Raw genomic sequence first — 72,089 nt, 5'->3', positions numbered from 1 at the left:
TTTAACATCTATATGAATTACAGGTATAGAAGCTGCAGAGGAAGATATGACAGGGCACCGGAAGATTCAGCAGCAATTCTCGACCAATTATCCCGTGATAAGCAGGACGCGCCTCCATCAATATTGTGGAGATGATCTAATGTTTCATACTAACAAAATAGCGCAAGAAAATGTATTTCATAATGGTTGAAGAAAACGGTAAGCTGGGATATGTCTCAGCCTCCTTTCCTGAGATGTTATCAAAACTGCAGCATTTTATTCTGAAACAGAAATTTTAAGACTCACTGGCACAGAAGAGTTGTGACTAAAAGAAAGAGACATGAACATGGGATGCACTTGGTGGGGATAGAATAAAATGTTGGAGAAAAAAATTTAAAGCCTCAAATATATCAGGTTCCCTTTTCTCTTTCTACTTTATCTACGTGATTTAATTTCTGAAAATTATTTTACTGAAGCGGAACATACGTTAAAAAACAGACTCGATAAGCATTCGTATAATCCAATAGCCGAATTAGAATATTTTTACGAGGTGACCTCAAATAACTCTCATGCTTACACCTTAAGTGGCAGTAGAAATATGGACCATGGAAGTCACTTCACTTCATAGTTACAAATTTCAGAAAAGCTCTCTGTTGTCCCTATAATGCAGGGCACCATTCTCTTGAGTATTCTAATTCCAGTAACAAGCGTTTCGTTTATGTTCTCAGAACTTGCACGCTGAGCATGGGTTTTGAATAAAGCCGTAAGTATTCTATTGCAAGGATAAACCTGCAGTTAGAGAAATCCTTGACAAATCAGAATCATTGTAGGCCAATTAACAAAAAAATCATATGACTATCATATCTTTGGGTAGATGAAACAGAGTGTATTTGCATAGAAGGTAATCAGGTCAAATGCTCACTCTTTACGCTCATCTAGGAGCACAAGAGTCTCAACTGAAGGTTCACTCTCATCCAGGAGCACAAGAGTCTCGACAAAAGGAAGGGCTGAGAAAAGATCACTGCTGGTGAAGAGAAAATCTCTCAAATGCTTGGCAGCGAAATCATATGAAACTATCGGGGGCAGCTGGAACTTATCGAAACCAACTCGAGATAACAAGGGAGTTATCATCCTAGTGAAGATAACAAGGAAGTTATCATCAATCATCGCAAGATACAATCCATTAGTCCCAGATACAATCCAATACTGCAAGATACAATCTAGTGCAATGTTCCATTAACATACACTGCTACATTGTTCTCTCTTATCGAAAAAGGGATACCTGGACAATAAGCTCAGATGATGAGTCATTAGATGTTTCAGCCTTTTTTAAGAACTGAAATACCGGACCTATGTGCCATAACTTACTTTTCTTGATTTTAGCATAATGATCTGCATATGCATTCTGATTCCAATTACAAATGTTTCGTCTACATTCTCAGAACTCGCTCAGCAAGGGTTTTGAATAAAACCATAAGAGATTCTACCATAAGGATATTGTTCGAGGTGGATATCCAGAACAAGTAAGGATCACTAGAGGTAGTCATAGTTTCATGTCAAACACTTTCAATCAAAACACTCTAGCTGTGTGCATGACAACCTTTCCTGACTATAATGTGGCAACTATCACTAATACAGGGATGACATTGTCGCCCAGTGAGACATCTGATCAGACCATTGTACAGCTAACATGGACAAAGTTATAAATACTCATAACCAACAACTACTTGGAATTGAAATGCAACACTCTGCATCCGGAAACAATTTTAGGATCCCTAGTGTTGCTCCTATTTAAAACCTCACAAATAAGGGAATTACAATATAATTCTAATAATCCTATTAATTTATCGAAAAACAATTTAGAATTGGACAAACCATATAAAACTAAAGGTAAAATAAAGGTGAGAGCAAAACAGGAATTAAAGTCATTGTTAATTTTATTTTTTATTTACAATTATTTAAGAAAAAGTATAAAAAATTATAATATACATGTGTTAAATACATTATTTGCATTAGAATTATAATTAAATATTATAAATATATAATTTCAATAATTTTATTATTTTATTAAAAAAATACTCCAGGGTTATATTATAACGACTCATGTATTTTTTAATTATTTAAATAAGTAATTGTGGGATATTAATTAAGTAAAATATGTGTCTTGGTTTTGGCAGCAGTATGTTGATATATACTATTTGTCTGTGATTTGTTAGTATAAAGGATTGGAATGTGTAGTTAAAAATTGAGTTATATTGTTCTGTTTTATTTTTAAAGGTGATTTTATTAGAGTTTTAAAACTCATAAATATTTGAATTGTCTCTAAAATTAGTTTTATGATTTTATAATTTCAATACTTATTTTTGGGATTTTACAAAATTTAGATATCAATATTGTATCAATTATTTAACCTTGTATGATTTTCTGATTGTATTTATTTTGTAAAAATCTGTATTAAATTCTAGAATTCTTTAAAAAATTATGAAATTCATATTTATGTAAGTTTGAAATATTCCGAGAATTTTAAAATTATTTCGGGAATTTTTGGAGTTAGTTTCACTCGCGCGTTGATTCGTTTAATTGATAAAAGCGGGTATAAATTACATTTTAGAAATTATTTTAAAATTTCGAAATTTATGTTTTTATTAAATTTGGAATATTTATAACATTTTAAGAATATTTTCGTGATTTTCTGAATTTGTTTTAAGTGCAGCTCGGTTCGTTAATTGTGAAATACGGGTACGAGTTGAGTTTCAAAAGTGCTTTAAAAATTATGGAAATTTTATTTTTTTAGTTTCGGGATTTTTTATAAAATTTTAAAACTATTTTTATAATTTTCTGAGTTTATTTTTGTGCAACTTGGTTCGTTAAAATTACGAATACGGGTCAAAAAATCAGGCAAGAAGGACACGTGTTTGATTTTCAGGCTGCGTGTCTCTCATTTTTATACGTGTTTACAATTGAGTGTTGGCATATAAAAAAATAGAAACAGAACTGGTAAATGATAAACATCCTCATCTCTTTCCTCACTCAATCTATCTCGCCTGTCTCTCTTTCTCTCTACAATCTCATCTCTCTCTTAAATCCCTTCTCTCTCCTGTTTTTCTTTCCTCTATTTTGCCCCTCCCCGTCCTCTCTGTTCGCCGCTCCTGTTTCATTTTTCCGGCCGCCTCTCCGGTGTTCAGGTTGCCGCCTTGGTTCGCTGTTTTTCCGGCTTGTTTCCCATTCGCAGTTGTGTAGTCAAGATAGTCCGAAACCTGCTTTCCAGCAACTAGGTTTCTAAATAATTATTGGTTTTAAACAAACCATACATTTACTGTAGTCAGGCATTCTGTGAGCTAACCAAACCTTTGTTGGAACAATTTTTGATTTTACCTTCCATAAAAATAATTTTACCTTTTCAGGCACCTTGTATTTCCAAATTTGTTCCCATTCATTGCCTTTCTCTACTTCACTGTTGATCAGTAGTTCATAAGCTACTCTAGTATTGTATGTATCCTTAACTGGTACCCAAATAATTCTGTCCTTTTTAGCAAAGAAGCTCACTGCATTTACTATATCTTCAAGCTCCTTCAGATCCTCTAATTCCCAAATTGTCAACTTCCTTTTCCAAAATACCTCACCACTCCTATCATAACAATCCCATAAGGTCTTAAAAATGTTTACTTCTTTCTGTTGTAACTTAGAAAGACTGTACAACCTAGGGAATCTTTCCATTATGGTTATATCTTTGTACCAAAGATCTTCCCAAAAAAGAGCTGAATCCCGATCAGCAACTTCCCATCTCATAGATCTAGGTCCAAAAAAACCAGATTCAGAGTGTTTAGCAACTGCCTTTATTATGCCCTGTACCATTATTAAGCATGATTTCTGTTTTCCTAGCAACTCTAACCCCTCACTCTGACCACAACCATACATGCCTCTTAACCATACATTCCATGCCATCTTTCTCTCAGCTTGCCATTTAAACCACCACTTACAAAGCAATAATGAGTTCCTAATCTGCAATGAACTCGGGCCTAATCCTCCTTGTTTCCTTGATTTGCATACTGAGCTCCAAGCTACTAAATGCATCTTTTTACCTTTCTCTTCTCCATCCCCTGAAGAGTTTCCCCAAAAAATTCCCTTCCAATTCTTTCTAGTTGATTACATACTCCTACCGGTACTTTGTGTAATGTAAACCAATAGATAGGTAAACTATCCAAAGTAGACTTAACCAAAGATAACCTCCCAGCTTGGTTCAAACTATCTCTCTTCCAGTTGGCTAATTTACTCCTAAACTTCTCCACCAATGGTTTCCAAAAAACTTTCTTTCTTGAGCTAACACCAATTTGACTCCCTAAATAAACCAAAGGCCAAGATCCTAATTTGCAACCCAACCTTTCTGCCATAAAATTAAGTTATGAATTTTGAATGTGACAGGAGTATATGCTACTTTTTTGGAAGTTCTTCTTCAAACCTGATAGCAACTGAAAATATTGTAATACTTTTTTTATTCCCAGAATGGATTTCTCATTTCCTTGTAAAAATACTAATGTATCATCAGCATACTGCAGATGAGTAATTTTCTTACCTTCCTTTCCCAACTGTAAGCCCTCAATGATTCCTTGCTCACTTGCTGTATTTAACATACTGCTTAGTACCTCTCCCGTTAAATTAAAAAGCATGGGAGAAAGAGGGTCCCCTTGTCTAATACCATTAGACATGCTGAATTCTTTAGTAGGTGTACCATTAACCAGCACAGATATCCTTATTGACTTAAAAAAATCCTCCATCCACTTAATCCATCTGATCCCCAGGCCCAAACACTTTAGAGTTTGAACAAAAAACTCCAATTCACTGAGTCAAAAGCCTTCTCAAAATCCAATTTTAAGATCAAACCTTTATTCTTTGACTTCTTCATACTGTGGTAGACCTCATTTACTATGAAGATGCTTTCAGCAGCCCGCCTACCCTTTACAAAACCAAACTGATTTACCCCTACTAACTTATCATAAACTGTACTTAGCCTATTTGCCAACACCTTAGTTAAAATTTTAGCAACACTATTTATTAAGCTTATAGGTCTAAACTCACTTGGCTTATTTGGTACCCTGACCTTAGGAACCAGAGCTATGAATGAAGAATTAAAGCCTTTAGGAAGACATCCAGTATTAGCAAACCAATTAAACCCTTCCAACACTTTATCCTTCAGAAAAGGCCAAAACTCCTTAATATACTTCATGTTTAATCCATCTGGCCCAGGAGCTTTATCACTACTGAATGATTTCAATGCAATTATTATCTCCTCCATACAGAAATCTCTCTCCAAAAACAAAACTTCTTCCTTATTTAACCTCTTATCTATAAGTGACCCCACCTCCAAACATTCCATCTTTTTTGAATTGAATATAGCTGTAAAGTACTTGTAAAAAATCATTCTGACCTCCTGAGCTTCAGTTACAACCTTTCCATCCACAACAATTCTATCAATTTTATTTCTGCATCTCCTTTTCTGAATCACTTTATTAAAAATTTTTGTATTTTTGTCCCCCTGCAGATTCTAATTATTCCTTTCTTTCTGCCTTAGCATTGAATCCCTTTTCCTATAACTATCAGCTAATTCTACTTGGCACCTAACAACTTCCTCCCCTCCAACATGACTACCATCTAAGCATTCCATTCTGTTTTCTAGCTCTTTAATCTTAATCTCTAGCTTATCCTTAGCTCCTTTGCACCATTGTTTCATTCCCAACTTAAATTTTTTTAACATAACTTGAATATTCACTTGCATTCTAGCTTCTTTACCTAGCTTCCAAAAATTTTCCATTTTGACCCTAACCTCTTCATCATACAACCACCAATTAAACACCCTAAAAGACACTGGATCATTCAGAATTTTACAAGCATACATCAACAAAGGTCTATGATCCGATATCATCCTATTAATTACCATAACTTCCCAGTTATCTCGAGCATACCAATTATCATTAACCAGAACTTTGTCTAACTTACTACACCTTCCAAAAGGACCAAACCAATTAAAACTTTCATTTATCAACCGAATCTCACGCAAATTATTATTCTTAATAAAATCTTTAAAACCCTGCACATATAATCTTCTATATGTGCAATTGACACTCTATTTTTCATCCATAATACTATTAAAGTCCCCAAGCACACACACCAAATCATTTTCTGTGATAAGTAAGATTTTTGATATCTCATCCCAAAATTGCCTCTTACCTTTTAAGTTTAAAGGACCATGCACATTGACTATATGAAAAACTTCATCTGTTAAGATGCATTTGAGCTGAACCAACTGCCAAGTTTTTCCTAAAGCCGAGCCTAAATTTTTATAACACAAATTATCCAATGCTAAAATCAATCCCCCTGACAAACCTTCTGAATTCTGTATAAGCCATCCTACCTGACCACTGTCCCAAATGGATTTCTCCCAAAATTTCTTCCATTCCATACATTTTGTTTCCTGCAAACACAGTATATTAACTCTTCTAGATCTGATTATATCTTTAACCATTCTTCTCTTCACACCATTACACAACCCTCTACAATTCCAAGATATTATTCTTATATCTTTTACTGACATAATGGTTTACTTTTACTACAGTACAACTTCTTTATTACTTCAATCTTACAATTCTCCTTTTTGCAGCTGCTCTGCTATCCCAATAATAACTTTCTCTCTATCCCCTTACACCTTTAGCCCCATTTGTTCAGCACAATCTATTATTTCTCTAGCAGCTTCTTTCTTTTTTACCTCTTTGTTTCCTGACAAAGTCACAAAACTACCTCCAAACCCTAAATAAGGGCCTAACCTATTATTTCTCCCAAGATACTTCCTACATCCTAAATTAACACCTCCTTTCAAGTCAAAAGGATTGTTAAATTTTTTACCTTTCTTTTTAGCTCTACCCACTCCTTTGACTTTGAGCTTAACAATTTCATTACACAAAGTACCTTGTGAAGTACCAGTAAAAACAGCATACTCTAAACTATTAGACTTTTCCACTATGTTCTTTGTCTCTCAAGACTTCAGCTCACTTAAAGAATCCTTACTAGTTCATTTAGAGTTTGTTCTAACCACTTCTTCTGTAGCTTGACTATTTAACAAAACCAACATCCCCTCATGCACTTTTCCATCCACCTCCAACACCTCCACCCTTTTACCCAATTCAAGTTCCTGAAGAACACCTATATTTCCTTTCGAGTAGCCTTGACTCCCCTTACTTACTGCTACAGCTTTGGATTCCACAGTCTGACTAGTACTCACTTCCCTATCTACTTTTAAGTCCTTATCTTTTGACTCTATTCCACCATGCTCCTTCATAACTTTTGATATAATCCCTCCTTCAGATAAACTAATTGAACCCATTTTATTCTTCAGCTCCTTCCCATTTTCAATTTCAACAAATTTAATTAGATAAAGCTTTCCCTTCACTAATATATTCATGGACTCTTCAATCTTTTCCCTTCTTGTAGTAGATATACAAATGACTGGATTAAAAAACTCACTCTCATTATCTTTCTGATAGAACCAACTAATCCAATCCCCAACCATCTCGTATAGCCCTTCAAATTTTCTTCTAACCACACATTCATTGGGATCCCATAGCTTTGTAACCATACTGTCCTGGGAACAACCAGATCCTCATCTTTAAATTTTCTCAGACTCCTAAACTATTTCTCAAAAAGCTTATCTGCATATTCTTCCCACCCCTTGTCATGCATACTAGCTAATAAGAACTTTCGAGAAGTTAATCCCACTACATTGACCTGTTATATCCCTTCTCCTCATAAATTATTTTGCAACGAGCTCGCTGATTCATCAGTTCTTGAGAAAGTCACTTTGGTATCATATAAACCCTCCTCAACATCTTTATCTACTACTGCTTCAATATATTCAAACATTTCAACCCCCAACTCCTTCTCCTGATTTCCATTTTCATGCTTATTTCCAACCTCAGCATTCACTTTGACCACATCCTTCTTAATATTATTATAGTCATCCCTATTTCTTTTCTGATTTGACCCAACCACATTATTTTTGTACACCCTAAAACCTCCTTTTCCTTGATCTCTACTAACCTTTTTTCATTAAGACTCATACGAATATTAGATCCTAAACCCCCCTTTCCCTTCACATTAAGAATAATTGTAGCGGCTTCAAGCTCCGAAGTTGTCTTGACAAAACCATATTTTTTCCCTCTTTTGTCCCTTTTTCTAGGCAGAATTATATCCAAAATAACCCCTGAAACCCTCAAGCAATTCCAAATTTCCCTAGCTTTGCACTCTCCCGGGTTATTATACGGAAAAATCGTGAAACATGACTCCATTCTTGCTTTCCCTGCCTTTTTCTTCCTTTGCACCATTTGCCACTCCCCCTCATCCACAACTCTTTTGACATCCACCATCTTGTCTATCTCATTCTTTAATGCTTGCGCATAAGTCTTGACATTTCCCCTTTCCCCTTGAATTTTTCCTTCACTTCTACTCTTCTCCTTCCATTCCAACCCTCCCCTAGCTTTCAAGCTTCTCCAATGGATCTGATTTAAAGCTTCCGTTATTGCCTGTTTATCGCTTTCAAAAAAACTCTTACTTGTTTCCTTGTCTAGAATATCCTTGTATGCCCAAATGAAATGCTTAAGAATCTGCTCTCCAGCTTAACCTTCTTGCTTGTCTCAGCACTAAACCCCTTCTTAGCTACCTTCAACTCACCTTCCTTAGTCCCCTCATTTTGAAATTTTTTCCCGTTGGCAGCAACCCCATAGCTGTTAATCTTTGAGAGAGAAGACATTTTTTTGTTCAAGTTGTTAATCGTGATCGTCCAGAGTAAGCTGTTATTGAAATTAAAAAATTGGAAAATGTAAGATCAATCGAATCCGGCATAATAGTGTTTTTGCTCTATTAATCTAAGTTTAAAAAAAATAATTTGCCATGTTGTTATACTTGTAAGTATATAGTGTGCTACTAAATTTTAATTGGTAGAATTGTTTTATGATTTGATGTTTATCATTAGGTTAAAAAAATGGTGCAAAAAGAGATATTATAAATAATAATCTATAGACAAACACAAGTAAATATAAAATATTATAATTAGAGAAAATAAACTCACAAATTTGTAGAAATTACACTTAACAAGTTTTTTCTATCTTATTACAATAAACATAAAATTACTAGATCAAATATACATATTTGTAAATATTTTTTAGATAAACATACATATGTGTATATTTATTAAATCTTATAACTAAGATCTAAAAAAATAAACTTGAGATTGTTGCATATAAATATTAATAGAGTTCAAATTAAAACATAGTAATATTTAAAATTAATTATGTGGTTAGGTTTGGACTAAACATATAGTCATTGTTTTTTTAATTGAAGAACATTTGCACACTGCACGGATTTTAAATATTGTATTTTTCTTTAATATTTTACATCTATTAAATTACAATTTTCAAAGTAATTTTTTAAAAAAGTAAAACTTCTAGAGCAAAAGAAAAACATTATCTTACAATGTAAGGGGCGTGTCGTTTTTACAATAATGTTTATATCATAAATAGTCAACTATTTATTTTAATATTAACCATGACACAACTATTATTTTATTATTTAATGATTTTTTAACCTAAATTTTTTCTCCAAGCATTTTTTTATAATGATTTTTAAAAAACTCTCCAAGCAGTTTATGTATAATAGTTTAACATTTTTTAGAATCATAAGTTTCAAAAAATTTCAAAAATATAACATCGACTTTGTTAATTCAACTAACATAAAAGTTTTCTTAATCGAAATTTAAGTACGAGATACAATTACGAAATGATATATTTTCGGTATAAAATTTTCACAAATAAATTTTGCATTTTATAATAATATTTCTTTTTTTAATAAATCATACAAATTTTAAATTTCTTATAATTTTTTAAATTTACAGAAAATCATTATTTTTCATATTTTTGTATATTGCAAAATCATTATTTGAAAAATCAATAGTTTTTAATACTTTTGATTATTGCAAGAAATTTACATGTGCGAAGCACCGGGAAGATTACTAGTTAAAATAATTTGTGAACATTTTATTTTCCAATGAGCTGTGTAGAAAGGTCATCAAAATTTTGGACCTTAAAAAATATGGGTCAAGAGAAGTCACTTATATGGACCTTGAGGGGGTCACACTTTTTATTATCCCTCCTTTTGGACCATATCTGGTCACCTAGTTTAGGTATCGGCCCGTTTAGCTTAAATCTAGAAACATCTAAACCTTTCTGGTAGGTAGAGTAAAGATAATAAAAAACAAATTATTTCATTACAATGAACTTTAGGACAGATTTGGGGAAGAAAATCATAAATCACAAAAGAACTAAGATTGAGCACCTTAAGGAGAATTACCTATCGTTAATATTATCATTCACATCACCCAAGGATACATGTAGAGCTTCAGGTGTTTCAAAATTGAGGGCTGCCAGTGATTGGGATGAGTTATGGAACAAATTTTTACCACCTGATATTAATCAAATTCTCAGGAGATCAATCTCCACCTTGACTTACACCACTAAAAAACAACTTTATTTTTTTCTCTGTGACTATGCTATCCTCCTGGACTATGGCAATGTGGTAATTCTCTCAATTATTTCTCGATTTTATTATTTGTTTACTAACTTTATTTTGGTGTATTGTTTTTAATATTTAATATTTAACATTTTGATATATTTTTATGTTTTTATATCCTTGTCTATTAATTGTATTTCAATTAAGATAGTTTTTTTTTAAATATTAGATCCAGTATTTTTTCTCTTAATATAAGTTTTAATTAAAATAGTTATATGTGTTTATTTTATATGTATGTAAAATAATAATAATTATTAAATATAATTTCAATAATTATTTCATTAATGTAAAGTTTTGTAATAAGGTTTTTAAAAATAAAATAGGTATACTAAAGATTTAAAGATGTATTACTGTTAGAAAAGATTATAAATAAAAATTAAATATGTGTTTAATTAACATTAAGATACTTATACATATTTTAATTAAAATATGATTATAAAATAATTGTTCCCCGTGAAAATTAGTTTTAAAATATAAAATATTATTTTCTTTAATATTTATTTGGGATTCCATTATTGGTATTTAATTAAGTGCTTATCATATGTCAAAGTTGGAAAATAATATATAGAAACAACTGAATGAAAGCTAAGATTATTCTTTTTAAGAATGGGATGGGATGACCAAAGTTTACCATGTGTATTACTCCATATATTTAAATTTTCTCATATATTTAAATTTATTCCCTGTCATTTTTGCATTTTACATATTACAGATGTACCCTGATTAATGTAAGGACATAAAAATTTAAATATTTCTTTATTTGTAATTAATGTTCTAAATTGACATATTTTCTTCAATTTCTCCATTAAAAAAATTAGTGTTTAGATGAATTATTTGTAACTATATGATTATTTATAACTATATGATTGGGAGTAAAGATTGGATAGTTGACAACCAAAAATTTACAATAATTTATCCAAAAATTATAAATAAGTATTAGAAGTTAGAACTATTCATGATAATTTTTGAATTACTTATGTATTTATATCATGATAAAAGAGAATGGTTCATAATCTTTTATTTAAATTGTCTAATTACTTGATCTCATTATTGTTCTAACAGAGTTTTTGGTTTGATAAAGGAAGGGGAAAAAATGTTTAATGGTAGCTGCTAGGCAGCTTGCCATTGTTCCTTGGTGGTGGCTGTGGTTATATGATAGTAACTCAAGATATGTCAATAATTATTGTTGCATTATTTACATACATGCAAATGTACATTTTGCTAAATACTAATCTGGTTCTAGCTACAAATACTTGTGTATCACTCTATATAATCATAGTAACTTTGTTATAAGTATTTTCTTTCTAGTATGACAAACTAATAAGTGTGGGAATTATGGTCAATGGTTGTAGCAAGAGGATTCACTATAGTTGGGAAGTGTTAGCTTGTGTGTTGAGTTGTACAATAAAGTATTATATTTTCTGCATAACTCAATTGAAAAGAAGCATTTAGGTATCAGGGTGACAAGACAAATTAAGGGGTTGTTTAGAGTCACAACCCACAATACCAAATTTTTTAAAAATTATGTATATATTATAAATTTTGCTTAATATTTTGATAAAAGATGTTATTAAAAGTATAAAATGGAATGCTTTTTTTGAAAATAAAGTAGCAAAACAATATTATGAAGGGTATTTTTCAAAATATTCACATTTTTGTCTATTAATAATAACATTTTAATAACAAAATTTTGAGCTAAGACCAAACCTTTTTGTTAAAATTTGCAATCTCTTTAGGTATTGGCTTTTTTGGGCAAAAAAATAACAGAAAATAGTAAAATAGTAATGCTAATAAAGGTGATTAAATAAGCATTATGCATATTTATTTCCTATATGAATGCAAATAAGAAGTCTATATTACATGTAGCCTATTACCTTAAATAATTTGAACAACTTCAACTCACCAGTCACACCCAACAAGCTAATTACAATTTAAAGATAAATCTAAACAATTTTATTTTAACTATTCTCGGTCTTCATTCGTGAATTCAAGTCAATTTTATGAAATGCAGGTCACATGACATTATCTTGTAAAGGATGTAAATCACTTTAGAAAATTACTGTTAAAAAGGATAGTATTGATAGAGAAAGTGTTAGTTCACAAAATAAATCTTTATTAATATTTTTGATATGCACATATTTTGATATTTAATATTTTATAATATTATTGATATACAAATATTTTATGAAAAAATAATATTTTAGATGTGTTTTAATAGTAGCATTAAAACTGCAAGGTCGTATTTTTTCAAAAGCATACTTCCTCCACCTTTTTGGTAAAAACACTTTTCTAATGAACAGATTTTAAAATTTTAATAAAATAGGATTTGAGCTAATTTTGAGCATAGTTTTGTGTGCAACAACTCCAAACTAGGGGTGTAATCCAGTTGAGCCGAGTCCTAGACCGTGGCTCGGCTTGACCTCAATAAAAATAGTTCAGGTTCGAGCTTTGAACTCGACCGGGCTTTTAATTTCAAGTAAAAAGTTCGGTAGGCTCGAGTTCGGTTTAAAAACTCGAATTTATTTCACTAAATATTAATAAAAATTTGAAATAGGATGGTTCGGGTCAAGTTCGATTAAATAATAAATAAATAATATATAAAAAATATAAAAATATTTTTACAATAAAAAAACTGAAAATAATAGGGACTCAATAAGGCTCGACCCTTACGAGCCGAGTAATCGGAAGTTCGAACTCGACTCGATTATAAATTTGAAAAACTCGAGCTCGAACTCGAGGTCGGCTCGATTAATTCCCAGCCGAATTGGAATTTTTTACGAGCCGAGTTCGAGTAACTCACCAACAGTTTGACTAGTTTACACGTATTCCGAACGCATGATGAATATGATTAAAGTCGTCCTCTCATCGCATGTATCAGGCATTCATGCCTCAATGTATTATCCATGTGAACAGATTTTCAGAGGAGGTTGATGTACTTGACAAGGGGCGGTGTGTTGATATTCGTGGTAAAATGAAAATTGGAATGTTATCTCCTCACACCACTTATGAAACATATCTTGTCTTTAAAATATATGAGGATGCCTGCGGACTTGATTCGGCAAAGACATCCATTAGATTTGTTAATGAAAGAGAGGAGGTGCCTGATGATGAAGCTAGCATAGTTTATCCTGATCCAAGAACATCTGCACACAACATTGAGCAACGAAATGGAGAGTTTAGTCGGTGGAGGAAGGACGAATGGATGGAGATTAAGATAGCAGAGTTTGAGACTGGTGCAAGAGATGATGATGATGAGGTGGAGACGCGATTTATGTCAACTGATACAAATGTACTCAAGGCTGGCCTTATCGTACAAGGTTTCGAGTTTAGGCCTAAACAACCCATGGCAGTTGTTTAATGAATTTATATGTTGGCATGCTTTATTTTGTCTTTAAAAACTTTTCTCATGTAATATGAATTATCTGTTATTTGAAGGATGTTGATGAATTATGTTTTATGTAAAATTTAAGGGTTTTAAGACAATGTTGTTCGTATCATGGTGTGTCCAATTTTAAGGCCCATATCATAACCGAATACAGTTTCCTTTATTTAGGCCATCTCCAATTATAAATTTATTTTATAATACCTTCATTTGCAATATTTCACCTTTTTAACCTGAATCACTATTTTATTTCCAATCATGACTTTAAATATAATTTCAAATTTACTTCAAACATCATTATAATTACATACAGCGTACACAATCCCTCCATACACATCATGAGGTATGTGTTATTTTATTATTTAATATTGCATAATAACCCGTGCGAGACACGCGTCATTTTCTAGAATTATAATGTTCTTAATTGGTTTTTATATGTAAATGTTGTACAATGTCTAACGTATATCAAATACAAGTTGATTGTTTATCAATGTGTATTATTTTCATAAAAGACAATAACAAATTACACAATGTTTCAAATATAAACCATTAAGCAAAATATATATATATATATTATTGTATGTGTTGTATAATTTATATTAATGAATGAATATAAATAGGGTAGTCATTGTACGTTTAAAACGAAACGATTATACTTAATCTGTAGAATGCCGTTAGTATGTTTACAAATAAAAAGTTAAAAAATAACATTTATGTTGAATACAGAGTTAACCAAAAATTTTGAATTTTATTTAAATAAACTACATGTACGGGCTATATTATTACTGAGTTCACTACTAACTTATAATTAACTTACTCAATTTAAAATGATAAAAAATGCATAATTGAAGTCAGGATGACTTGCAATCATAATATACAATAATGTAAAATTTACACTATTGTTAATATAAAAGTTGATTTATTAAAAAAATGTTCATTTTTGAAATTCAACGTATATATGCATGGAAAAATATTAGTTTTTTATTTACACTACGGTTACCAAAATAACACTAAGTTATATGTGTGTGAGAGCATGTATATTGTCGTATGCTACATTTCTTAATAAATTACGATGATTTCAATTATTTATATGCTAAATATCTGATTTATGTACATTTTTAATCACTATTAATATCTAGTGAGATAAATGATTACTTAAATAACATGCATTTATAATTATTCAAAAATTAAAATTATGTAATAAATAAATTGTAATAATTTATATATGGTATTCATATTATCACTAACAAACAATCTATAACTAGTTTTTACGCAACTGAGTATCAATCATGGTTGTAACATAAAAATAAATTATATATTATAAAGACTTATTATTGATATTCATGATTTATTTCAAGGATTCGAAGGAAAAATTATAATTATATCATTATTTAAACTGTTTTTAAGTTCCTTTCATTACTACTCTAATATTTCTTCATATAATAATTTAAAAATCTTGTATTCTATTATCCTAAAATTAAGTATTTTTCAATTTGATAAAATTTTATAAATATTAGTTGAACTGGTTAATTCATTCAAATTAGTGAATAATATATTTTTTTTTCTTTAAATAATATAAAATACATTGAATCAAATGTCACAATATAGTCTAGATAAAACTTTTATTTAAATAATTTAAAATATAAAAATAATTCAAAATATTTGTACAATATTATCTTAATCAATGAATATTAATTATCTAGAAGAATTCTTTTTAAAAAGCTAGTTTATTTTAAGTAAAAAATAAATAATAAATCGATTTAATATATCATCGTAGTTTTAAAAAATTTTGTGAGGTCTCATATCAAATTTCAAATATTTTTAAAATCGGGACAAGTACCAAAAATAATAATGTGCTACCAGTGAAGTTAATAATTTTAATATAAATAATCAATTGTCTTGATCTTATAAACACCTAAAACACATTAATTTATATTAACATAAAATATATATAAAAAAATTACATTATTGGTAAGATATTCTCGCCGAACTTGTAATTTAAATTTACTAAATGTAGAATTGACGATGTTTTTCGGCCGAGTCATGTATTCAAATTTCGGATATTTTTTGAAGAATGGGCCAAGTTCTAATTTTAAATTGGAATAAAATAAAATATTTTGACTCACTATAATTCGAACTCATCTAAATATGTAATACCATTATAGATTATTTATATATAAGCGTTCTATTTTCAATATTTTATCTAAAAATAATATATGTACATTTTAATTACTTTTTATAATAATAAAATATGTTAAAAATATATGAGATACATTTTCAAAGTCAAAAAAAAAAAGATAAATGAATAAAATATTAATTCATTTATGTACTATATCTAATTCTATATCCGAAATTTAATTCTTTAAAATTAACTGTACAAATAATAAAGTAACTATCTTGTTTTTGTGGAATTCAAGTAAATATCTTTAAAGTTAAATAAAATATTCATTTAGCAAACTTACATATTATGTGTATGATAAAAAACATATGTGAGATTATGGTGTAGTGGTATGAGGTTATATAGATGAATTAAATATCTCGAGTTTGATTTCCACAAAACACATCTTTTTTATAAAAATTAAAAATAGGGGTAGTTTAGTCTTTTCAATGAGAATTTTTAATCTCACTAATTATCCTTGTTCTCCTATTATATATAGAAGAGATTTACATACGTTTATTAGATTTCTGAAATAAGTTTCCTGAAGCTAAACATACCTTAAAAAAATAGACTCGATAAAGTATTTGTATAATTCAATAGTCGAATTCAAATATTCTTACGAGGTGACCTTAAATAACTCACCTATTTATACCTTAGTGCACTACAAGAAAAACGTCAATGGACAACGGTTATGTACTGATATGAAAAATGCAAAAAATCGATATTTTCGTGGGTGTAGTAAAAAATCTTATTTTTCGCATCGGTTCTTGGTGGCACTAGAAATATGGACAGTGAAAACTGATTTGGCCCCATAAGCATCTTATTCAGAACTAATATTAGTTTGAAATCTTCCCAAACAACGTTTTCAGAATCTTAACCATTTTCTGCCATCCAACCACATTCATGTCACTCTCATCTCTCATCTAGGAGCACAAGAGTCTCAACCAAAGGATAGGCAGAGAACAGACTTTCGCTGGTTAAAAACAAATCAGTCAATTGATTGGCACCAAAATCGTATGAAACTATCAAATTTCTGGGTTGCTGAAACTGAGTAAATTTGCTTATATGAAGGAGAGCTTCACCGTTATTTCTGAAACCTAACAGACAAAAGTAATTACTAGAACTCTCATTCACATCCGTATATAACAATTCAAGAATCTCATCATATACTTTCACTATACAAACACAACGAAGACCATTCATACAAACACAACGAAGACCATTCATGCAGAAGACAGGGGTGGCCCTGGCTATAGGTGACCAAGACTTGCGCCTAGGACCCCTACACTCAAGAGCCCCAAAAATATTTAACTTCTTCAAGTAAATATATATGAATTTTCATGGTATATGTATATTAGGGCCCCGTAAACTGATACCATATACCTAAGACTGAAAAATTAGTACCTTTAAAGCCACTTGAAACATGCTTCTACTCAAATTTATCGAAACAATCTTCCAGTGTCTCGACTTTTCTTCCGCCAGCCAGAGCAATGTTCCTTTAGTGTACACTACATTGTGCTCCAATATCGGGCATAAATGGACACCTGGACAAGAATCACTTATAGTTTTCTAAGAATTACTCCTCAGGCTATACAAATCAATAGAAGATGCCACTTCAGTCTAACTAATTTTCGCCACCTCGTAGTCGTTTTTCTCCTTATCAAACCAAAATCCAATAGCTTCTTTGGCTTCTCTAGAATAACACTTTTCTCCATACTTAGGAAGAACTTTCAGTTTTCTAACAAAAGGGTTCCTGAGATAGATAAGTCCGCGATCTTTGCGATTTTGGTAAAGCTTGGTATAGCAAACCACTCCATTGCAGCAACTATGCACCTTAACATCATTAAGCCCACAAAGAAACTCTGATTTCGCACAATTCCTATATGGTTCACTATAATAATATAATGAATATTCGTTGCGATAAGGTGAACTGTGGCATAACAAGTATTTGGTGTTATTTGGACTAGAGAGATGAGCGTTGATGAATCGAGATGATTTAATTAAAAAAATACCATAATTTACAAACTGAGGTGTAGGATAGATTTCATGCATGGTATTTGCACAAGAATCTGCTCAAAGACTTATTCCGGTAGGTAATGGCCTAAATGTTTTGAAGCCATCAGCAACTGAAAGTTTATGAAAAAATAGCTAAAAGCCTAAAACCCTAGCCTTTGTGTCCTGACACCTCTTGCTCAGTTATAAGGGGGTCGCATGACACCTCTTGCCCGCATATCTCAATGACACGGATATCATTTGATTTCATGCTCAGTTTTTTATATATCTCCTCACTTTGGCAAAAAAATTATGTTTTTTGGTTCTTCTACTAAAAATATCTCAGTCTTTACGAAAATTTTAGGATTAAATTTATGAGTGAGCTCACTTTAAATGTTAATGTGCAAAACTTAACAAAAAAATCCCTTAATTGGCAGTAGAAATATGGACCATGGAAGTCTCTTCACTTCATAGTTACAAATTTCAGAAAACCTCCCTGTTATTCTATGCAGGGCACCATTCTTTTATCCATGTCTGTGTATAATAACTCGAGACTCTCTTGATGTCCTTTCGTGATACACACCCAACCCAGATCATTCATTTTCAAGATAACAAGGGAATTAGCATCCACTTCTTTAAGACACCATGGGTTCATTAATAAACCTGCAGTCGGAAAACTTGTACTTATTAACGCCTCTCGAAACATGGCATTATTCAAATTTAATGAAATAATCCTACTGGCCTGCCCATTTTCCACCAGCCAGTACAATGTTCCTTTAGCATACACTACATTGTGTTCCCTTATCGTAAAAGGTGCACTACATTGTGTTCCCTTATCGTAAAAGGGGCACCTGGACAAGAATCGCTGATAATTTTCCAAGAATTACTTCTCAGGCTATACAAATCAACACAATATGCCACTTTGGTATGACTAAGTTTCACAACCTCGTAGTCGTTTTTCTCTTTATCAAACCAAAATCCAATAGTTTCGTTGGCATCTTCACGATAACACTTCTCTCGAAACTTAGGAAGAATTTTCCATTTCCTAACAAAAGGATTCCAGGGATAGATATTTCCACGACTTTCACGAAACTCAGTACAGCTAATCACTCCACTGCAGCAGCCATGCACAGTGACATGTTCTAGTTCACGGGAAAAGACTAATGTTACACAATTCCTAGATGGTTTAGTATCAGAATATAGTGAATAATTACTAAAGGATTCACAAGGTGAAGTGTGCTGGCATAACAAGTACTTGGTGTTATTTGGATTAGAGAGGTGAGTGTTGATAAATTGAGATTATTTAATTAAAAAGTACTACCATAGTTTACAAATTAAGGTGCATCTTAATATTGATTTTGTGTATGGTAATTTTACAAGAATCTGTTCTGTGATTTCTTCTGGTATGTAATGGCATAAAGGTTTTGTAGCCATTAGCAAAACAGAGGTTTAGTGAAAAATTAACTGAAATCCTAAAACCCTAAGCCTAAAATTAACATGTAATAACCTTATTTAACATTCAATCAACAGAAAAAATGCAGTAGTCCATCCATATATCAAAATTAAAATGCAAAACTTTAAATTTTAACTCATTTATTTTAGAAAAGATTGGAAGATTACTGGATCACAATTAAAAGATCGAAACTCCAACTGGACATGTAAAAATTGTAATCGAACCTGAATCAGTAAAAACTAAATTTAGGTTTTTAAACTGAAGCCGAACCAATTATACAATTACAGTCTTCAATTTATATAACCGAAAATATACAATTTTGATTCCAATTTCATTCAAAAACCGATCCGAACTAGTTCGCGCTCCCCCCAATGCATAACATATCGAGAGGTGGAGCCTTTTAGAAAATGGGATCCAATACTTACTCATCTCTCATCTCCAAAAATCTAGCAAAATGTTAAATCCAGGAAAAGTACAATGTTCCTTTAGCATACACTACATCGTGTTCCCTTATCGTAAAAGGGGCTCCTGGACAAGAATCGCTGATAATTTTCCAAGAAAAAGTTATCGGGAAAAAAAATTCCGAGAAAAGTTTCTCAGAAAAAATTTCCCTCCCGATCCCGAGAAAATTTCCCGGAAAAAAAATTCTAGAAAAAATTTTCTTGGGAAAAAATTTCCGTCCCAATCTCGATAAAATTTTCTGGGGAAAAAAATTCGTGAAAGAAATTTCAGCAAAACTTTCATTTGAAGTGACAAGTATTTAGTTAGTATTTCAAATTCTAATTTTAAACTTGTTCTTTAATTGCGTTTGATTTGAATAAATTAAGCCCTTGTTATTTTTCGCCATATTTCTTTAAACCCTGGTGGCAACCATGATTCTAGATTCTCGGCACCCTTGGGAATTACCCAAATGAATTTTGTGTTTGATGCTTCGAGAGCAAATGCAATTTCAGTAAGTTGAGCATCAGAAAATCTGACCATACTACCGAAACTTAAGTAGAGAACAGAGTCAGGTTTTTGTTTATCTAGCATAATGAAATACAGGACCTATGTGCCATGACTTACTTTTCTTGATTTTAGCATAATGATCTGCATAAGCAGGCTCAATTTCATGAAAAGTGTTGAGAACCATACCGTAGGTGTTTTGCTCAGACTCTTCGATTGATTTGATCAGTTCACCATACCTGGTTTTGATCTTGACATGTTCTGGCAGTTGACATCTTGTCATCTCTATTTTGTGTGGGATTCGGAACCAATAAACTCTCTGTATCACACTCAACAGCTTCATAAGGAGCATAAACAGAGAGACTATGTGTTACACAAAGATAGCATAAACCTGATGGATTAAACTCTACATTCTCAGAACTTGCTCAGAAAGAGTTTTGAATAAAACCATAAGAGATTCTAGCACAAGGATATAGTTTGAGGTAAATGTCCAGGACAAGTAAGGATCATTCGAGGTAGCTATGTTCTCATAGTTTCATGTCAAACACTTTCAATCAAAACACTCTAGCTGTGTGCATGACAACCTTTCCTGACTACAATGTGGCAACTATCACTACTACAGCGATGACATTGTCGCCCAGTGAGAGATCTGATCAGACCATTGTACAGCTAACATTGACAAAGTTATAAATACTCATCACCAACAACTACTTGGAATTTAAATGCAGCACTCTGCATCCGGAAACAATTTTGGGATCCCCAGCGTTGCTCCTATCTAAAACCTTACAAAAATACTTGACCTCGCCTTATCACACCAAAAATGTTCAGGAGCAACAATAACTTCAATTGACATTCTTTTTTCTAAGTACCTGTATCAAGTGAGTCACCGATATAAAAACGGACCCAAATGAGTCACTCATTTGAAAATTTGTATAAAAAACATCACTCTATAGTTAGTCGAAATTTTTAAAAGTAATATATATCGAGTTTCACACATTTTTTATGAATGATATTACATCCAAATGAAAGATTCTGAGTTCTAATATTTTAAATAATATTTTTAGATTTTTAAAAAATTGTCTACTATTTATTTTTATTTAAATCAAATAAAACAATCAAAAATTAAAAATAAATAGTTGATAAAATTTTAAAAATCTAACAATATTATCTAAAATAGTAGAAATCGGAACCTTTCATTTGGATGTAATATCATTCACAAAAAATGTGCACAACTTAATATATAATACTTTTATGAATTTTGACTAACGATAGAGTGATAATTTTGATACAAATTTTCAAATGAGTGATTCATTTGAGTCCATTTTTTATCGGTGACTCACTTGATACATTTGGACAGAGTACGTGACCTAGTTGATAATTAACCCTCATAAATCAATTCTATCACAAGTCCCAATTTTATCATAGGTACATATTTCGTCATAGGTACATATTTCGTTATAAGTAAAGATTTCGTCATAAGTATACATTTCGTCACAAATTGAAGCAAAATGTCGCAAGTTAGGGAAGTGGAGCCCACTTTTAGTGGGCTGATAATTACACTTTCGACGGAATATACCGTCATTTTATCTTTAATTTACGACGATTTGTATGTCGTAAGTTATCATCTTGGGCCCACAAGCTTGCCAGGATTTATTTAAAACAAAAAATGAATAAAATTATAAAGAACAATCGTCCCAAATAACCCAGAATTCCGTCATAAGTTACCCAGAATTCCGTCATTAAATTCTCTCTCTAGAAGCAGTATCCTGCTATTTTTTCTGATTCCATCCTTTTTCGGCTTTCAAATTGAATTCTAAACCTGTCCAATCACAAATCCCAATCTATATACAATTGTAGCACAATTCAACACCAAAATATATAAAAATATGCAAAACCAATACTAAGAAATCATCCACACATTTAAACCAACCTAAATATGAAAGATACCATACTTTACATTTATATTATCAGAAAACCATTTCGACTATACAAAAAGTTAAAACAATCCGACATTAGCTTAGATCATCTTACAAATTCCCATAAATTTAGTTCACAAGGATAATTCAAATTATCCTGCAAAACATTCATAACCCATTACATCGATATTTAACCCCTAATTATAAGACCGCCACGAGAGACTACGTTATAAGGCACACTCATATCTCGGTCATTGTCATCATCGGATTCTGTCCTTTCACTGCCCCCACCATCATCAACATCATCGTCGTCGGCCGGGGCCTTTCCCTAAAATATACATAAAAATGTAACATTAAAATCCAGGTCCGTCATACAAATATATATTCCAAGTTGAGTACGAAAAAGAGCACGGTAACGAAAAAGATGATCAGTTTGATCAGAATGATATTAACTTCTCTGGCACTTCAAGTAACGAATGGCCTCTTTATCAAACCAAAATCCAATAGCCTCTTTGGCTTCTCTAGAATAACACTTTTCTCCAAACTTAGGAAGAACTTTCAGTTTTCTAACAAAAGGGTTCCAGAGATAGATAAGTCCACGATATTTGCGATTTTGGTAAAGCTTGGTATAGCAAACCACTCCATTGCAGCAACCATGCACCTTAACATCATTAAGCCCACAAAGAAACTCTGATTTCGCACAATTCCTATATGCTTCACTATTAGAATAATGAATATTCGTTGCGATAAGGTGAACTGTGGTATAACAAGTATTTGGTGTTATTTGAACTAGAGAGATGAGTGTTGATGAATCGAGATGATTTAATTAAAAAATACCATATTTTACAAACTGAGGTGCATGTTAGTATAGATTTTATGCATGGTATTTTCACAAGAATCTGCTCAAAGACTTCTTCCGGTAGGTAATGGCCTAAAGGTTTTGTAGCCATTAGCAACTGAAGGTATTTGAAAAAATGGCTAAAAGCCTAAAACCCTAGCCTTTGTGTCCTAATAACTATAGTCTGTATATAACAGGGTTTGGTATTCTTGTTACCATAAAAAAATTATGAATTTTGGAATTCTAACCTTATTTAATAATCAATCAAAGGAAAAAATACATGCAATAATCCATCGATATATCAAAAATTTAATGAGTAGTGCTAGGTGTCCCAAATTTAAATAAAGGGAAAATTAAAAATGCAATCGAAAAAATTGTAAGGGGTTCTTCTGACACCTGTTGCCCGCATATCCACACGAACATCATTCGATTGCAACAGAAAAAATTATAAGGGGGTCGTCTGACACCTCTTGCCCGCGTATCCCAATGACACGAACATCACTCGATCGATTTCATTCTCAGTTTTTTATATATCTTTTGACTCTTCAACAGAAGAATCCATGCCAATCAGATATTCTTTAAGACATAGATACTGATATAAGTTTTTCATATAATTACTTTTACAAATCAATGCATTATCATGTATTGGATACAATGCATATAACACATTACAAAACTTAAGATATTTAAAGGAGCTTTGTCTACATGTGCAACAAACTATGATCTATTAAGGATCATAATATATGCCATGATTTTCCTAAAGATCAGAAAGCTGAATCTCACTGTGACCTATTAAACTCGTCATCTCTTCATTCCCATGTTGATTGGCCATGGATGTTTAGTAAATTTTCTCAATGATTTCTTTCTTCCTCGGGATTAGCCATGCAAATTGGTTTTCTCCATATTAAAAGCGCTCTGCAAGGTAAAAGTCAAAACTATAAACATCACTTTTCTCGGTCAGTTGGCCTGAATGTAAGTATTCAAGGTCCAAGTATCCTAAAGTACCCTGGACTAATGTAGTTACTTTGGTTTGATCCATGGGTACCAACCTCAAAGCTCCACAATCTGAAATTTTAGATACATTATTATCAGCCAGTAATATGTTAGCTAATTTAACATCTATATGAATTACAGGTATAGAAGCTGCAGAGGAAGATATGACAGGGCACCGGAAGATTCAGCAGCAATTCTCGACCAATTATCCCGTGATAAGCAGGACGCGCCTCCATCAATATTTTGGAGATGATCTAATGTTTCATACTAACAAAATAGCGCAAGAAAATGTATTTCATAATGGTTGAAGAAAACGGTAAGCTGGGATATGTCTCAGCCTCCTTTCCTGAGATGTTATCAAAACTGCAGCATTTTATTCTGAAACAGAAATTTTAAGACTCACTGGCACAGAAGAGTTGTGACTAAAAGAAAGAGACATGAACATGGGATGCACTTGGTGGGGATAGAATAAAATGTTGGAGAAAAAAATTTAAAGCCTCAAATATATCAGGTTCCCTTTTCTCTTTCTACTTTATCTACGTGATTTAATTTCTGAAAATTATTTTACTGAAGCGGAACATACGTTAAAAACAGACTCGATAAGCATTCGTATAATCCAATAGCCGAATTAGAATATTTTTACGAGGTGACCTCAAATAACTCTCATGCTTACACCTTAAGTGGCAGTAGAAATATGGACCATGGAAGTCACTTCACTTCATAGTTACAAATTTCAGAAAAGCTCTCTGTTGTCCCTATAATGCAGGGCACCATTCTCTTGAGTATTCTAATTCCAGTAACAAGCGTTTCGTTTATGTTCTCAGAACTTGCACGCTGAGCATGGGTTTTGAATAAAGCCGTAAGTATTCTATTGCAAGGATAAACCTGCAGTTAGAGAAATCCTTGACAAATCAGAATCATTGTAGGCCAATTAACAAAAAAATCATATGACTATCATATCTTTGGGTAGATGAAACAGAGTGTATTTGCATAGAAGGTAATCAGGTCAAATGCTCACTCTTTACGCTCATCTAGGAGCACAAGAGTCTCAACTGAAGGTTCACTCTCATCCAGGAGCACAAGAGTCTCGACAAAAGGAAGGGCTGAGAAAAGATCACTGCTGGTGAAGAGAAAATCTCTCAAATGCTTGGCAGCGAAATCATATGAAACTATCGGGGGCAGCTGGAACTTATCGGAACCAACTCGAGATAACAAGGGAGTTATCATCCTAGTGAAGATAACAAGGAAGTTATCATCAATCATCGCAAGATACAATCCATTAGTCCCAGATACAATCCAATACTGCAAGATACAATCTAGTGCAATGTTCCATTAACATACACTGCTACATTGTTCTCTCTTATCGAAAAAGGGATACCTGGACAATAAGCTCAGATGATGAGTCATTAGATGTTTCAGCCTTTTTTAAGAACTGAAATACCGGACCTATGTGCCATAACTTACTTTTCTTGATTTTAGCATAATGATCTGCATATGCATTCTGATTCCAATTACAAATGTTTCGTCTACATTCTCAGAACTCGCTCAGCAAGGGTTTTGAATAAAACCATAAGAGATTCTACCATAAGGATATTGTTCGAGGTGGATATCCAGAACAAGTAAGGATCACTAGAGGTAGTCATAGTTTCATGTCAAACACTTTCAATCAAAACACTCTAGCTGTGTGCATGACAACCTTTCCTGACTATAATGTGGCAACTATCACTAATACAGGGATGACATTGTCGCCCAGTGAGACATCTGATCAGACCATTGTACAGCTAACATGGACAAAGTTATAAATACTCATAACCAACAACTACTTGGAATTGAAATGCAACACTCTGCATCCGGAAACAATTTTGGGATCCCTAGTGTTGCTCCTATTTAAAACCTCACAAAACTACTTGACCTCGCCTTATCACACCAAAAATGTTCAGGAGCAACAATAACTTCAATTGACATTCTCTTTTTAAGTACCTAAGGCTTATATTTAAAACACTTTCCGCCTGACTTAATAAGAAAGTGGCACTTAGAAGAAATTTAGGGAACAACACGGTTGGGATCATTTACTGTGGCCACAAACTTGTTGGAAACATCAAGTGAAGGTGATGAAGTATGGGAAGAAACTGATAACTCCGGAACAAGATTATCAGCCTCAAATGACAACCACAGTAGCACTGCTGCAAGTGATGTGCAAAGCCCAAGTATGTCTAGCTCAGCCTCTGGGAGAGAAATGTCAATAGGGGGCACTTCAAACTCTAATAGGTCCATATCGAGCTCAGAATCTGATGATGAATCTCGAAGGTACATGCCACTAAGTGAGATTTACGGTGAAACCGAACCCATTGATTTGGAAAGTGAAGAATTGTATCTAATGGGGTTAGATGAGGCAGCAAATTACACTCAAGCAGCTAGGGGAGCTGAATGGAAGAAAGCTATGGAAATTGAAATGGATGCAGTAGAGAGAAATGGAACCTGGGAGTTAACAGAGCTGCCTCAAGGTTGAAAACCCATTGATCTGAAATGGATATACAAGATTAAACGAGATGCAAACGGAAATATTATTAAACATAAGGCAAGGATTGTAGCCAAAGTATGTGTGCAGAAATAAGGCATAGACTTCGATGAGGTTTTTGCACCAGTCACGCGAATTGAGATAATAAGCCTACTAATTTGCTCATGTTGCAAAAGGGAACTGGGAGGTTCACCATCTTGACGTCAAAATGGCTTTTTGGAACGGGGAAATCAAGAAAGAGGTCTATGTTAGGCGACCCGAAGGTTTGTCAAACCAGGACAGGAACATCTTGTTTACAAACCCTTAAAAGCTCTATACGGTCTTCGTCAAGCTCCCAGGGCTTGGTACTCAAAATTGAACAAATGTTTGGAGGAGTTGGGCTTTGTCAGGTGTGCTTATGAGCAGGCTGTGTACACAAAAAATGGGGGAAAGGAAGTGATAATAATTGGCATCTATGTCGATGATATTTTCCTAATAGGAGCAAATGTTGCAGCCATCACAGAGTTCAAGGAACAAATGGCAAGTAAGTTTGATATGTGTGATTTTAGCAAGCTAACCTACTACAAAATATAGGGGGTACGCGAAGAAAATTCTTAACAAAGCTGGTATGTTGTACTGCAGCCCGACTAAAGTTCCGATGCATCCCAAGGAAATCATCAACAAAGACGAAGGCGGAAAAGAAGTCAACTCTACTGAGTTTAAAAGTATAATCGGAGGTTTGAGATATCTTGTCCACACCAGACCTGATATAGCATATTATGTGGGCATTGTGAGTAGGTTTATGGAGAGACCAACTCTTCTACATCAGGCTGCAGCAAAACTTATACTTCACTATGTAAAAGGGACATTGGATTTCGGTTTAATCTACTCACAGGACAGTGACAACGAAGTTTTGGTCGGATACTCAGAAAGCGATCTTGCTGGTAACGTGGAAGACAGAAAAAGCACTGGGGGATGGTCTTCTACCTCAATGGTCTTCTACCTCAATAAAAGCTTGATAACATGGGCCTCACATAAACAGAAATGTGTGGCACTCTCATCCTGTGAGGCCGAGTTCATGGCAGCTACTGCAGCGGCTTGTCAGGCTATTTGGTTGGGAAAGCTGTTGTCTCGAGTTACTGAACAAGACATTGGCCCAGTTACGTTGTTTATTGACAATAAGTCTGCAATAGGCTAAAAATCCGGTGTTTCACGGTAGAAGCAAACACATAAATATTTGGTATCATTTTATACGTGAATGCGTGGAGAATGGGGAAATAATTGTGAAGCACACGTGTACTGAAGAACAAAGGGCAGATTCTCTCAGCAAAGCCCTGACCTATGTTAATTTTGAAATTATGAGGAATCTGCTTGGAGTAAAGAAATGCATTCAGAAAAGTTTAGATTAAGAGGGAGTTTGTTGGAATTTAATTTTAACTTGTCCTTATTCATGAACTCTAGTTGATAGTTGTTAGTTTAGTGTGTGCTTAATGTTGTCCGAGTCTTCAGTTTCTGGTCAGCATAACGAGATAAAATAGGAGCATTACAAAATAAGATGTTAATGTTTGAGTTTGTTTAGGACTTTCAATTTTCCAGATCTTAGTTTGTAGGAGTCACTTTCTTATTATTTTTCATTATATATTGTAATTGCTTTAACATAATAAAAAATAGTAGTTCGGCAAAATACTTGTTTCTCCAGTCATACACAAACACACACGTATATATATATAGTATATTGCTTACATTGTGCCAACAGCAACTATTAACAATATTTGTTATGGAACGAACCCTTCTTTAATATATGTTTCATTCTTCAAACAAAGGCAGGATTACAAAAGTAGTCCATAATTACTGTAAATGAAGTGCATTCATCCAGTATAAAGGTAGCAAGGAATTTGGCCATATGATAAGAGCATGAGCATCTCAGCAGCACCTCACTTTAGCAAAATAAATTTTTATGTTTTTCTGGTTTGTCTATTAAACAAATCTCAATCAACGAAAATTCTAAAATTAAATTTATTAGTAAGCTCAATTTAAATGTTACTGTGCAAAATTTAACACAAAATCATGTGAACGATTAAAAATGGATTATAGTTTCCTGAGACATTTCCAAAACTGCAGCATTTTGTTCTCAAACAAAATCTTAAGACTCACTAGAGAGTTCTGATCGGGGGAGATTCTAGTAAAGGGCCATCGAAGAACATGCGTCCTCCCTAAAGAATTCTTTTACGTTTCTTAACCATTTAAAATTTTAAGAACATATTAAAGTGCCCACGTTAAAATAAATAAAACAAGAGGGTGTCATCCAAAATTTACTCGGTGCACCACGAAGTAAATATTTTCAGATCCACCCCTGGTTGTGACTAAAATAAAGAGACATAAACATGGTATATATTGTTGGGAATATTACTATAGGCGCAACAATGGGACAGTTATATATAACAAATTAACATGAACAGGCAAATTCAACCAAGTAACGAAACAAACACAAAGGCACAAACAATATATAATTAGAGACCGAATTGACAAGAAATTAGAGAAAATGACTTAGCCCTATGAAGCTTTATCAGAATTAGAGAATCAACTGAGTCGCCAAGCCCTCAAGAAGACTTGACTGTTCTTGAAGATATTATTGCCCCCCTTATATTGTGATGGGTTGCCACAATATGACTTACAGGATAAAACAGCTCAGAGCGATCCGTTCACAGAAAGTCACTTTGGTATCATATAAACCCTCCTCAACATCTTTATCTACTACTGCTTCAATATATTCAAACATTTCAACCCCCAACTCCTTCTCCTGATTTCCATTTTCATGCTTATTTCCAACCTCAGCATTCACTTTGACCACATCCTTCTTAATATTATTATAGTCATCCCTATTCCTAATCTGATTTGACCCAACCACATTATCTTTGTACACCCTAAAATCTCCTTTTCCTTGATCTCTACTAACCTTTTTTCATTAAGACTCATACGAATATTAGATCCTAAACCCCCCTTTACCTTAACATTAAGAATAATTGTATTGGCTTCAAGCTCCGAAGTTGTCTTGACAAAACCATATATTTTCCCTCTTTTGTCTCTTTTTCTAGGCAGAATTATATCCAAAATAACCCCTGAACCCCTCAAGCAATTCCAAATTTCCCTAGCTTTGCACTCTCCCGGAATATTATACAGAAAAATCGTGAAACTTGACTCCATTCTTGCTTTCCCTACCTTTTTCTTCCTTTGCACCATTTGCCACTCCCCCTCATCCACAACTCTTTTGACATCCACCATCTTGTCTATCTCATTCTTTAATGCTTGCGCATAAGTCTTGACATTTCCCCTTTCCCCTTGACTTTTTCCTACACTTCTACTCTTCTCCTTCCATTCCAACCCTCCCCTAGCTTTCAAGCTTCTCCAATGGATCTGATTTAAAGCTTCGGTTTAAAGCTCTCAGCACTAAACCCCTTCTTAGCTACCTTCAACTCACCTTCCTTAGTCCCCTCATTTTGAAATTTTTTCCGGTTGGCACAACCCCATAGCTAGCTGTTAACCTTTGAGAGAGAAGACATTTTTTTGTTCAAGTTGTTAATCGTGATCGTCCATGTTACAGTAACCTGTTATTGAGATTAAAAAATTGGGAAATGTAAGATCAATCGAATCAGGCATAATAGTGTTTTTCTCTATTAATCTAACTTTAAAGAAAAATAATTTGCCATGTTGTTATACTTGTAAGAATATAGTGTGTATTAAATTTTAATTGGTAGAATTGTTTTATGATTTGATGTTTAACATTAGGTTAAAAAACGGTGCAAAAAGAGATATTATAAATAATAATCTATAGACAAAGACAAGTAAATATAAAATATTATAATTAGAGAAAATAAACTCACAAATTTGTAAAAATTGCACTTAACAAGTTTTTTCTATCTTATTACAATAAACATAAAATTACTAGATCAAATGTACATATTTGTAAATATTTTTTAGATAAACATACATATTTGTATATTTATTAAATCTTATAACTAAGATCTAAAAAAATAAACTTGAGATTGTTGCATATAAATATTAATAGAGTTCAAATTAAAGCATAGTAATATTTAAAATTAATTAAGTGGTTAGGTTTGGACTAAACATATAGTCATTATTTTTTTAATTCAAGAACATTTGCACACTGCACAGATTTTAAATATTTTATTTTTCTTTAAATTTTACATCTGTTAGATTATAATTTTCAAAGTAATTTTTTAAAAAAGTAAAATTTCTAGAGCAAAAGAAAAACATTATCTTACAATGTAAGGGGCCGTGTCATTTTTACAATAATGTTTATAACATAAATAGTCAACTATTTATTTTAATAGTTAATGATTTTATTATTTTATTATTTAATGATTTTTTAACCTAAATTTTTTTATTATTTAATGATTTTTTAACCTAAATTTTTTTCTCCAAGCGTTTTTTTTAAATTTTTTAAAAAAAACTCTCCAAGAATTTTATGTATAATAGTTTAACATTTTTTAGATTCATATGTTTCAAAAAATTTCAAAATGTAACATCGACTTTGTTAATTCAACTAACATAAAAGTTTTCTTAATCGAAATTTAAGTACGAGATACAATTACGAATTGATATATTTTTAGTATAAAATTTTTACAAATAAATTTTGCATTTTATAATAATATTTCTTTTTTTAATAAATCATTCAATTTTTAAATTTCTTAGAATTTTTTAAATTTACAAAAAATCATTATTTTTCATATTTTTGTATATTTCAAAATCATTATTTGAAAAATCAAAATTTTTTAATACTTTTGTATATTGCAAGGAATTTACGTGTACGAAGCACGGGGCTAGTTAAAATAATTTGTGAACATTTTATTTTCAAATGAGCTGTGTAGAAAGGTCGTCAAAATTTTGGACCTTAAAAAATATGGGTCATGATGGACCTTGAGGGGGTCACACTTTTTATTATCCCTCCTTTTGGACCATCTGGTCACCTAGTTTAGGTATCGGCCCATTTAGCTTAAATCTAGAAACATCTAAACCTTTCTGGTAGGTAGCGTTAAAAATAAGGGAGCAAAGATAATAAAAAACAAATTATTTCATTACAATCAACTTTAGGACAAATTTGGGGAAGGAAATCATACATCACAAAAGAACTAAGATGGAGCACCTTACGGAGAATTGCCTATCGTTAATATTATCATTCACATCACCCAAGGATACATGTAGGGCTGCGGGTGATTCGGATGAGTTATGGAACAAATTTTTACCACCTGATATTAATCAAATTCTCAGGAGATCAATCTCCACCTTGACTTACACCACGAAAAAACAACTTTATTTTTCTCTCTGTGACTCTGCTATCCTGCTGGACGATGGCAATGTGGTAATTCTCTCAATTATTTCTTGATATTATTATTTGTTTACTAAGTTTATTTCTGTGTATTGTTTTTAATATTTAATATTTAACATTTTGATATTTTTTTATGTTTTTTTATCCTTGTCTATTAATTTTATTTCAATTAAGATAGTTTTTTTTTTAATATTAGATCCAGTATTTTTTCTGTTAATATAAGTTTTAATTAAAATAGTTATATGTGTTTATTTTATATGTATGTAAAATAATAATAATTATTAAATATAATTTCAATAATTATTTCATTAATGTAAAGTTTTGTAATAAGGTTTTTAAAAATAAAATAGGTATACTAAAGATTTAAAGATGTATTACTGTTAGAAAAGATTATAAATAAAAATTAAATATGTGTTTAATTAACATTAAGATACTTATACATATTTTAATTAAAATATGATTATAAAATAATTGTTCCCCGTGAAAATTAGTTTTAAAATATAAAATATTATTTTCTTTAATATTTATTTGGGATTCCATTATTGGTATTTATTTAAGTGCTTATCAAATGTCAAAGTTGGAAAACAATATATAGAAACAAGTGAATGAAAGGTAAGATTATTCTTTTTAAGACTGGGATGACCAAAGTTTACCATGTGTATTACTCCATATATTTAAATTTTCTCATATATTTAAATTTATTCCCTGCCGTTTTTGCATTTTACATATTATAGATGTACCCTTATATCTTCAAAGACTGGTCAATGTAAGGACATAAAGATTTAAATATTTCTTTATTTGTAATTAATGTTCTAAATTGACATATTTTCTTCAATTTCTCCATTAAAAAAAATTAGTGTTTAGATGAATTATTTGTAGCTATATGATTGGGAGTAAAGATTGGATAGTTGACAACCAAAAATTTACAATAATTTATCCAAAAATTATGAATAAGTATTAGAAGTTAGAACTATTCATGATGATTTTTGGATTACTTATGTATTTGTATCATGATAAAAGAGAATGGTCCAAAATCTTTTAATTAAATTGTCTAATTACTTGATCTCATTATTGTTCTAACAGAGTTTTTGGTTGGATAAAGGAAGCGGAAAAAAATGTTTAATGGTAGCTGCTAGGCAGCTTGCCATTGTTCCTTGGTGGTGGCAATGGTTATATGATAGTAACTCAAGGTATGTGAATAATTATTGTTGCATTATTTACATACATGCAAAGGTACATTTTGCTAAATACTAATCCGGTTGTAACTACAAATACTTGTGCATCACTCTATATAATCATAGTAACTTTGTTATAAGTATTTTCTTTCTAGTATAACAAACTAATAAGTGTGGGAATTATGGTCAATGGTTATAGCAAGAGGATTCACTCTAGTTGGGAACTGTTAGCTTGTGTGTTGAGTTGTACAATGTAGTATTATATTTTATGCATACCTCAATTGAAAAGAAGCATTTAGGGATGAGGGTGACAAGACAAATTAAGGGGTTGTTTAGAGTCACAACCCACAATACCAAATTTTTTAAAAATTATGTATATATTATAAATTTTGCTTAATATTTTGATAAAAGATGTTATTAAAAGTATAAAATGGAATGCTTTTTTTGAAAATAAAGTAGCAAAACAATATTATGAAGGGTATTTTTCAAAATATTCACATTTTTGTCTATTAATAATAACATTTTAATAACAAAATTTTGAGCTAAGACCAAACCTTTTTGTTAAAATTTGCAATCTCTTTAGGTATTGGCTTTTTTGGTCAAAAAAATAACAGAAAAGAGTAAAACAGTAGTGCTAATAAAGATAATTAAATACAGCATTATGCATATTTATTTCCTATATGAATGCAAATAAGAAGTCTATATTACATGTAGCCTGATCTGTTACCTTAAATAATTTGAATAACTTCACCTCACCGGTCACACCCAACCAGCTAATTACAATTTAAAGATAAATCTAAATAATTTTAACTATTCTCGGTCTCCATTCTTGAATGCAAGTCAATTTTATGAAATGCAGGTCACTATGACATTATCTTGTAAAAGATGTAAATCACTTTAGGCAATTACTGTTAAAAATTGTAGTATTGATAGAGAAAGTGTTTGTTCACAAAATAAATCTTTAATAATATTTTCGATATGCACATATTTTGATATTTAATATTTTATAATATTATTGATATACACATATTTTATGAAAAAATAATATTTTAAATGTGATTTAATAGTAGAATTAGAACTACAAGGTCGTATTTTTTCAAAAGCATACTTCCTCGTCCTTTTTGGTAAAAACACTTTTTAAATGAGCAGATTTTAAAATTTTAATAAAATAGGATTTGAGCTAATTTTGCGCAACAAACTGTAGTTTTGTGTGCAACAACTCCAAACTAGGGGTGTAATCCAGTTGAGCCGAGTCCTAGACCGTGGCTCGGCTTGACCTCAATAAAAATAGTTCGGGTTCGAGCTTTGAACTCGACCGAGGTTTTAGTTTCAAGTAAAAAGTTCGGTAGGCTCGAGTTCGGTTTGAAAACTCGAATTTATTTCACTAAATATTAACAAAAATTCGAAATAGGATGGTTTGGCTCAAGTTCGATTGAATAATAAATAAATAATATGTAAAAAATATCAAAATATTTTTTTAATAAAAATAACTGAAAATAAAAGAGACTCAATAAGGCTCGAACCTTACGAGCCGAGTAATCAGAAGTTCAAACTCGACTCGATTACAAATTTGAAAAACTCGAGCTCGAACTCGAGCTCGGCTCGATTAATTCCCAGCCGAATTGGAATTTTTTACGAGCCGAGTTCGAGTAACTCACAAACAGTTTGACTAGTTTACACGTACTCCGAACGCATGATGAATATGATTAAAGTCGTCCTCTCATCGCATGTATCAGGCATTCATGCCTCAATGTATTATCCATGTGAACAGATTTTCAGAGGAGGTTGCTGTACTTGACAAGGGGCGGTGTGTTGATATTCGTGGCAAAATGAAAATTGGAATGTTATCTCCTCACACCACTTATGAAACATATCTTGTCTTTAAAATATATGAGGATGCCTGCGGACTTGATTCGGCAAAGACATCCATTAGATTTGTTAATGAAAGAGAGGAGGTGCCTGATGATGAAGCTAGCATAGTTTATCCTGATCCACGAACATCTGCACACAATATTGAGCAACGAAATGGAGAGTTTAGTCGGTGGAGGAAGGACGAATTGATGGAGATTAAGATAGCAGAGTTTGAGACTGGTGCAAGAGATGATGATGATGAGGTGGAGACGCGATTTATGTCAACTGATACAAATGTACTCAAGGCTGGCCTTATCGTACAAGGTTTCGAGTTTAGGCCTAAACAACCCATGGCAGTTGTTTAATGAATTTATATGTTGGCATGCTTTATTTTGTCTTTAAAAACTTTTCTCATGTAATATGAATTATCTGTTATTTGAAGGATGTTGATGAATTATATTTTATGTAAAATTTAAGGGTTTTAAGACAATGTTGTTCGTATCATGGTGTGTCCAATTTTAAGGCCCATATCATAACCGAATACAGTTTCCTTTATTTAGGCCATCTCCAATTATAAATTTATTTTATAATACCTTCATCTGCAATATTTCACCTTTTTAACCTGAATCACTATTTTATTTCCAATCATGACTTTAAATATAATTTCAAATTTACTTCAAACATCATTATAATTACATACAGCGTACACAATCCCTCCATACACATCATGAGGTATGTGTTATTTTATTATTTAATATTGCATAATAACCCGTGCGAGACACGCGTCATTTTCTAGAATTATAATGTTCTTAATTGGTTTTTATATGTAAATGTTGTACAATGTCTAACGTATATCAAATACAAGTTGATTGTTTATCAATGTGTATTATTTTCATAAAAGACAATAACAAATTACACAATGTTTCAAATATAAACCATTAAGGAAAATATATATATATATATATATATATATATATATATATATATTATTGTATGTGTTGTATAATTTACATTAATGAATGAATATAAATAGGGTAGTCATTGTACGTTTAAAACGAAACGATTATACTTAATCTGTAGAATGCCGTTAGTATGTTTACAAATAAAAAGTTAAAAAATAACATTTATGTTGAATACAGAGTTAACCAAAAATTTTGAATTTTATTTAAATAAACTATATGTACGGGCTATATTATTACTGAGTTCACTACTAACTTACAATTAACTTACTCAATTTAAAATGATAAAAAATGCATAATTGAAGTCAGGATGACTTGCAATCATAATATACAATAATGTAAAATTTACACTATTGTTAATATAAAAGTTGATTTATTAAAAAAATGTTCATTTTTGAAATTCAACGTATATATGCATGGAAAAATATTAGTTTTTTATTTACACTACGGTTACCAAAATAACACTAAGTTATATGTGTGTGTCAGCATGTATATTGTCGTATGTTACATTTCTTAATAAATTACGATGATTTCAATTATTTATATGCTAAATATCTGATTTATGTACATTTTTAATCACTATTAATATCTAGTGAGATAAATGATTACTTAAATAATATGCATTTATAATTATTCAAAAATTAAAATTATGTAATAAATAAATTGCAATAATTTATATATGGTATTCATATTATCACTAACAAACAATCTATAACTAGTTTTTACGCAACTGAGTATCAATCATGGTTGTAACATAAAAATAAATTATATATTATAAAGACTTATTATTGATATTCATGATTTATTTCAAGGATTCGAAGGAAAAATTATAATTATATCGTTATTTAAACTGTTTTTAAGTTCCTTTCATTACTACTCTAATATTTCTTCATATAATAATTTAAAAATCTTGTATTCTATTATCCTAAAATTAAGTATTTTTCAATTTGATAAAATTTTATAAATATTAGTTGAACTGGTTAATTCATTCAAATTAGTGAATAATATATTTTTTTTTCTTTCAATAATATAAAATACATTGAATCAAATGTCACAATATAGTATAGATAAAACTTTTATTTAAATAATTTAAAATATAAAAATAATTCAAAATATTTGTACAATATTATCTTAATCAATGAATATTATTTATCTAGAAGAATTCTTTTTAAAAAGCTAGTTTTTTTAAAGTGAAAAATAAATAATAAATCGATTTAATATATCATCGTAGTTTTAAAAAATTTTGTGAGATCTCATATCAAATTTCAAATATTTTTAAAATCGGGACAAGTACCAAAAATAATAATGTGCTACCAGTGAAGTTAATAATTTTAATATAAATAATCAATTGTCTTGATCTTATAAACACCTAAAACACATTAATTTATATTAACATAAAATATATATAAAAAAATTACATTATTGGTAAGATATTCTCGCCGAACTTGTAATTTAAATTTACTAAATGTAGAATTGACGATATTTTTCGGCCGAGTCATGTATTCAAATTTCGGATATTTTTTGAAGAATGGGCCAAGTTCTAATTTTAAATTGGAATAAAATAAAATATTTTGACTCACTATAATTCGAACTCATCTAAATATGTAATACCATTATAGATTATTTATATATAAGCGTTCTATTTTCAATATTTTATCTAAAAATAATATATGTACATTTTAATTACTTTTTATAATAATAAAATATGTTAAAAATATATGAGATACATTTTCAAAGTCAAAAAAAAAAGATAAATGAATAAAATATTAATTCATTTATGTACTATATCTAATTCTATATCCGAAATTTAATTCTTTAAAATTAACTGTACAAATAATAAAGTAACTATCTTGTTTTTGCGGGATTCAAGTAAATATCTTTAAAGTTAAATAAAATATTCATTTAGCAAACTTACATATTATGTGTATGATAAAAAACATATGTGAGATTATGGTGGAGTGGTATGAGGTTATATAGATGAATTAAATATCTCGAGTTTGATTTCCACAAAACACATCTTTTATATAAAAATTAAAAATAGGGGTAGTTTAGTCTTTTCAATGAGAATTTTTAATCTCACTAATTATCCTTGTTCTCCTATTATATATAGAAGAGATTTACATAAGTTTATTAGATTTCTGAAATAAGTTTCCTGAAGCTAAACATACGTTAAAAAAACAGACTCGATAAAGTATTTGTATAATTCAATAGTCGAATTCAAATATTCTTACGAGGTGACCTTAAATAACTCACCTATTTATACCTTAGTGCTGATATGAAAAATGCAAAAAATCGATATTTTCGTGGGTGTAGTAAAAAATCTTATTTTTCACATCGGTTCTTGGTGGCACTAGAAATATGGACAGTGAAAACTGATTTGGCCCCATGAGCATCTTATTCAGAACTAATATTAGTTTGAAATCTTCCCAAACAACGTTTTCAGAATCTTAACCATTTTCTGCCATCCAACCACATCCATGTCACTCTCATCTCTCATCTAGGAGCACAAGAGTCTCAACCAAAGGATAGGCAGAGAACAGACTTTCGCTGGTTAAAAACAAATCAGTCAATTGATTGGCACCAAAATGGTATGAAACTATCAAATTTCTGGGTTGCTGAAACTGAGTAAATTTGCTTATACGAAGGAGAGCTTCACCGTTATTTCTGAAACCTAACAGACAAAAGTAATTACTAGAACTCTCATTCACATCCGTATATAACAATTCAAGAATCTCATCATATACTTTCACTATACAAACACAACGAAGACCATTCATACAAACACAACGAAGACCATTAATGCAGAAGACAGGGGTGGCCCTGGCTATAGGTGACCAAGACTTGCGCCTAGGACCCCGACACTCAAGAGCCCCAAAAATATTTAACTTCTTCAAGTAAATATATATGAATTTTCATGGTATATGTATATTAGGGCCCCGTAAACTGATACCATATACCTAAGACTGAAAAATTAGTACCTTTAAAGCCACTTGAAACATGCTTCTACTCAAATTTATCGAAACAATCTTCCAGTGTCTCGACTTTTCTTCCGCCAGCCAGAGCAATGTTCCTTTAGTGTACACTACATCGTGCTCCAATATCGGGCATAAATGGACACCTGGACAAGAATCACTTATAGTTTTCTAAGAATTACTCCTCAGGCTATACAAATCAATAGAAGATGCCACTTCAGTCTAACTAATTTTCGCCACCTCGTAGTCGTTTTTCTCCTTATCAAACCAAAATCCAATAGCTTCTTTGGCTTCTCTAGAATAACACTTTTCTCCATACTTAGGAAGAACTTTCAGTTTTCTAACAAAAGGGTTCCAGAGATAGATAAGTCCGCGATCTTTGCGATTTTGGTAAAGCTTGGTATAGCAAACCACTCCATTGCAGCAACTATGCACCTTAACATCATTAAGCCCACAAAGAAACTCTGATTTCGCACAATTCCTATATGGTTCACTATAATAATATAATGAATATTCGTTGCGATAAGGTGAACTGTGGCATAACAAGTATTTGGTGTTATTTGGACTAGAGAGATGAGCGTTGATGAATCGAGATGATTTAATTAAAAAAATACCATAATTTACAAACTGAGGTGTAGGATAGATTTCATGCATGGTATTTGCACAAGAATCTGCTCAAAGACTTATTCCGGTAGGTAATGGCCTAAATGTTTTGAAGCCATCAGCAACTGAAAGTTTATGAAAAAATAGCTAAAAGCCTAAAACCCTAGCCTTTGTGTCCTGACACCTCTTGCTCAGTTATAAGGGGGTCGCATGACACCTCTTGCCCGCATATCTCAATGACACGGATATCATTTGATTTCATGCTCAGTTTTTTATATATCTCCTCACTTTGGCAAAAAAATTATGTTTTTTGGTTCTTCTACTAAAAATATCTCAGTCTTTACGAAAATTTTAGGATTAAATTTATGAGTGAGCTCACTTTAAATGTTAATGTGCAAAACTTAACAAAAAAATCCCTTAATTGGCAGTAGAAATATGGACCATGGAAGTCTCTTCACTTCATAGTTACAAATTTCAGAAAACCTCCCTGTTATTCTATGCAGGGCACCATTCTTTTATCCATGTCTGTGTATAATAACTCGAGACTCTCTTGATGTCCTTTCGTGATACACACCCAACCCAGATCATTCATTTTCAAGATAACAAGGGAATTAGCATCCACTTCTTTAAGACACCATGGGTTCATTAATAAACCTGCAGTCGGAAAACTTGTACTTATTAACGCCTCTCGAAACATGGCATTATTCAAATTTAATGAAATAATCCTACTGCCCTGCCCATTTTCCACCAGCCAGTACAATGTTCCTTTAGCATACACTACATTGTGTTCCCTTATCGTAAAAGGTGCACTACATTGTGTTCCCTTATCGTAAAAGGGGCACCTGGACAAGAATCGCTGATAATTTTCCAAGAATTACTTCTCAGGCTATACAAATCAACACAATATGCCACTTTGGTATGACTAAGTTTCACAACCTCGTAGTCGTTTTTCTCTTTATCAAACCAAAATCCAATAGTTTCGTAGGCATCTTCACGATAACACTTCTCTCGAAACTTAGGAAGAATTTTCCATTTCCTAACAAAAGGATTCCAGGGATAGATATTTCCACGACTTTCACGAAACTCAGTACAGCTAATCACTCCACTGCAGCGGCCATGCACAGTGACATGTTCTAGTTCACGGGAAAAGACTAATGTTACACAATTCCTAGATGGTTTAGTATCAGAATATAGTGAATAATTACTAAAGGATTCACAAGGTGAAGTGTGCTGGCATAACAAGTACTTGGTGTTATTTGGATTAGAGAGGTGAGTGTTGATAAATTGAGATTATTTAATTAAAAAGTACTACCATAGTTTACAAATTAAGGTGCATCTTAATATTGATTTTGTGTATGGTAATTTTACAAGAATCTGTTCTGTGATTTCTTCTGGTATGTAATGGCATAAAGGTTTTGTAGCCATTAGCAAAACAGAGGTTTAGTGAAAAATTAACTGAAATCCTAAAACCCTAAGCCTAAAATTAACATGTAATAACCTTATTTAACATTCAATCAACAGAAAAAATGCAGTAGTCCATCCATATATCAAAATTAAAATGCAAAACTTTAAATTTTAACTCATTTATTTTAGAAAAGATTGGAAGATTACTGGATCACAATTAAAAGATCGAAACTCCAACTGGACATGTAAAAATTGTAATCGAACCTGAATCAGTAAAAACTAAATTTAGGTTTTTAAACTGAAGCCGAACCAATTATACAATTACAGTCTTCAATTTATATAACCGAAAATATACAATTTTGATTCCAATTTCATTCAAAAACCGATCCGAACTAGTTCGCGCTCCCCCCAATGCATAACATATCGAGAGGTGGAGCCTTTTAGAAAATGGGATCCAATACTTACTCATCTCTCATCTCCAAAAATCTAGCAAAATGTTAAATCCAGGAAAAGTACAATGTTCCTTTAGCATACACTACATCGTGTTCCCTTATCGTAAAAGGGGCTCCTGGACAAGAATCGCTGATAATTTTCCAAGAAAAAGTTATCGGGAAAAAAAATTCCGAGAAAAGTTTCTCAGAAAAAATTTCCCTCCCGATCCCGAGAAAATTTCCCGGAAAAAAAATTCCAGAAAAAATTTTCTTGGGAAAAAATTTCCGTCCCAATCTCGATAAAATTTTCTGGGGAAAAAAATTCGTGAAAGAAATTTCAGCAAAACTTTCATTTGAAGTGACAAGTATTTAGTTAGTATTTCAAATTCTAATTTTAAACTTGTTCTTTAATTGCGTTTGATTTGAATAAATTAAGCCCTTGTTATTTTTCGCCATATTTCTTTAAACCCTGGTGGCAACCATGATTCTAGATTCTCGGCACCCTTGGGAATTACCCAAATGAATTTTGTGTTTGATGCTTCGAGAGCAAATGCAATTTCAGTAAGTTGAGCATCAGAAAATCTGACCATACTACCGAAACTTAAGTAGAGAACAGAGTCAGGTTTTTGTTTATCTAGCATAATGAAATACAGGACCTATGTGCCATGACTTACTTTTCTTGATTTTAGCATAATGATCTGCATAAGCAGGCTCAATTTCATGAAAAGTGTTGAGAACCATACCGTAGGTGTTTTGCTCAGACTCTTCGATTGATTTGATCAGTTCACCATACCTGGTTTTGATCTTGACATGTTCTGGCAGTTGACATCTTGTCATCTCTATTTTGTGTGGGAGATTCGGAACCAATAAACTCTCTGTATCACACTCAACAGCTTCATAAGGAGCATAAACAGAGGGACTATGTGTTACACAAAGATAGCATAAACCTGATGGATTAAACTCTACATTCTCAGAACTTGCTCAGAAAGAGTTTTGAATAAAACCATAAGAGATTCTAGCACAAGGATATAGTTTGAGGTAAATGTCCAGGACAAGTAAGGATCATTCGAGGTAGCTATGTTCTCATAATTTCATGTCAAACACTTTCAATCAAAACACTCTAGCTGTGTGCATGACAACCTTTCCTGACTACAATGTGGCAACTATCACTACTACAGCTATGACATTGTCGCCCAGTGAGAGATCTGATCAGACCATTGTACAGCTAACATTGACAAAGTTATAAATACTCATCACCAACAACTACTTGGAATTTAAATGCAGCACTCTGCATCCGGAAACAATTTTGGGATCCCCAGCGTTGCTCCTATCTAAAACCTTACAAAAATACTTGACCTCGCCTTATCACACCAAAAATGTTCAGGAGCAACAATAACTTCAATTGACATTCTTTTTTCTAAGTACCTGTATCAAGTGAGTCACCGATATAAAAACGGACCCAAATGAGTCACTCATTTGAAAATTTGTATAAAAAAACATCACTCTATCGTTAGTCGAAATTTTTAAAAGTAATATATATCGAGTTTCACACATTTTTTATGAATGATATTACATCCAAATGAAAGATTCTGAGTTCTAATATTTTAAATAATATTTTTAGATTTTTAAAAAATTGTCTACTATTTATTTTTATTTAAATCAAATAAAACAATCAAAAATTAAAAATAAATAGTTGATAAAATTTTAAAAATCTAACAATATTATCTAAAATAGTAGAAATCGGAACCTTTCATTTGGATGTAATATCATTCACAAAAAATGTGCACAACTTAATATATAATACTTTTATGAATTTTGACTAACGATAGAGTGATAATTTTGATACAAATTTTCAAATGAGTGATTCATTTGAGTCCATTTTTTATCGGTGACTCACTTGATACATTTGGACAGAGTACGTGACCTAGTTGATAATTAACCCTCATAAATCAATTCTATCACAAGTCCCAATTTTATCATAGGTACATATTTCGTCATAGGTACATATTTCGTTATAAGTAAAGATTTCGTCATAAGTATACATTTCGTCACAAATTGAAGCAAAATGTCGCAAGTTAGGGAAGTGGAGCCCACTTTTAGTGGGCTGATAATTACACTTTCGACCGAATATACCGTCGTTTTATCTTTAATTTACGACGATTTGTATGTCGTAAGTTATCATCTTGGGCCCACAAGCTTGCCAGGATTTATTTAAAACAAAAAATGAATAAAATCATAAAGAACAATCGTCCCAAATAACCCAGAATTCCGTCATAAGTTACCCAGAATTCCGTCATTAAATTCTCTCTCTAGAAGCAGTATCCTGCTATTTTTTCTGATTCCATCCTTTTTCGGCTTTCAAATTGAATTCTAAACCTGTCCAATCACAAATCCCAATCTATATACAATTGTAGCACAATTCAACACCAAAATATATAAAAATATGCAAAACCAATACTAAGAAATCATCCACACATTTAAACCAACCTAAATATGAAAGATACATACTTTACATTTATATTATCAGAAAACCATTTCGACTATACAAAAAGTTAAAACAATCCGACATTAGCTTAGATCATCTTACAAATTCCCATAAATTTAGTTCACAAGGATAATTCAAATTATCCTGCAAAACATTCATAACCCATTACATCGATATTTAACCCCTAATTATAAGACCGCCACGAGAGACTACGTTATAAGGCACACTCATATCTCGGTCATTGTCATCATCGGATTCTGTCCTTTCACTGCCCCCACCATCATCAACATCATCGTCGTCGGCCGGGGCCTTTCCCTAAAATATACATAAAAATGTAACATTAAAATCCAGGTCCGTCATACAAATATATATTCCAAGTTGAGTACGAAAAAGAGCACGGTAACGAAAAAGATGATCAGTTTGATCAGAATGATATTAACTTCTCTGGCACTTCAAGTAACGAATGGCCTCTTTATCAAACCAAAATCCAATAGCCTCTTTGGCTTCTCTAGAATAACACTTTTCTCCAAACTTAGGAAGAACTTTCAGTTTTCTAACAAAAGGGTTCCAGAGATAGATAAGTCCACGATATTTGCGATTTTGGTAAAGCTTGGTATAGCAAACCACTCCATTGCAGCAACCATGCACCTTAACATCATTAAGCCCACAAAGAAACTCTGATTTCGCACAATTCCTATATGCTTCACTATTAGAATAATGAATATTCGTTGCGATAAGGTGAACTGTGGTATAACAAGTATTTGGTGTTATTTGAACTAGAGAGATGAGTGTTGATGAATCGAGATGATTTAATTAAAAAATACCATATTTTACAAACTGAGGTGCATGTTAGTATAGATTTTATGCATGGTATTTTCACAAGAATCTGCTCAAAGACTTCTTCCGGTAGGTAATGGCCTAAAGGTTTTGTAGCCATTAGCAACTGAAGGTATTTGAAAAAATGGCTAAAAGCCTAAAACCCTAGCCTTTGTGTCCTAATAACTATAGTCTGTATATAACAGGGTTTGGTATTCTTGTTACCATAAAAAAATTATGAATTTTGGAATTCTAACCTTATTTAATAATCAATCAAAGGAAAAAATACATGCAATAATCCATCGATATATCAAAAATTTAATGAGTAGTGCTAGGTGTCCCAAATTTAAATAAAGGGAAAATTAAAAATGCAATCAAAAAAATTGTAAGGGGTTCTTCTGACACCTGTTGCCCGCATATCCACACGAACATCATTCGATTGCAACAGAAAAAATTATAAGGGGGTCGTCTGACACCTCTTGCCCGCGTATCCCAATGACACGAACATCACTCGATCGATTTCATTCTCAGTTTTTATATATCTTTTGACTCTTCAACAGAAGAATCCATGCCAATCAGATATTCTTTAAGACATAGATACTGATATAAGTTTTTCATATAATTACTTTTACAAATCAATGCATTATCATGTATTGGATACAATGCATATAACACATTACAAAACTTAAGATATTTAAAGGAGCTTTGTCTACATGTGCAACAAACTATGATCTATTAAGGATCATAATATATGCCATGATTTTCCTAAAGATCAGAAAGCTGAATCTCACTGTGACCTATTAAACTCGTCATCTCTTCATTCCCATGTTGATTGGCCATGGATGTTTAGTAAATTTTCTCAATAATTTCTTTCTTCCTCGGGATTAGCCATGCAAATTGGTTTTCTCCATATTAAAAGCGCTCTGCAAGGTAAAAGCCAAAACTATAAACATCACTTTTCTCGGTCAGTTGGCCTGAATGTAAGTATTCAAGGTCCAAGTATCCTAAAGTACCCTGGACTAATGTAGTTACTTTGGTTTGATCCATGGGTACCAACCTCAAAGCTCCACAATCTGAAATTTTAGATACATTATTATCAGCCAGTAATATGTTAGCTAATTTAACATCTATATGAATTACAGGTATAGAAGCTGCAGAGGAAGATATGACATGGCACCGGAAGATTCAGCAGCAATTCTCGACCAATTATCCCGTGATAAGCAGGACGCGCCTCCATCAATATTGTGGAGATGATCTAATGTTTCATACTAACAAAATAGCGCAAGAAAATGTATTTCATAATGGTTGAAGAAAACGGTAAGCTGGGATATGTCTCAGCCTCCTTTCCTGAGATGTTATCAAAACTGCAGCATTTTATTCTGAAACATAAATTTTAAGACTCACTGGCACAGAAGAGTTGTGACTAAAAGAAAGAGACATGAACATGGGATGCACTTGGTGGGGATAGAATAAAATGTTGGAGAAAAAAATTTAAAGCCTCAAATATATCAGGTTCCCTTTTCTCTTTCTACTTTATCTACGTGATTTAATTTCTGAAAATTATTTTACTGAAGCGGAACATACGTTAAAAAACAGACTCGATAAGCATTCATATAATCCAATAGCCGAATTAGAATATTTTTACGAGGTGACCTCAAATAACTCTCATGCTTACACCTTAAGTGGCAGTAGAAATATGGACCATGGAAGTCACTTCACTTCATAGTTACAAATTTCAGAAAAGCTCTCTGTTGTCCCTATAATGCAGGGCACCATTCTCTTGAGTATTCTAATTCCAGTAACAAGCGTTTCATTTATGTTCTCAGAACTTGCACGCTGAGCATGGGTTTTGAATAAAGCCGTAAGTATTCTATTGCAAGGATAAACCTGCAGTTAGAGAAATCCTTGACAAATCAGAATCATTGTAGGCCAATTAACAAAAAAATCATATGACTATCATATCTTTGGGTAGATGAAACAGAGTGTATTTGCATAGAAGGTAATCAGGTCAAATGCTCACTCTTTACGCTCATCTAGGAGCACAAGAGTCTCAACTGAAGGTTCACTCTCATCCAGGAGCACAAGAGTCTCGACAAAAGGAAGGGCTGAGAAAAGATCACTGCTGGTGAAGAGAAAATCTCTCAAATGCTTGGCAGCGAAATCATATGAAACTATCGGGGGCAGCTGGAACTTATCGAAACCAACTCGAGATAACAAGGGAGTTATCATCCTAGTGAAGATAACAAGGAAGTTATCATCAATCATCGCAAGATACAATCCATTAGTCCCAGATACAATCCAATACTGCAAGATACAATCTAGTGCAATGTTCCATTAACATACACTGCTACATTGTTCTCTCTTATCGAAAAAGGGATACCTGGACAATAAGCTCAGATGATGAGTCATTAGATGTTTCAGCCTTTTTTAAGAACTGAAATACCGGACCTATGTGCCATAACTTACTTTTCTTGATTTTAGCATAATGATCTGCATATGCATTCTGATTCCAATTACAAATGTTTCGTCTACATTCTCAGAACTCGCTCAGCAAGGGTTTTGAATAAAACCATAAGAGATTCTACCATAAGGATATTGTTCGAGGTGGATATCCAGAACAAGTAAGGATCACTAGAGGTAGTCATAGTTTCATGTCAAACACTTTCAATCAAAACACTCTAGCTGTGTGCATGACAACCTTTCCTGACTATAATGTGGCAACTATCACTAATACAGGGATGACATTGTCGCCCAGTGAGACATCTGATCAGACCATTGTACAGCTAACATGGACAAAGTTATAAATACTCATAACCAACAACTACTTGGAATTGAAATGCAACACTCTGCATCCGGAAACAATTTTGGGATCCCTAGTATTGCTCCTATTTAAAACCTCACAAAACTACTTGACCTCGCCTTATCACACCAAAAATGTTCAGGAGCAACAATAACTTCAATTGACATTCTCTTTTTAAGTACCTAAGGCTTATATTTAAAACACTTTCCGCCTGACTTAATAAGAAAGTGGCACTTAGAAGAAATTTAGGGAACAACACGGTTGGGATCATTTACTGTGGCCACAAACTTGTTGGAAACATCAAGTGAAGGTGATGAAGTATGGGAAGAAACTGATAACTCCGGAACAAGATTATCAGCCTCAAATGACAACCACAGTAGCACTGCTGCAAGTGATGTGCAAAGCCCAAGTATGTCTAGCTCAGCCTCTGGGAGAGAAATGTCAATAGGGGGCACTTCAAACTCTAATAGGTCCATATCGAGCTCAGAATCTGATGATGAATCTCGAAGGTACATGCCACTAAGTGAGATTTACGGTGAAACCGAACCCATTGATTTGGAAAGTGAAGAATTGTATCTAATGGGGTTAGATGAGGCAGCAAATTACACTCAAGCAGCTAGGGGAGCTGAATGGAAGAAAGCTATGGAAATTGAAATGGATGCAGTAGAGAGAAATGGAACCTGGGAGTTAACAGCGCTGCCTCAAGGTTGAAAACCCATTGATCTGAAATGGATATACAAGATTAAACGAGATGCAAATGGAAATATTATTAAACATAAGGCAAGGATTGTAGCCAAAGTATGTGTGCAGAAATAAGGCATAGACTTCGATGAGGTTTTTGCACCAGTCACGCGAATTGAGACAATAAGCCTACTGATTTGCTCATGTTGCAAAAAGGAACTGGGAGGTTCACCATCTTGACGTCAAAATGGCTTTTTTGAACGGGGAAATCAAGAAAGAGGTCTATGTTAGGCGACCCGAAGGTTTGTCAAACCAGGACAGGAACATCTTGTTTACAAACCCTTAAAAGCTCTATACGGTCTTCGTCAAGCTCCCAGGGCTTGGTACTCAAAATTGAACAAATGTTTGGAGGAGTTGGGCTTTGTCAGGTGTGCTTATGAGCAGGCTGTGTACACAAAAAATGGGGGAAAGGAAGTGATAATAATTGGCATCTATGTCGATGATATTTTCCTAATAGGAGCAAATGTTGCAGCCATCACAGAGTTCAAGGAACAAATGGCAAGTAAGTTTGATATGTGTGATTTTAGCAAGCTAACCTACTACAAAACAGAGGGGGTACGCGAAGAAAATTCTTAACAAAGCTGGTATGTTGTACTGCAGCCCGACTAAAGTTCTGATGCATCCCAAGGAAATCATCAACAAAGACGAAGGCGGAAAAGAAGTCAACTCTACTGAGTTTAAAAGTATAATCGGAGGTTTGAGATATCTTGTCCACACCAGACCTGATATAGCATATTATGTGGGCATTGTGAGTAGGTTTATGGAGAGACCAACTCTTCTACATCAGGCTGCAGCAAAACTTATACTTCACTATGTAAAAGGGACATTGGATTTCGGTTTAATCTACTCACAGGACAGTGACAACGAAGTTTTGGTCGGATACTCAGAAAGCGATCTTGCTGGTAACGTGGAAGACATAAAAAGCACTGGGGGATGGTCTTCTACCTCAATGGTCTTCTACCTCAATAAAAGCTTGATAACATGGGCCTCACATAAACAGAAATGTGTGGCACTCTCATCCTGTGAGGCCGAGTTCATGGCAGCTACTGCAGCGGCTTGTCAGGCTATTTGGTTGGGAAAGCTGTTGTCTCGAGTTACTGAACAAGACATTGGCCCAGTTACGTTGTTTATTGAAAATAAGTCTGCAATAGGCTAAAAATCCGGTGTTTCACGGTAGAAGCAAACACATAAATATTTGGTATCATTTTATACGTGAATGCGTGGAGAATGGGGAAATAATTGTGAAGCACACGTGTACTGAAGAACAAAGGGCAGATTCTCTCACCAAAGCCCTGACCTATGTTAATTTTGAAATTATGAGGAATATGCTTGGAGTAAAGAAATGCATTCAGAAAAGTTTAGATTAAGAGGGAGTTTGTTGGAATTTAATTTTAACTTGTCCTTATTCATGAACTCTAGTTGATAGTTGTTAGTTTAGTGTGTGCTTAATGTTGTCCGAGTCTTCAGTTTCTGGTGAGCATAACGAGATAAAATAGGAGCATTACAAAATAAGATGTTAATGTTTGAGTTTGTTTAGGACTTTCAATTTTCCAGATCTTAGTTTGTAGGAGTCACTTTCTTATTATTTTTCTTTATATATTGTAATTGCTTTAACATAATAAAAAATAGTAGTTCGGCAAAATACTTGTTTTCTCCAGTCATACACAAACACACACGTATATATATAGTATATTGCTTACATTGTGCCAACAGCAACTATTAACAATATTTGTTAAGGAACGAACCCTTCTTTAATATATGTTTCATTCTTCAAACAAAGGCAGGATTACAAAAGTAGTCCATAATTACTGTAAATGAAGTGCATTCATCCAGTATAAAGGTAGCAAGGAATTTGGCCATATGATAAGAGCATGAGCATCTCAGCAGCACCTCACTTTAGCAAAATAAATTTTTATGTTTTTCTGGTTTGTCTATTAAACAAATCTCAATCAACGAAAATTCTAAAATTAAATTTATTAGTAAGCTCAATTTAAATGTTACTGTGCAAAATTTAACACAAAATCATGTGAACGATTAAAAATGGATTATAGTTTCCTGAGACATTTCCAAAACTGCAGCATTTTGTTCTCAAACAAAATCTTAAGACTCAGTAGAGAGTTCTGATCGGGGGAGATTCTAGTAAAGGGCCATCGAAGAACATGCGTCCTCCCTAAAGAATTCTTTTACGTTTCTTAACCATTTAAAATTTTAAGAACATATTAAAGTGCCCACATTAAAATAAATAAAACAAGAGGGTGTCATCCAAAATTTACTCGGTGCACCACGAAGTAAATATTTTCAGATCCACCCCTGGTTGTGACTAAAAGAAAGAGACATAAACATGGTATATATTGTTGGGAATATTACTATAGGCGCAACAATGGGACAGTTATATATAACAAATTAACATGAACAGGCAAATTCAACCAAGTAACGAAACAAACACAAAGGCACAAACAATATATAATTAGAGACCGAATTGACAAGAAATTAGAGAAAATGACTTAGCCCTATGAAGCTTTATCAGAATTAGAGAATCAACTGAGTCGCCAAGCCCTCAAGAAGACTTGACTGTTCTTGAAGATATTATTGCCCCACTTATATTGTGATGGGTTGCCATAATATGACTTACAGGATAAAACAGCTCAGAGCGATCCGTTCACAGAAAGTCACTTTGGTATCATATAAACCCTCCTCAACATCTTTATCTACTACTGCTTCAATATATTCAAACATTTCAACCCCCAACTCCTTCTCCTGATTTCCATTTTCATGCTTATTTCCAACCTCAGCATTCACTTTGACCACATCCTTCTTAATATTATTATAGTCATCCCTATTCCTAATCTGATTTGACCCAACCACATTATCTTTGTACACCCTAAAATCTCCTTTTCCTTGATCTCTACTAACCTTTTTCATTAAGACTCATACGAATATTAGATCCTAAACCCCCCTTTACCTTAACATTAAGAATAATTGTATTGGCTTCAAGCTCCGAAGTTGTCTTGACAAAACCATATATTTTCCCTCTTTTGTCTCTTTTTCTAGGCAGAATTATATCCAAAATAACCCCTGAACCCCTCAAGCAATTCCAAATTTCCCTAGCTTTGCACTCTCCCGGAATATTATACAGAAAAATCGTGAAACTTGACTCCATTCTTGCTTTCCCTACCTTTTTCTTCCTTTGCACCATTTGCCACTCCCCCTCATCCACAACTCTTTTGACATCCACCATCTTGTCTATCTCATTCTTTAATGCTTGCGCATAAGTCTTGACATTTCCCCTTTCCCCTTGACTTTTTCCTACACTTCTACTCTTCTCCTTCCATTCCAACCCTCCCCTAGCTTTCAAGCTTCTCCAATGGATCTGATTTAAAGCTTCCGTTTAAAGCTCTCAGCACTAAACCCCTTCTTAGCTACCTTCAACTCACCTTCCTTAGTCCCCTCATTTTGAAATTTTTTCCGGTTGGCACAACCCCATAGCTAGCTGTTAACCTTTGAGAGAGAAGACATTTTTTTGTTCAAGTTGTTAATCGTGATCGTCCAGGTTACAGTAACCTGTTATTGAGATTAAAAAATTGGGAAATGTAAGATCAATCGAATCAGGCATAATAGTGTTTTTCTCTATTAATCTAACTTTAAAGAAAAATAATTTGCCATGTTGTTATACTTGTAAGAATATAGTGTGTATTAAATTTTAATTGGTAGAATTGTTTTATGATTTGATGTTTAACATTAGGTTAAAAAAACGGTGCAAAAAGAGATATTATAAATAATAATCTATAGACAAAGACAAGTAAATATAAAATATTATAATTAGAGAAAATAAACTCACAAATTTGTAAAAATTGCACTTAACAAGTTTTTTCTATCTTATTACAATAAACATAAAATTACTAGATCAAATGTACATATTTGTAAATATTTTTTAGATAAACATACATATTTGTATATTTATTAAATCTTATAACTAAGATCTAAAAAAATAAACTTGAGATTGTTGCATATAAATATTAATAGAGTTCAAATTAAAGCATAGTAATATTTAAAATTAATTAAGTGGTTAGGTTTGGACTAAACATATAGTCATTGTTTTTTTAATTCAAGAACATTTGCACACTGCACAGATTTTAAATATTTTATTTTTCTTTAAATTTTACATCTGTTAGATTATAATTTTCAAAGTAATTTTTTAAAAAAGTAAAATTTCTAGAGCAAAAGAAAAACATTATCCTACAATGTAAGGGGCCGTGTCGTTTTTACAATAATGTTTATAACATAAATAGTCAACTATTTATTTTAATAGTTAATGATTTTATTATTTTATTATTTAATGATTTTTTAACCTAAATTTTTTTATTATTTAATGATTTTTTAACCTAAATTTTTTTCTCCAAGCGTTTTTTTTAAATTTTTTAAAAAAAACTCTCCAAGAATTTTATGTATAATAGTTTAACATTTTTTAGAATCATATGTTTCAAAAAATTTCAAAAATGTAACATCGACTTTGTTAATTCAACTAACATAAAAGTTTTCTTAATCGAAATTTAAGTACGAGATACAATTACGAATTGATATATTTTTAGTATAAAATTTTTACAAATAAATTTTGCATTTTATAATAATATTTCTTTTTTTAATAAATCATTCAATTTTTAAATTTCTTAGAATTTTTTAAATTTACAAAAAATCATTATTTTTCATATTTTTGTATATTTCAAAATCATTATTTGAAAAATCAAAATTTTTTAATACTTTTGTATATTGCAAGGAATTTACGTGTGCGAAGCACTATTTTCAAATGAGCTGTGTAGAAAGGTCGTCAAAATTTTGGACCTTAAAAAATATGGGTCATGATGGACCTTGAGGGGGTGACACTTTTTATTATCCCTCCTTTTGGACCATCTGGTCACCTAGTTTAGGTATCGGCCCATTTAGCTTAAATCTAGAAACATCTAAACCTTTCTGGTAGGTAGCGTTAAAAATAAGGGAGCAAAGATAATAAAAAACAAATTATTTCATTACAATCAACTTTAGGACAAATTTGGGGAAGGAAATCATACATCACAAAAGAACTAAGATTGAGCACCTTAGGGAGAATTGCCTATCGTTAATATTATCATTCACATCACCCAAGGATACATGTAGGGCTGCGGGTGATTGGGATGAGTTATGGAACAAATTTTTACCAGCGGATATTAATCAAATTCTCAGGAGATAATATTAGATCCAGTATTTTTTCTGTTAATATAAGTTTTAATTAAAATAGTTATATGTGTTTATTTTATATGTATGTAAAATAATAATAATTATTAAATATAATTTCAATAATTATTTCATTAATGTAAAGTTTTGTAATAAGGTTTTTAAAAATAAAATAGGTATACTAAAGATTTAAAGATGTATTACTGTTAGAAAAGATTATAAATAAAAATTAAATATGTGTTTAATTAACATTAAGATACTTATACATATTTTAATTAAAATATGATTATAAAATAATTGTTCCCCGTGAAAATTAGTTTTAAAATATAAAATATTATTTTCTTTAATATTTATTTGGGATTCCATTATTGGTATTTATTTAAGTGCTTATCAAATGTCAAAGTTGGAAAAAAATATATAGAAACAACTGAATGAAAGGTAAGATTATTCTTTTTAAGACTGGGATGACCAAAGTTTACCATGTGTATTACTCCATATATTTAAATTTTCTCATATATTTAAATTTATTCCCTGCCGTTTTTGCATTTTACATATTATAGATGTACCCTTATATCTTCAAAGACTGGTCAATGTAAGAACATAAAGATTTAAATATTTCTTTATTTGTAATTAATGTTCTAAATTGACATATTTTCTTCAATTTCTCCATTAAAAAAAATTAGTGTTTAGATGAATTATTTGTAGCTATATGATTGGGAGTAAAGATTGGATAGTTGACAACCAAAAATTTACAATAATTTATCCAAAAATTATGAATAAGTATTAGAAGTTAGAACTATTCATGATGATTTTTGGATTACTTATGTATTTGTATCATGATAAAAGAGAATGGTCCAAAATCTTTTATTTAAATTGTCTAATTACTTGATCTCATTATTGTTCTAACAGAGTTTTTGGTTGGATAAAGGAAGCGGAAAAAAATGTTTAATGGTAGCTGCTAGGCAGCTTGCCATTGTTCCTTGGTGGTGGCAATGATTATATGATAGTAACTCAAGGTATGTGAATAATTATTGTTGCATTATTTACATACATGTAAAGGTACATTTTGCTAAATACTAATCCGGTTGTAACTACAAATACTTGTGCATCACTCTATATAATCATAGTAACTTTGTTATAAGTATTTTCTTTCTAGTATAACAAACTAATAAGTGTGGGAATTATGGTCAATGGTTATAGCAAGAGGATTCACTCTAGTTGGGAACTGTTAGCTTGTGTGTTGAGTTGTACAATGTAGTATTATATTTTATGCATACCTCAATTGAAAAGAAGCATTTAGGGATGAGGGTGACAAGACAAATTAATGGGTTGTTTATAGTCCTAACCCACAATACCAATTTTTTTAAAAAATTATGTATATATTATAAATTTTGCTTAATATTTTGATAAAAGATGTTATTTAAAGTATAAAATGGAATGCTTTTTTTGAAAATAAAGTAGCAAAACAATATTATGAAGGGTATTTTTCAAAATATTCACATTTTTATCTATTAATAATAACATTTTAATAACAAAATTTTGAGCTAAGACGAAACCTTTTTGTTAAAATTTGCAATCTCTTTAGGTATTGGCTTTTTTGGTCAAAAAAATAACAGAAAAGAGTAAAACAGTAGTGCTAATAAAGATAATTAAATACAGCATTATGCATATTTATTTCCTATATGAATGCAAATAAGAAGTCTATATTACATGTAGCCTGATCTGTTACCTTAAATAATTTGAATAACTTCACCTCACCGGTCACACCCAACCAGCTAATTACAATTTAAAGATAAATCTAAACAATTTTAACTATTCTCGGTCTCCATTCTTGAATGCAAGTCAATTTTATGAAATGCAGGTCACTATGACATTATCTTGTAAAAGATGTAAATCACTTTAGGCAATTACTGTTAAAAATTGTAGTATTGATAGAGAAAGTGTTTGTTCACAAAATAAATCTTTAATAATATTTTCGATATGCACATATTTTGATATTTAATATTTTATAATATTATTGATATACACATATTTTATGAAAAAATAATATTTTAAATGTGATTTAATAGTAGAATTAGAACTACAAGGTCGTATTTTTTCAAAAGCATACTTCCTCGTCCTTTTTGGTAAAAATACTTTTTAAATGAGCAGATTTTAAAATTTTAATAAAATAGGATTTGAGCTAATTTTGCGCAACAAACTGTAGTTTTGTGTGCAACAACTCCAAACTAGGGGTGTAATCCAGTTGAGCCGAGTCCTAGACCGTGGCTCGGCTTGACCTCAATAAAAATAGTTCGGGTTCGAGCTTTGAACTCGACCGAAGTTTTAGTTTCAAGTAAAAAGTTCGGTAGGCTCGAGTTCGGTTTGAAAACTCGAATTTATTTCACTAAATATTAACAAAAATTCGAAATAGGATGGTTTGGCTCAAGTTCGATTGAATAATAAATAAATAATATATAAAAAATATCAAAATATTTTTTTAATAAAAATAACTGAAAATAAAAGAGACTCAATAAGGCTCGAACCTTACGAGCCGAGTAATCAGAAGTTCAAACTCGACTCGATTACAAATTTGAAAAACTCGAGCTCGAACTCGAGCTCGGCTCGATTAATTCCCAGCCGAATTGGAATTTTTTACGAGCCGAATTCGAGTAACTCACAAACAGTTTGACTAGTTTACACGTACTCCGAACGCATGATGAATATGATTAAAGTCGTCCTCTCATCGCATGTATCAGGCATTCATGCCTCAATGTATTATCCATGTGAACAGATTTTCAGAGGAGGTTGCTGTACTTGACAAGGGGCGGTGTGTTGATATTCGTGGCAAAATGAAAATTGGAATGTTATCTCCTCACACCACTTATGAAACATATCTTGTCTTTAAAATATATGAGGATGCCTGCGGACTTGATTCGGCAAAGACATCCATTAGATTTGTTAATGAAAGAGAGGAGGTGCCTGATGATGAAGCTAGCATAGTTTATCCTGATCCACGAACATCTGCACACAACATTGAGCAACGAAATGGAGAGTTTAGTCGGTGGAGGAAGGACGAATTGATGGAGATTAAGATAGCAGAGTTTGAGACTGGTGCAAGAGATGATGATGATGAGGTGGAGACGCGATTTATGTCAACTGATACAAATGTACTCAAGGTTGGCCTTATCGTACAAGGTTTCGAGTTTAGGCCTAAACAACCCATGGCAGTTGTTTAATGAATTTATATGTTGGCATGCTTTATTTTGTCTTTAAAAACTTTTCTCATGTAATATGAATTATCTGTTATTTGAAGGATGTTGATGAATTATGTTTTATGTAAAATTTAAGGGTTTTAAGACAATGTTGTTCGTATCATGGTGTGTCCAATTTTAAGGCCCATATCATAACCGAATACAGTTTCCTTTATTTAGGCCATCTCCAATTATAAATTTATTTTATAATACCTTTATTTGCAATATTTCACCTTTTTAACCTGAATCACTATTTTATTTCCAATCATGACTTTAAATATAATTTCAAATTTACTTCAAACATCATTATAATTACATACAGCGTACACAATCCCTCCATACACATCATGAGGTATGTGTTATTTTATTATTTAATATTGCATAATAACCCGTGCGAGACACGCGTCATTTTCTAGAATTATAATGTTCTTAATTGGTTTTTATATGTAAATGTTGTACAATGTCTAACGTATATCAAATACAAGTTGATTGTTTATCAATGTGTATTATTTTCATAAAAGACAATAACAAATTACACAATGTTTCAAATATAAACCATTAAGCAAAATATATATATATATATATATATATTATTGTATGTGTTGTATAATTTACATTAATGAATGAATATAAATAGGGTAGTCATTGTACGTTTAAAACGAAACGATTATACTTAATCTGTAGAATGCCGTTAGTATGTTTACAAATAAAAAGTTAAAAAATAACATTTATGTTGAATACAGAGTTAACCAAAAATTTTGAATTTTATTTAAATAAACTATATGTACGGGCTATATTATTACTGAGTTCACTACTAACTTATAATTAACTTACTCAATTTAAAATGATAAAAAATGCATAATTGAAGTCAGGATGACTTGCAATCATAATATACAATAATGTAAAATTTACACTATTGTTAATATAAAAGTTGATTTATTAAAAAAATGTTTATTTTTGAAATTCAACGTATATATGCATGGAAAAATATTAGTTTTTTATTTACACTACGGTTACCAAAATAACACTAAGTTATATGTGTGTGTCAGCGTGTATATTGTCGTATGCTACATTTCTTAATAAATTACGATGATTTCAATTATTTATATGCTAAATATCTGATTTATGTACATTTTTAATCACTATTAATATCTAGTGAGATAAATGATTACTTAAATAACATGCATTTATAATTATTCAAAAATTAAAATTATGTAATAAATAAATTGCAATAATTTATATATGGTATTCATATTATCACTAACAAACAATCTATAACTAGTTTTTACGCAACTGAGTATCAATCATGGTTGTAACATAAAAATAAATTATATATTATAAAGACTTATTATTGATATTCATGATTTATTTCAAGGATTCGAAGGAAAAATTATAATTATATCGTTATTTAAACTGTTTTTAAGTTCCTTTCATTACTACTCTAATATTTCTTCATATAATAATTTAAAAATCTTGTATTCTATTATCCTAAAATTAAGTATTTTTCAATTTGATAAAATTTTATAAATATTAGTTGAACTGGTTAATTCATTCAAATTAGTGAATAATATATTTTTTTTTCTTTAAATAATATAAAATACATTGAATCAAATGTCACAATATAGTCTAGATAAAACTTTTATTTAAATAATTTAAAATATAAAAATAATTCAAAATATTTGTACAATATTATCTTAATCAATGAATATTATTTATCTAGAAGAATTCTTTTTAAAAAGCTAGTTTTTTTAAAGTGAAAAATAAATAATAAATCGATTTAATATATCATCGTAGTTTTAAAAAATTTTGTGAGGTCTCATATCAAATTTCAAATATTTTTAAAATCGGGACAAGTACCAAAAATAATAATGTGCTACCAGTGAAGTTAATAATTTTAATATAAATAATCAATTGTCTTGATCTTATAAACACCTAAAACACATTAATTTATATTAACATAAAATATATATAAAAAAATTACATTATTGGTAAGATATTCTCGCCGAACTTGTAATTTAAATTTACTAAATGTAGAATTGACGATGTTTTTCGGCCGAGTCATGTATTCAAATTTCGGATATTTTTTGAAGAATGGGCCAAGTTCTAATTTTAAATTGGAATAAAATAAAATATTTTGACTCACTATAATTCGAACTCATCTAAATATGTAATACCATTATAGATTATTTATATATAAGCGTTCTATTTTCAATATTTTATCTAAAAATAATATATGTACATTTTAATTACTTTTTATAATAATAAAATATGTTAAAAATATATGAGATACATTTTCAAAGTCAAAAAAAAAGATAAATGAATAAAATATTAATTCATTTATGTACTATATCTAATTCTATATCCGAAATTTAATTCTTTAAAATTAACTGTACAAATAATAAAGTAACTATCTTGTTTTTGCGGGATTCAAGTAAATATCTTTAAAGTTAAATAAAATATTCATTTAGCAAACTTACATATTATGTGTATGATAAAAAACATATGTGAGATTATGGTGTAGTGGTATGAGGTTATATAGATGAATTAAATATCTCGAGTTTGATTTCCACAAAACACATCTTTTTTATAAAAATTAAAAATAGGGGTAGTTTAGTCTTTTCAATGAGAATTTTTAATCTCACTAATTATCCTTGTTCTCCTATTATATATAGAAGAGATTTACATACGTTTATTAGATTTCTGAAATAAGTTTCCTGAAGCTAAACATACGTTAAAAAAACAGACTCGATAAAGTATTTGTATAATTCAATAGTCGAATTCAAATATTCTTACGAAGGTGACCTTAAATAACTCACCTATTTATACCTTAGTGCACTACAAGAAAAACGTCAATGGACAACGGTTATGTACTGATATGAAAAATGCAAAAAATCGATATTTTCGTGGGTGTAGTAAAAAATCTTATTTTTCGCATCGGTTCTTGGTGGCACTAGAAATATGGACAGTGAAAACTGATTTGGCCCCATGAGCATCTTATTCAGAACTAATATTAGTTTGAAATCTTCCCAAACAACGTTTTCAGAATCTTAACCATTTTCTGCCATCCAACCACATTCATGTCACTCTCATCTCTCATCTAGGAGCACAAGAGTCTCAACCAAAGGATAGGCAGAGAACAGACTTTCGCTGGTTAAAAACAAATCAGTCAATTGATTGGCACCAAAATCGTATGAAACTATCAAATTTCTGGGTTGCTGAAACTGAGTAAATTTGCTTATACGAAGGAGAGCTTCACCGTTATTTCTGAAACCTAACAGACAAAAGTAATTACTAGAACTCTCATTCACATCCGTATATAACAATTCAAGAATCTCATCATATACTTTCACTATACAAACACAACGAAGACCATTCATACAAACACAACGAAGACCATTCATGCAGAAGACAGCGTTGGCCCTGGCTATAGGTGACCAAGACTTGCGCCTAGGACCCCGACACTCAAGAGCCCCAAAAATATTTAACTTCTTCAAGTAAATATATATGAATTTTCATGGTATATGTATATTAGGGCCCCGTAAACTGATACCATATACCTAAGACTGAAAAATTAGTACCTTTAAAGCCACTTGAAACATGCTTCTACTCAAATTTATCGAAACAATCTTCCAGTGTCTCGACTTTTCTTCCGCCAGCCAGAGCAATGTTCCTTTAGTGTACACTACATTGTGCTCCAATATCGGGCATAAATGGACACCTGGACAAGAATCACTTATAGTTTTCTAAGAATTACTCCTCAGGCTATACAAATCAATAGAAGATGCCACTTCAGTCTAACTAATTTTCGCCACCTCGTAGTCGTTTTTCTCCTTATCAAACCAAAATCCAATAGCTTCTTTGGCTTCTCTAGAATAACACTTTTCTCCATACTTAGGAAGAACTTTCAGTTTTCTAACAAAAGGGTTCCAGAGATAGATAAGTCCGCGATCTTTGCGATTTTGGTAAAGCTTGGTATAGCAAACCACTCCATTGCAGCAACTATGCACCTTAACATCATTCAGCCCACAAAGAAACTCTGATTTCGCACAATTCCTATATGGTTCACTATAATAATATAATGAATATTCGTTGCGATAAGGTGAACTGTGGCATAACAAGTATTTGGTGTTATTTGGACTAGAGAGATGAGCGTTGATGAATCGAGATGATTTAATTAAAAAAATACCATAATTTACAAACTGAGGTGTAGGATAGATTTCATGCATGGTATTTGCACAAGAATCTGCTCAAAGACTTATTCCGGTAGGTAATGGCCTAAATGTTTTGAAGCCATCAGCAACTGAAAGTTTATGAAAAAATAGCTAAAAGCCTAAAACCCTAGCCTTTGTGTCCTGACACCTCTTGCTCAGTTATAAGGGGGTCGCATGACACCTCTTGCCCGCATATCTCAATGACACGGATATCATTTGATTTCATGCTCAGTTTTTTATATATCTCCTCACTTTGGCAAAAAAATTATGTTTTTTGGTTCTTCTACTAAAAATATCTCAGTCTTTACGAAAATTTTAGGATTAAATTTATGAGTGAGCTCACTTTAAATGTTAATGTGCAAAACTTAACAAAAAAATCCCTTAATTGGCAGTAGAAATATGGACCATGGAAGTCTCTTCACTTCATAGTTACAAATTTCAGAAAACCTCCCTGTTATTCTATGCAGGGCACCATTCTTTTATCCATGTCTGTGTATAATAACTCGAGACTCTCTTGATGTCCTTTCGTGATACACACCCAACCCAGATCATTCATTTTCAAGATAACAAGGGAATTAGCATCCACTTCTTTAAGACACCATGGGTTCATTAATAAACCTGCAGTCGGAAAACTTGTACTTATTAACGCCTCTCGAAACATGGCATTATTCAAATTTAATGAAATAATCCTACTGGCCTGCCCATTTTCCACCAGCCAGTACAATGTTCCTTTAGCATACACTACATTGTGTTCCCTTATCGTAAAAGGTGCACTACATTGTGTTCCCTTATCGTAAAAGGGGCACCTGGACAAGAATCGCTGATAATTTTCCAAGAATTACTTCTCAGGCTATACAAATCAACACAATATGCCACTTTGGTATGACTAAGTTTCACAACCTCGTAGTCGTTTTTCTCTTTATCAAACCAAAATCCAATAGTTTCGTAGGCATCTTCACGATAACACTTCTCTCGAAACTTAGGAAGAATTTTCCATTTCCTAACAAAAGGATTCCAGGGATAGATATTTCCACGACTTTCACGAAACTCAGTACAGCTAATCACTCCACTGCAGCGGCCATGCACAGTGACATGTTCTAGTTCACGGGAAAAGACTAATGTTACACAATTCCTAGATGGTTTAGTATCAGAATATAGTGAATAATTACTAAAGGATTCACAAGGTGAAGTGTGCTGGCATAACAAGTACTTGGTGTTATTTGGATTAGAGAGGTGAGTGTTGATAAATTGAGATTATTTAATTAAAAAGTACTACCATAGTTTACAAATTATGGTGCATCTTAATATTGATTTTGTGTATGGTAATTTTACAAGAATCTGTTCTGTGATTTCTTCTGGTATGTAATGGCATAAAGGTTTTGTAGCCATTAGCAAAACAGAGGTTTAGTGAAAAATTAACTGAAATCCTAAAACCCTAAGCCTAAAATTAACATGTAATAACCTTATTTAACATTCAATCAACAGAAAAAATGCAGTAGTCCATCCATATATCAAAATTAAAATGCAAAACTTTAAATTTTAACTCATTTATTTTAGAAAAGATTGGAAGATTACTGGATCACAATTAAAAGATCGAAACTCCAACTGGACATGTAAAAATTGTAATCGAACCTGAATCAGTAAAAACTAAATTTAGGTTTTTAAACTGAAGCCGAACCAATTATACAATCACAGTCTTCAATTTATATAACCGAAAATATACAATTTTGATTCCAATTTCATTCAAAAACCGATCCGAACTAGTTCGCGCTCCCCCCAATGCATAACATATCGAGAGGTGGAGCCTTTTAGAAAATGGGATCCAATACTTACTCATCTCTCATCTCCAAAAATCTAGCAAAATGTTAAATCCAGGAAAAGTACAATGTTCCTTTAGCATACACTACATCGTGTTCCCTTATCGTAAAAGGGGCTCCTGGACAAGAATCGCTGATAATTTTCCAAGAAAAAGTTATCGGGAAAAAAAATTCCGAGAAAAGTTTCTCAGAAAAAATTTCCCTCCCGATCCCGAGAAAATTTCCCGGAAAAAAAATTCCAGAAAAAATTTTCTTGGGGAAAAATTTCCGTCCCAATCTCTATAAAATTTTCTGGGGAAAAAAATTCGTGAAAGAAATTTCAGCAAAACTTTCATTTGAAGTGACAAGTATTTAGTTAGTATTTCAAATTCTAATTTTAAACTTGTTCTTTAATTGCGTTTGATTTGAATAAATTAAGCCCTTGTTATTTTTCGCCATATTTCTTTAAACCCTGGTGGCAACCATGATTCTAGATTCTCAGCACCCTTGGGAATTACCCAAATGAATTTTGTGTTTGATGCTTCGAGAGCAAATGCAATTTCAGTAAGTTGAGCATCAGAAAATCTGACCATACTACCGAAACTTAAGTAGAGAACAGAGTCAGGTTTTTGTTTATCTAGCATAATGAAATACAGGACCTATGTGCCATGACTTACTTTTCTTGATTTTAGCATAATGATCTGCATAAGCAGGCTCAATTTCATGAAAAGTGTTGAGAACCATACCGTAGGTGTTTTGCTCAGACTCTTCGATTGATTTGATCAGTTCACCATACCTGGTTTTGATCTTGACATGTTCTGGCAGTTGACATCTTGTCATCTCTATTTTGTGTGGGAGATTCGGAACCAATAAACTCTCTGTATCACACTCAACAGCTTCATAAGGAGCATAAACAGAGGGACTATGTGTTACACAAAGATAGCATAAACCTGATGGATTAAACTCTACATTCTCAGAACTTGCTCAGAAAGAGTTTTGAATAAAACCATAAGAGATTCTAGCACAAGGATATAGTTTGAGGTAAATGTCCAGGACAAGTAAGGATCATTCGAGGTAGCTATGTTCTCATAATTTCATGTCAAACACTTTCAATCAAAACACTCTAGCTGTGTGCATGACAACCTTTCCTGACTACAATGTGGCAACTATCACTACTACAGCGATGACATTGTCGCCCAGTGAGAGATCTGATCAGACCATTGTACAGCTAACATTGACAAAGTTATAAATACTCATCACCAACAACTACTTGGAATTTAAATGCAGCACTCTGCATCCGGAAACAATTTTGGGATCCCCAGCGTTGCTCCTATCTAAAACCTTACAAAAATACTTGACCTCGCCTTATCACACCAAAAATGTTCAGGAGCAACAATAACTTCAATTGACATTCTTTTTTCTAAGTACCTGTATCAAGTGAGTCACCGATATAAAAACGGACCCAAATGAGTCACTCATTTGAAAATTTGTATAAAAAAACATCACTCTATCGTTAGTCGAAATTTTTAAAAGTAATATATATCGAGTTTCACACATTTTTTATGAATGATATTACATCCAAATGAAAGATTCTGAGTTCTAATATTTTAAATAATATTTTTAGATTTTTAAAAAATTGTCTACTATTTATTTCTATTTAAATCAAATAAAACAATCAAAAATTAAAAATAAATAGTTGATAAAATTTTAAAAATCTAACAATATTATCTAAAATAGTAGAAATCGGAACCTTTCATTTGGATGTAATATCATTCACAAAAAATGTGCACAACTTAATATATAATACTTTTATGAATTTTGACTAACGATAGAGTGATAATTTTGATACAAATTTTCAAATGAGTGATTCATTTGAGTCCATTTTTTATCGGTGACTCACTTGATACATTTGGACAGAGTACGTGACCTAGTTAATAATTAACCCTCATAAATCAATTCTATCACAAGTCCCAATTTTATCATAGGTACATATTGTTGGACAAACTTAGTATTTTAGACTAAGTTGTGAATCATTTTGAGACTCTATATGAGTGAGACACATTATATGTTAGTGGTGTGTATTTATTGGAACGTATTCTTCTCTTCGAGGGGATTCCAACACATATTAACACGCTCAAAATGAGTAAAAGGTGAATGAGAACTGATATTCCAAAGTTTTACCTTTTAATATGAAAAGTGGTTTTGTACCACATCGAGAGTAGCACAAACGTATTCCTTAGTTTTTCTTATAAATACCATGTACCACATCGAAAAGAAAAACAAGTCCTTTCAAGCCTCTCTTTATAAATAGAGTCTTAGGGCACCAGTTTTATTAAGTCAAGGAAATAAGAGTCATCTCTTTCATTCTTGGTCTCTTTAGTCTTAAATTTTTCCAATATTTCGGTGATAGTTCTCGGGCTCAGTTCAAGTTCGCTGAGAGTATATTCGATCTATCGATTATACTAGTATCTCGTTTTATCCTGGGAAGCAGGTCGCTAAACACGGATGGTGCGGGGCGAAACTGCTTTAAGGAGACAGTTTTCTGGACTCGAGATTAAATCCAATCTCTGTTTGTTTTCTCAAACCCTTCTCCTAATTTAATTGTTAATTCTTATATGCTTATGTGATTTAAGAATTAGCAATGTTCTTATGAATTAGTTATATATTCAATATATATATAATAATGTCTTTATCGTACAAGATTGATAACAATCTTAAAGCAGTTTTCTTCAATTTTCATACTTTCTTGTGAGTAGACGCAAAGGTCAATTTGATTGTTTAAATTGGATTTATTTATGGGTATATGAGTGGCCATTATTTGCCTCATTAATTAAATTAAATTTAGTGCGTTAATTTCTTTGATCACTTGTTGCCATGTGCTTGAAATTAATATAAATTTGATTTTAAGTGGTGCTTTGTTTAAGCATAACAGGTACGAGGCAAAAGTAAGCACAAAGTTGTTGGATAATTGGTTTCTTATAAGGCTATTGATGCTTTAATGGTTATTGATTTATGATCAACTTATATTCAAGTGGACATATTTGGTGACATCTCTCTCGGATTGATCATTATAAATTGGTAGATTAAACCCAAATTTATAATTCGTCCATATTTTCGCTATTAATGGATAGCTTATTATGTTTTGTTAACATGGTGATTGATTTCTTAATTCTGAATTGATTTTGGAATTATTAGTACACTGATACAAGAATCGTATATGCTATAGTTTGCATGCGTGTTTGCAAGTTCATAACATGATATTGTTATGCAATTAAATGATATGGCTACATAAATGTGACCCTTCATGATGGAACTTGATTATTTGGTGATTATTTTTTTAATCATTGTTGAGTGATGATAAGGCATCAATTATTATTGTTTAATCTTTAATAATGGAGTTATATCACAAATTTGTAATACTGGATAGAATGCAGTAACATGTTTGTTGTTAAATAATGTGACGAGGTGGGCAGCTGAAGTGAACCAGATTTACAATTGCTCAGGATTCTCCACATTAAAAAACCTAATGGGCCTGGAGTACAGGTTATGGGTCGGCACATAAATTATATTTTTCTGGTTGGATTTTTCCTCCAGTTAAATAGTAATTTCACGTGTTGGTGTCGGTCTGCTGCGGCAGTGACACACGAGCCTATTATAGTGATCCATATGATACTTAATACGGCGAATATTGATCTCAGTAGTTACACTGAACTTCGGAGAGAATCCGAAAAGTTGTTAACCCTAACGCATCAGTTGATCAAGGATCACTGAATGTGGGGTTATTGAAGATTTATATTCTTCCTTGGGCCTTTTATGGTTGTACCAGTAGGTGAGCCAGAAATGTAGGTTCGTGTGAACCATGTAAATATTTTAGAGAAATTCGGTAATTGAATTTTTAATGATAAGAACCACGGGAAGTTCTTTAAACATGATATTAAAATCTTATAGGTTTTAATGAATGACGTAAAACCTGCTCAGATGAGAGGTAGTGACACGATACGTGTTTACTGTCTGGTTTGATAGTAAAACATTTATAACTCGTACTCGTAGTCGAGTCAATATTGAAGCTAAATAGAGAGATGTGTGCTCTATAAACTCAAGGGCAAATCCAAATTAATACAGATAATTAAGATGGTAGTGAATAAATTTGATGATGAATAATCACCGGGCAAATTCTGTTTGCAACGTGAATATTCATGAGGTCGTTGCATCTTACTCGCATTAAATAAATGGAGTAGATGCAGTCTTGAGTTGCGCTCTGAGAGAGATGCAAAACGATTGTGATCAGCTCAGACTATCACTGAATTTGAGGATATTAGTTACGAAGGGCTAATCGTTCCTTAAACATGATACCACAGAAGGAAATAATTAAATTTCCTATTAGTTTTGGAATATTTTCTCACATTCTGTAAAATATTAAAATTGTGGGGGTATCTAAAATAGAAAATTATTGAATTTTCTATGAATAGTGGAATGTAATGAAACATTCTTGAAAATAATTGAAATGTGGGGGTATCTCGAAACTTGATACCAATACCTCTGTTGGTAGCATGAGATCCAAAATCAATTGAGATATTTTGGATGGATACATAGACAATGGTTGAGTCTAATAATATCCGATATATGAATCTAATTTTTGAGATTCGTAAGAATACTATTACAGAGTTTAGGAATGCTTATGCGATAAGCTAGTAGATCCTAGTAGATCTGTAATTAAAAGTCATCTAAATGAACTTACGAGTTATTGGATGAATGTGATGATGAACCTGCAGAGAGCAAAAGACTTGGATAATTGCTAGTCCCGATTGTCTTGATAATTTGCTTGAAGGTGAACTCGTAAATTTAATAGAAGCAATGCGCTTCTCGTATAATTTCTTGATAAGTGAATATATCAAGAGAAAATTTGACTATTACTAAGAGTCAATAAATCAAGATTTTCTAGCACGTGTACTAGAAAATGGATTGTGCATGTTCTCTCTATGTCCTTTGTGGGGGAAAGGATGTTAAGAAATAGAGAGAGTGGTTCTGTTTGACAGAATCTTGTTTAAAAAATATATAGATCTTCTTACGAGATAGAAGCATTAGGACCCAAATGAATTTTTAAATTGGAAAAATATATCTGGGTCTGAAGGAAGTATAAGGTCAGACTGATACAAAAATATTACAGTCGAAAGTGATGACCTTATATAATTTATGAAATATTCTCGAGTTTTGAGAATAATGTTCATTAAGATGATACTAAAATTATCGTATTGTGAAATTTAAAAGTGCATCAATGAACATTGAGATGGTCTTTCTAAATAGATATTTGGAGAAATATCTATTTACGTGAACCCGAGAGTTGCTCTTGATAAAGCAAGAGTAGAAAATCTGTATTTTCGGTGATCATGTTGAGTGAAACAACATTGACACGAAATAATGGCATATTAAATTTGATATTGCTATGATAAGCAATGGCTTCAAATAAATGACATGGTTGCCATTTTGAGGACGCTCAAAATTGGTTGCTATGTGAATAAGGATTGCCAGTTTAAGGACGCTTAAACTCGGTAATGATGCAAACTGAAATTGCTGGTTTTTGGGACGCTAAAAGCTGGTAATATCAATAACAAGTGAAGCCTTAAGTAATAACTAGTAAAGTTATTTCATAAATGTGAAATATGTCAATATGAGATGTCAAACTGATTCAAAATCAGAGAATTGACAAGCGTGCATGTGTTATTTACACATGATATGCAAGTCATAATTGATTGCATGTGAGTGATCTGATCATTACGAGAAGTAATGACAAGAGGATCATCTCTGAAAATCTTGATGAGATTGAAAAGTTTTATTTGAAGATTACAATCTTCGTGACTTTAAAAGTTTTAGATGATACATGTCACATGTTGGTGATGTGAATTTTGAAGAGATCAACGAAGCTAAAGTTGTCATAGCTGGAATGGATTTATATTTATCCAAGCGTAGATGAACAAGGATCTCTCAAGAAGGATTGCAAGTCTGTTGTACTTTTTAAAATTGTACAAAATTAGACATAGGCTATACAGTTGGTAAACTGGGTAGATGCACGAGTACAATGGAAATTGGTCACTTGGAAGTGATTGCAATGAGATTTAAGGTGTATGATATATGCTCGTGAGCTTGGACTGCAATACGAAAGATATCTAATTGCACAATGTGAATATAGTATGTAAATTAGATATTTGACTTTAAGAACTTAAAAGTCATTCGAGAATACATTTCACACTTAGCAGTCGTGTCATGGAAATCCTAAACTTAGCTCGATTCATGATGGAATACGAGTCTGGTGCATAAAATAAATGCAGTTAAAAGGCTGAGTAGCCACTTTGTAAGGATATTCCTAAATGACAAGGAAAATGTGTCTTCAATATGCATATATCGTGTAATCAATATGCAAATTGGGAGATCACATTATTGTGTATGAAATGGTATGTCTCACATCTATGATGAGGACATAATACCATTAAACAACTATTCTCAACGAGAATTATCATGATTGACTATGTAAAGTCAAATGATAATGTTTGGATCCACTGACCAGATGGTTAAACTGAGTGAATCAGTTTAAGACAAGGGAATCTAGTTAGACCGAGAGATAGTTGTCAAATCATCGAGAGGAATGAGCCTTGCCTATTGCTTAACGGCGTCATGGTGGACACCCAACCTTGCTGACTGGAGATCCCAAGAACTTGGTTCAATGGGAAAACTAAATCATGATGACTAAATCACTGTGGGGGTAACCCCTGGCCTATTTCTATGATGATGAAACAGTGAGACCCGTAAGGTACGAGGTTAAGCTTTATGCTTTTAATGATCTTTGACGAATACAAGGATTTCAAGTTTGAATACATAATATTCGGTTGAGTAAACGCGGGTTACTCTATAAGATAAAGATCACCTATGTAAGAGAGAAGTATGGCCGCTTCAAAGGAGAATTACGAGGCACAATTCTTTAGAAACTCTTGCAGAACCAGGACGATGTTCCAGGGCCAAAATGGACATAATCATGAGAACTGAATGAGTCAGGAAAGATATAGTGATGAGTATGTCATCGTTTACACAAACGGTCGAACAGTTCAAGGACATCGCGTCATACTGTCTACCAGTAAAGTCGATATACTTATTCGAGCGAAGGTTCAAGGAGCATTCTCTACCTATCGTATGCTATATCTGACCGCCGGAACTATCACCAAGTCAAGCTCCGCGTCTGTCTGTCTATGTGGTGTCTATGTGGTGCGTGCTACTGGACCATCAATCTCATTTATGGGGGATTGTTGGACAAACTTAGTATTTTAGACTAAGTTGTGAATCATTTTGAGACTCTATATGAGTGAGACACATTATATGTTAGTGGTGTGTATTTATTGGAACGTATTCTTCTCTTCGAGGGGATTCCAACACATATTAACACGCTCAAAATGAGTAAAAGGTGAATGAGAACTGATATTCCAAAGTTTTACCTTTTAATATGAAAAGTGGTTTTGTACCACATCGAGAGTAGCACAAACGTATTCCTTAGTTTTTCTTATAAATACCATGTACCACATCGAAAATAAAAACAAGTCCTTTCAAGCCTCTCTTTATAAATAGAGTCTTAGGGCACCAGTTTTATTAAGTCAAGGAAATAAGAGTCATCTCTTTCATTCTTGGTCTCTTTAGTCTTAAATTTTTCCAATATTTCGGTGATAGTTCTTGGGCTCAGTTCAAGTTCGCTGAGAGTATATTCGATCTATCGATTATACTAGTATCTCGTTTTATCCTGGGAAGCAGGTCGCTAAACACGGATGGTGCGGGGCGAAACTGCTTTAAGGAGACAGTTTTCTGGACTCGAGATTAAATCCAATCTCTGTTTGTTTTCTCAAACCCTTCTCCTAATTTAATTGTTAATTCTTATATGCTTATGTGATTTAAGAATTAGCAATGTTCTTATGAATTAGTTATATATTCAATATATATATAATAATGTCTTTATCGTACAAGATTGATAACACATATTTCGTCATAGGTACATATTTCGTTATAAGTAAAGATTTCGTCATAAGTATACATTTCGTCACAAATTGAAGCAAAATGTCGCAAGTTAGGGAAGTGGAGCCCACTTTTAGTGGGCTGATAATTACACTTTCGACCGAATATACCGTCGTTTTATCTTTAATTTACAACGATTTGTATGTCGTAAGTTATCATCTTGGGCCCACAAGCTTGCCAGGATTTATTTAAAACAAAAAATGAATAAAATCATAAAGAACAATCGTCCCAAATAACCCAGAATTCCGTCATAAGTTACCCAGAATTCCGTCATTAAATTCTCTCTCTAGAAGCAGTATCCTGCTATTTTTTCTGATTCCATCCTTTTTCGGCTTTCAAATTGAATTCTAAACCTGTCCAATCACAAATCCCAATCTATATACAATTGTAGCACAATTCAACACCAAAATATATAAAAATATGCAAAACCAATACTAAGAAATCATCCACACATTTAAACCAACCTAAATATGAAAGATACCATACTTTACATTTATATTATCAGAAAACCATTTCGACTATACAAAAAGTTAAAACAATCCGACATTAGCTTAGATCATCTTACAAATTCCCATAAATTTAGTTCACAAGGATAATTCAAATTATCCTGCAAAACATTCATAACCCATTACATCGATATTTAACCCCTAATTATAAGACCGCCACGAGAGACTACGTTATAAGGCACACTCATATCTCGGTCATTGTCATCATCAGATTCTGTCCTTTCACTGCCCCCACCATCATCAACATCATCGTCGTCGGCCGGGGCCTTTCCCTAAAATATACATAAAAATGTAACATTAAAATCCAGGTCCGTCATACAAATATATATTCCAAGTTGAGTACGAAAAAGAGCACGGTAACGAAAAAGATGATCAGTTTGATCAGAATGATATTAACTTCTCTGGCACTTCAAGTAACGAATGGCCTCTTTATCAAACCAAAATCCAATAGCCTCTTTGGCTTCTCTAGAATAACACTTTTCTCCAAACTTAGGAAGAACTTTCAGTTTTCTAACAAAAGGGTTCCAGAGATAGATAAGTCCACGATATTTGCGATTTTGGTAAAGCTTGGTATAGCAAACCACTCCATTGCAGCAACCATGCACCTTAACATCATTAAGCCCACAAAGAAACTCTGATTTCGCACAATTCCTATATGCTTCACTATTAGAATAATGAATATTCGTTGCGATAAGGTGAACTGTGGTATAACAAGTACTTGGTGTTATTTGAACTAGA

The 72,089-nt window shown here is 32.1% G+C and overlaps 3 protein-coding genes across 3 annotated transcripts; all 3 read left to right on the top strand.

Moving 5' to 3' along the window:
• The first annotated feature begins 13,459 nt into the window (after positions 1-13,459).
• Positions 13,460-13,948, top strand: LOC141704364 (F-box protein PP2-B15-like). Its single transcript, XM_074507595.1, has one exon. It carries the CDS (start codon positions 13,460-13,462, stop codon positions 13,946-13,948), a length of 489 nt encoding a protein of 162 aa, XP_074363696.1.
• A 17,971-nt stretch (positions 13,949-31,919) lies between these two features.
• On the top strand, positions 31,920-35,502 carry LOC141704363 (putative F-box protein PP2-B12). Its single transcript, XM_074507594.1, has 3 exons — positions 31,920-32,144; positions 33,195-33,301; positions 35,058-35,502. The coding sequence occupies exons 1-3, from the start codon at positions 31,920-31,922 to the stop codon at positions 35,500-35,502; spliced, it is 777 nt and encodes a 258-aa protein (XP_074363695.1).
• A 20,783-nt stretch (positions 35,503-56,285) lies between these two features.
• On the top strand, positions 56,286-56,774 carry LOC141704362 (F-box protein PP2-B15-like). Its single transcript, XM_074507593.1, has one exon. The coding sequence runs from the start codon at positions 56,286-56,288 to the stop codon at positions 56,772-56,774; it is 489 nt and encodes a 162-aa protein (XP_074363694.1).
• The last annotated feature ends 15,315 nt before the right edge of the window (positions 56,775-72,089 follow it).

The sequence above is a fragment of the Apium graveolens genome, unplaced genomic scaffold (assembly GCF_009905375.1).
Source record: "Apium graveolens cultivar Ventura unplaced genomic scaffold, ASM990537v1 ctg7760, whole genome shotgun sequence".
NCBI lineage: Eukaryota > Viridiplantae > Streptophyta > Magnoliopsida > Apiales > Apiaceae > Apium > Apium graveolens.
The sequence above is the reverse complement of the archived record's forward strand: the minus strand, read 5'-3'. Positions and strand labels throughout refer to the sequence as shown.

Bases quoted from the DNA above. Each gene is read 5' to 3' on its own strand.
- LOC141704362 (XM_074507593.1), top strand. From the start codon at position 56,286: ATGTATCAGGCATTCATGCCTCAATGTATTATCCATGTGAACAGATTT.
- LOC141704363 (XM_074507594.1), top strand. From the start codon at position 31,920: ATGGAGCACCTTACGGAGAATTGCCTATCGTTAATATTATCATTCACA. The intron at 32,145-33,194 runs GTAATTCTCTCA...TTGTTCTAACAG, and splicing joins TGCTGGACGATGGCAATGTG to AGTTTTTGGTTGGATAAAGG. The intron at 33,302-35,057 runs GTATGTGAATAA...CCATGTGAACAG, and splicing joins TTATATGATAGTAACTCAAG to ATTTTCAGAGGAGGTTGCTG.
- LOC141704364 (XM_074507595.1), top strand. From the start codon at position 13,460: ATGTATCAGGCATTCATGCCTCAATGTATTATCCATGTGAACAGATTT.